Here is a 56,209-nt window from a genome sequence, read left to right on the forward strand (position 1 = left end):
TGTTGATGAAGGCCTCATAAATTTGCACGATAAAGGAGATCTCATATACTATGGTGCAACTGGGTTAAAGCTGACAGCATCAACTAACCGGGTTGAGTTTAAGGAAATAAAGCAATTTCCAAGGGCTTGGATTCGAATTCTTACAAAATTGCTTCTAATGAAACAATACCTCTACCTATCAATCCGAACAGCATTATCAATTCAAACATAAATATTATGCTAGACCAATGTATTTGCCCGGCAAACCGGTAAACACTTCTGCTACCCCTTATGCAAATATAACACCTTATTGGAAGCAAAATTTTCCTTCAAAACATACTCATGGATACGTAGCATGATCAGATAGTACTACAGTATTGCAACTATCAATGCCAACTAGCAGCAGTGCAAAAGAACAAACAAACGTTTCATCAATCGCTCCTTCACCTTTCCATCATAGTATCGTCGACCTCGTGCGCTGGTTGATTCACCGGAGAACCCTAATCCACCATACTCATGAACTCAGGGTCCCTTCCTAGAGCTTCCAGAATCTCATAAGAAGCGTTCACCTCATGTCAAGCTACCTTCTTCTGCTCCCACATCAGTCATCAGCTTCCATACATTTGTATTGGCGATGCTGCTTCGAACCACCGCCGGCCGTCCCCAGCCGAAATAAACCGTGTAGAAGTTGGTCCTGGTGGAGCTTCCGGTTGCCAAAACATTCCCATTGTGCCACTCTGAAAACTTATTGTTGGATTTTGTACCCAATCTTCAAACTCCCTCTTGATCTTTTCTTGTGTGTATGATGAGACGATCTTGTTCATCTGCGAAACAAACTTCCCATGTCCTCCATCTCCCAACAGATCCCTTACTTTCATCGTCAGACGCGTGAATTGCACAGTGTTCCCGACGTAGTTGTCTGGTATTGGTGGGTGAGAGACTCTCGATTCCGAAGTCGCAACGAATCTGTAAGTTACGTCTTCCTCTGGATCAAGATGCTGGTTTCTGATCACAGACCCCCAAATATGGCCGATAACAGCCTGTAGCGAAGAGATTCTGTTCTTGATGACACCATCCTCGACCTCTGATTTAGCTTTAGCTTTGAGTTCAGCGATTTTTTCCCTTTTGAAGTGGAAGATCCTCTTGGGGAATGGAGGTGGCTGAGTGTACTGCTTACTATAATTCTCCATTGCTTCCCTGAATGGGATTCTTAAAGGTCGTTTGATATTCCCATGAGGAAACCATTGTTCGAATGAAGCGACATTAGAATTTGAATCTATGTGGTTTAAACCATTCGATTTTGAATCCATGAGGTTTAAACCATCTCGGGAGATCTTAGCCCACGTATTCAAGAAAAACAATACCGTCTTCATATCAGCAATACAATGGTTTATTGAGCAAGCAATGAAGATGCCATCCACAAGCTCTGTAACTTGAGCAGCCAGTAATGGGATCCGAGTCCCTTCGAAGGTTTTGGAATTACTTTGTGGGAAGAAGGATTGGACAACCGGAGGAACATAAACGGGTTCAAGAATGTCAGCAATCGTCGTGTTCTCGGCAATAGCATGAACAAAGCTTGCTCCGGCATTGTTGCAAGTGATGAAGACGGAGGAGGTGCCATCATCGCCGTGGCGGACGATGGCAAGGCGGCCGGCGAGGGGCAAGAAGAAGTCAAGGGTTGAAGAAAACGAGTCCTTAAGGTGCTGTATCAGTGTCCGTGTGTGGTTTGACGGTGATAATATGGGAGGTTTGTGGAAAAGAACACCCTTTTGAGCATAATCATAGAGCAGAAACCGAAGACCCCATGGATTGAGGTCGATTTTTTTGGGTGGATCTTCATGATTAACGCATCTTCCTGCTTGGATTGTAGTTGTTGAGATCACTCGAAAACCTGCCGCCATGTGATAGCGCGTGTGGTGTTTCTCATCAACGAAAGGACTAGGCAGAAATGATGAATCTAAAATTGAAAATCATACTGACGAACAAAAATTGCAACATAATTATGCAGTAGCCGGCCACTTCTCATGCTCGCATGCCCTTTACGTGGCAGTTTGCATGTGAGGATTTGTTTCTATTAGGTGAGATGGAGACAGGAACGGAGTTCCTTGAAACACTTGCCCTCTTTGTGTTTTTAAAGCCTTGGAGGGATTCACGTACCAGGTGTCACATCCCAAATTTAAATTCAAATACTAACTTGAGTCATTAGTATAAAAATTAGTTGAAAATTCAATTTATTCATAAATATAAGATCTCAACTCATTTTGTCTATGATATTTATCTGTTTTTTAAAGTAGTTTTTATATTGATTGCACATGTTAAAAGACTTTCATCACATAGAAGTTCTAATACACATGATTAATAAAGATATACTACTTTCGGTCTTTAGTATAAAAGCTAGTTTGACATTCAATTTAATCCTAAATATAACACCCCAATCAATTTTGTCTCTTATATTCATCTATTTTTTTCAAAAGGGTCTTTAAAGTAGTTGTATATGTAGCTAATACACATGATTAGTAACAGTGTTCAAGAAAAGATAACACATGTTTATTACAAATAACTAACTTAACAAATTTTCTTAATCTACTTAAATTAGTCAACTAGCCTTATATTAAAGATAGGAAGTAGTACATTTTAAGAAAGATAATACCTATTTATTATAAATAACTAATTTAATTAATTTTTTAATATTAATAAACTAGTTATTTTACTTCTATAGTAAACACTGGATTGCTTCAAGCTAAGAGAGAGTTCACATGTTGTTCTATGTTCTGTAGGTCCCAAAACTGCGTGTGACCGATTCTGATTCGGTGAAACTATGGGCTGGCAGCATCGTGAACACCATATCTGAGCAGTGACCAGTGAGGTTGCATGAGACTTATCTCATCTTGTACTGTTATAAATGTAATTTCAGAGCTACAGGTCATGAGAAAAGAATGTTTCCACTAAATTCTCTCTCTACTTAATTTCTTCATCCAAAGATTAACTTTTAATGGTTGAGATTTAAACTTGAGTAAAACTATTATTATAATATCAAATATAAAAAAAATTTATCATATTAAACTACTTATATCAAATTTTAACACTTAACAGTGTAAATTTATTTATATATATTTTTTATTATTTAACATTTAATATTTTAATAATATCTTTATAAAATAAGTCTTAGCCATTGAAGTTTGATCTAATAATAAAAACATTAAGTGAAGAGAGAGGTTAGTGGAGACATTCCTCTCCCATACAGTCATATCCCTTCACAAACAGACATGTGTTATCCCATAATAAAATAATAATTCTCCGTTTCTTATACTTAATTAATTTAGATATGCTAAAATAAATAAATAAATTACTTAATTTTAAGTCATGTAACATAATCTTCTTAAAATATTTTTATGTAACATTACATTATATATCAGTTCATCCTTAACTAGCTTCTAAATTTAGTACAGAGGAATAGTGTATTTCTTTTTAATTTGATGCAGCAAAATATAATTCTGAGATGATGGCCCTGGGAGTTTTGTGTCAAGTAACAAATTCATCATATATAATGGAGAGAGAAAATGGGGTTGAGATTGAATTTAATTTTGCATTTGATGAACATAATAAACTTCATACAAGTATTGTGTTTAGAAAATATATGTCTATGCCCTCTCTGCAGGCTAAGAGTAAACAATACTACTGCTACGTGTGCGTTTAATTTTATGGGTACATGAGCCCCGATGACTCAGTTTACATATTTACCGAGTTTTGTTTCCCAAGATTGTCATCTCAGCACTAAATATTGATTTTCAAAATAACTAAATCAAAAATTTAAGTCTAAAAAGAGAGACGCCGGGAGTGATACTTTTACATTTAATTTTAGTTTAATTCAATTTCTTAAAACGATTTCAATTTATGAAACATTTAAATATCTATAATAATGTATCTCGTGTGTCTCTAAATGTCATTTTCCATCCGCAACCCAAGTACTCCTCCTGTCGTTAATATATATAGGACCCAATTATTGAGTTGGTTTTGGTCTTAAATATACGACTCATTTCTCATATTTATCAATTTTCTCTAAATTACCCCTATAAATACTCTCTCAACCATAATTAAGTAGAAGAGGGAGATGGGGTATTAAGAAAGATGATTATGATGTTTTAGGAAAAATGTGTCATATTTCTTATAATTAACTAACTCACCTAACTTCTTTAATCTAATCAAATTAGTTAAATGGGTCTTATATTAAGGATCGGAGGAGTATGATTTATGATGTCTAATCACGTGTAATATCTTGTACAGAATGAGACTCATCCACTAAGTCAACTTTGCCTATAAAACAAGATCTGGATTCCCCATATATACACATAGATATAATATATACATATATATGTGTGTGTGTGTAAGCAAGAAACGGTAGATAGAACTTTACCCAAAAAAAAAAAAGGAAGTGAAAAGCATCTTGGAATTTTATTATATTAGCATGTCTTTTTTCCAATGTACTACCTCTGATTTTTAATATAAGATCTAGTTGACTAATTTGAGTAAATTAAAAAAATTAGTTAAGTTAGTTATTTGTAATAAATATATGTTATCTTTTTTAAAGTATCCTTGCTAATCAAGTATATTAGTTAAAATTATCATTAGTACAAGAACCACTTTGAAAAAAATTGATAAATATGATAGAGAAAGTAAATTGGAGTCTTATATTTAAAACGAAAATAAAAGTTAAACTAACTTTTATATTAATTACAGAAAGCATTATTAAAAAAGGACGACACCATCGAAACACACACACAAATACTATGGAATACAAAGATAATAAATGATATGATGAAAATTAAAATATGACATGAAGCTCTGCCTCTACTATCACAGTCGACCTGTTGGCAATGGCGGAGGAGGAGGAGGCGGCGGGGGCGGCGGAGACGACACCGCATGCATGAACTCGGGATCCCTTCCCATAAGTTCTAATATTTCATAGGAGATACAAAGCTCAATATCAAAGCTATCTTCTTCTGCTCCAGCATCAACTACTAAGTCCCAATCATACATAAAGGCTGGACCTCGACGAAGCGCCAAAGGCCTTCCCCAGCCGAAGTCAATAGTGTAAAAGTTGGATCTTTGGCTGCCACCAGTATGCATTACCTTCCCAAAGTTGCCACTTTGTAAACTGATGGTTGGATTTGGGATCAAAGCTTCAAAGTCGCTCTTGATCTTTTCTTCTGTGTATGATGAGATCACCTTGTTCATCTCCAAAGCAAACTTCCCAAGACCTCCCACTCCCACCAAGTCCCTTACTTTCATCGTCACGGTAGCAAATTGCACTGTGTTGCCAAAATAGTTGTCTGGAATAGGTGGGTTTGAAATTCTAGGTCTGGCAGTTATGAGGATGCTGTAATGCACTTCTTCTTCGGGATCAAGACGTAGATTTTTGATTGCATACCTCCAAACATGGCTGATAACAGCTTGCAGAGAGGAGATTTTGTTGCTTAGAATACCATCTTCTACTTCTGAGTTAGCTTTTGCTTTGAGTTCAGTAATATTTTCCCTTTTGAAGTGAAAGATCCTCTTAGAAATTGGAGGTGGGTGAAGAGAGCTAGCATATTCATCAGCATATTTCTCCATTATATCTCTCAAAGGTATTCGTATAGGACGTTCAATGTTACCATGGGGAAACCATCGTTCAAACGAAGCGAGCTTCAAATTTGACTCTATGGGGTTCAAACCATTTCGGCTAATCTGAGCCCATGTATTCATGAAATCCAAGGCCGGCTTCGCCTCACTAACACAATGGTTCACTGAGAAAGCAATGAAGATGCCATCCACAAGCTCTGTAACTTGAACCGCCATTAATGGTACATGAGTTCCTTCAAAGTTCTTAGATTTTCCAAGTGGGAAGAAGGACTCAACAATTGGAGGAACATAAGTGGGTTCGAGGATGTCGTCAATTGTAGTGTTCTCTGCGATAGCATGAACAAAGCTTGCTCCTGCATTGTTGCAACTAACAAAGACGGAAGAGGTGCCGTCATCACCACCATGTGGGACGACCGCAAGACGGCCGGCGAGGGGCACGAAGAAGTCGAGGGTGGAAGAAAACGTTTCTTTAAGATGCTGGATCACTAGTGGTAATGGCATGGTGGGTTTGTGGAAAAGAAGCCCCTTTTGACCACCCTCGAGAAGTAGAAAACGAAGGTCCCATGGATTGAGCTCGATTTGCTCAGGTGAGTCGCCATTATTAACTTGGCTTCGAGCTTGGATTGTAGTATTAGAGATCACTCTGATCGCTGCCATGGCAGTGGTTGGTTGGTGTTTTAACTTTCTTCAATCTCCAGCTTTAAAATGCTGTCATTTACATAAAAGATCCCTTATGCTCTATTCTCAATGTTAATCATCTAATCTTAAGTACGTCTCATTAGATCATCACATGTTAATGAGAATACTTTTATTAATATATCAGACATGATTTGATGAATGAATAAATCAACCAGTATTTCTCCCTTAAGCCACATGGGGCTTACAGTCTAATATGTTTGTTTATCATATCAATTGTCAACTCTTAACGTGTCCATGACCATTTAAGTGTACATCATGGCTAGTTAAATGGATCGTGGCGTGTTCTATATTAAATTTAAGTTGTATTGCTTATAACTCAAGAATAATGTAGTTTTTTTTTTTAGATTTTATATTAATTGCGTGTGTGTGTGTGTGTGTGATGATCTCTATCTATCTATTACAATAAGCTAAGTAAGTCAAAATACAAGTTGCGCTATTTACTACCTCCGGTCCTAATTATAAGACCCTGTTGACTAATTTGGGGAGATTAAAAAACTTAGTTAAGTTAGTTATTTGTAATGAATATGTGTTGTTTTTCCTAAAATATCCTTACTAATCAAGTTTATTGGTTAGATCTACCATTATTAGAAGGACTACCTTTGGAAAAAATGCATAAATATGAGAGACAAAATGGATTGGAGTTTTATAATTAGGACCAAAATAAAAGTCAAATGAGATCTTATATTAAGGACCGGAGGTAGTATTACTTATGATTAATATATATTCTGATATAAATTTTGTACTCCTCCGGTCCTTAATATAGGACCCAATTGTTGAGTTAGGTTTAGGGTGTGTTTGGGTGACACCCCAAACCATGGTTTGAAGTCACCCAAACACCTACCTAAAAACCAAAACCATGGTTTTGGGTCAAAACCATGGTTTTGGAAAAAGCAAAAATTTTTTGCTTTTGGAGAAAAAAGGGAGAGTGTGAGAACCTATAGGATATGTATCTTGTTATTTTTTTATAACATATTTTTTATAAACATATTTAATATTATATTTTATAAATATATATAATATTAATTATTTATTAATTATGTTATCTTATGTATTATTAATTATGTTGGTAAAAAATATTATTAACAATTTTATTCCTTCAAATTAAAATATATCATAAAATCTATTTTTTCTGTAATTATCATATTAACTTATGTTTTTTTTTTAGTAATTTGTATATATAAAAAGTGCTTCTGATAACAACTATCCAAACACTCTCACTTCTTAGAATCACTTTTTTACAAAATCTATTCTTCACAGAATCTATTCTCCCCAGAATCTATTTTCCAGAATCACTTTTCCAAACCACGGTTTGGTTTCATCCAAACACACCCTTGGTCCTAAATATAAGACCCATTTCTCATATTTATTAATTTTCTCTAAACTACCCCTATGGATACTCCCTCAACCATAATCAAATAGAAGAGGGAGATGAGGTATTAAGAAAGATGATTATGGTGTTTTAGAAAAAATGTGTCACTTTTCTTATAATTAACCAACTTACCTAACTTCCTTAATTTAATCAAATTAGTTAAATTGGTCTTATATTAAGGACCGGAGGAGTATTTTTTATTGTCACAATACGGTACATTGCCACAAGATTCATTTCAACCTTCATTGATTGATCATAAAATATTTCATTTTTTAACTAACACGATGGCTTCCCCCCCCCCTTTGGTTTTGGTCAACGATTCTATAGCATTTTAGGAGCTTATCAAAAGATATATTCTTAGGAATATGCTGGATGGTTTGATTATGTATTACTTTCCACAATGTTAAATATAATAACTAGTTGAACTAATTGAATGGTTTGTTTTGATTTTAAATATAAAATATCAATTTACTTTGTTTTATAAATTTATAATTTTTTCTCCCATTATTTATGTTGATTTCATATATTGAATGGATATTTTAAGAAAATTAACACATAATTTTTAATAAACAAGTAAATAGCCAAATCAATGTTCTTAATATATATAAATTAGTTAGTTAGCCCCTGCAAGCTCTAATTCTTTTTCAGCATAACTCTATGCTCTTGTATATTGAATAAACTTGGCCGAATTATATTTCATTTTATTTTAGTTTTTTCCTAGAGCCAAGTTTTCACTTTAGGCCTTTTTATACCATGGTTTTTGGTAAACAGGAAAGTTTTAATTACAATTAAAAATCATGGTTCTTTTTAGTTAAAATTTCAATAATCCGAGGTCCTGCATTCAGAAAAATTGCTTGATTACTAAAGAAACATGGTGGGCTTGGAATAAAAAATTGCAATTTTTCGAAGGAGGCAGCTATATATTGCATTACAGATTTGGATACTTCTTCAAAAGCAGATACTATTTGGGGGGTAAGATCGATTGATGAGATATTTCTTCAAAACTTAAAGTCTAAAAAGAGACTCATTATTACAAAGACCAGAATCCAAGACCTTCAAATCCCTATAAGTGATGATGATTTGCAATATATTCTCTATAATAATGAGATAGAATCAGTTGATCATTTATTTTTCCAATTACCTCAATAGGTTAATAAGTTGTTGATTGTTGATTGAAATTTGTCATTGGCGGGCAATGTGCCACGTTCCCAAACACTTTTTCCGATCCTAAATGTAAAAATTAATTAAAATATTTATTTTAATTAGATTTATGCATAAGAATTCAATTTACCTTGTTTTCTAAGTTTATAATTTTTCAAAAATTCCTATTGATTTTGTATCTGTACAAATTGATTGATAGGCAAAATTGCTGCTATTATTACCACTGCCATTGCTCGGGCTATTTGGCAGCAGCCAAAGAGCGCCATTTAGCCGTGGCTTTCCCCATACTTTGTATTTCGCTAATTACTTTAGACTGGGCCTGGGATAGGCATGATCAAATCATAGGCCCACATTCATGTTGAACCCAGATCACCTTAACCAGCCCACCAAACAATATAACTTCTTATACAAAAACTTTTGCATCGGGGCTAGTTCTTTATAATATGACTAATCAAGGTTTAAATTCCTACTAAAAGAGGTACTCATATTTAGCGCTCGAAAGTGCTTCGAATAGAATTGTTTCTAACATGATAAAACTTATGCGTAGGGGGTTGGAAAAAAAACCTTTGCTTTCAGCAGACTAATTACTATGATAGAGATCTCTGGTTACCTCTATGACTTGGAAAGGGTGATCAAACTAACTTTCCCTTGTCAGTAGTTTCTTTTGCATCTTCTGGTCTAAATTAACCAGCTTGCATAAGCAAATAGAAAATTCCAAAATACCGTTCTTTGTTTGGTCAATGCCAATCACCTCCATGCTATTCCTTGAGAGCTCTTGGGCTGTTGTCACTGTTCAGTTTTTATTTTTATTTTACAGTTAAAAAATTAGAATTTTCAAATATGTTCTTTTACAATTACCTATCAATTATGAAAATAGAAGAATATTTATATTTTAAAGTCAAGTTATTATTTTTGTTAAAAACAATACTTTTTTATGTTTTTATTTTAAAATAAAATTAATATTGGGGTAAAAAAACATATATATGGTATCTTTCTTTCTTATACAAAAATTTTCGGTGGGGGTTCGGCTCAACCCAAGTTAAGGGCAAAACGTTTGAATGGCTCTTCTTAAGTGATATTAATGTTGACAGAGTGAATCTATATTATACTCTCAGATATTAACTTGGACATTCTTGTTTTAGGATGCCGTCCAAGAAGGGGGCAGGGAATCAAATCCCCCCTCCTTTGGTGAGAGGGTATAGTTGCTATGGTTGAATCCACAAATGATGGGTTATACTATGGTATCTAAACTATCATATTTTATCATATGTAATGGAATCACTTCGTGATAGGAACTCCTAACAATTAATAAGAATATTTTATAGACAACATTATAAATTTGAAAGACAAAATGCATTGAGATTGCATATTTAAAATCAAATCTATTCTTCAACTAGTTTTTGTAATTAAGAATTAGACATAATACTTTTTTCCTTTCTTTTCTTTTTTGGCAAATGTAGATAGTACTTTTCTATTTAGAAATTGAAACAGATAAAGTTCACGAAAAGAAACATTGTGATATATAAAACAGGCTATTGGTGATACATTTTTAGATGAATTATTGACACATGGTCAATGGATATATTTTCGTAAAATGTCTGAACATGGAGAGAGAAAAGTGGTAGGAGTTTACGTAGCAAAAAAAAAAAAAAAAAAGTGATAGGACTTTACCCTTTTTTTTATGTAGATATAAATAACCAAATCATACATTTTTTCGGTCGAAAGTTAAACATATATACATTAGGTCCTGCCTTTTCATTAAAAACATCTGTACAGCTTTAATACATAATAAATGTTTAATAAAGACTGACGATGCCAAAAGTACAAAGAAAACATACAGACCCATCTTCTTGTTACATGAATGTTCATTATTCTGTAGCGGTTACCATAAGAACATACTCCCTGCAGTCACAGAAAAATAACTTGATTCAACGTAGAAATAATTTGATTAATTTTTGTCTATCAATTTTATCCTTATAATTAATATTTAAATGTAAGAACTCTTTATATTTTTCTCTCTCCTTTTCAACCTCATTTAATGTGGGTAAAGTAAGAGAAAAATTTTCAACTTGACATATTTAATGAGATAATATATTTTTTAAATTATGATGAATTTGTTAAAGTGACCTAAACTGTGGATCAAAAGCAGCATGGCACTATCTTTTAGAGAAATTCCTAGGTATAAGGTACTCCGAGAACATCACGTGACCTATATGTTGACCAATGATATAATGCCATGTGAAGCAACTTTATAGCATCTGTCAGCCAACATGTCACACCTCCTGACAGATGTGAGATATCATTAGTGAAGGTGAGTAAGAAGATACCGTCTTATCATGAGTGAAACTTCAAACAGTCTTGAACCCATTCGCCTTTCTTCTTCCTTTACTCCACAAAGACTTCCCTCCTCTGTTCGGAGAACTCTTTCCAGAAAAATAGAAAACCTTGTTGAGATAGATCATCTTCTTGAAGATGCTAGAGTCCAAGAAACGGATCTACTTCTTCTTAGTCCTTACAGCGTTTATCATCGTACCAATCGTGTCACTAGAAATGTTAGAAGCTTGATCTCCACCCAGAGACCTCATGTTAAAGAAGTAGTCCAGTCTACCAAACTAGAAAATTGTGGTCTTCCTGCCTCTTCCTCTGAACAATATGTCACTATTGACATACCTCAACCATTGATTAACGAGTGGATAGCTCAAGGTTATACCCATCTTCATATTGGTGCTGTGCGCCTCATTCTTACACTCCATGGGAGAAAAGGAATTCCAGCCACTGCTAAAATTGCTTTAGTTGATACTACCTATACTACCTACAGTAATGCTTTGATTGGCGCTGTTCTGACCACTCTTAGCAATGGTAGTGTCATCCTTACCATGGCCCCTGATTTCAATATCAAGCTTTCAGATCCAACTTTGACGGACAGACTAAAAATCCAAGTCCAGATAGTTGGCTTCCAGATGGCACTGTAAAGACAGTGTTCACCAAGCCAGGCCAGGAAGGTTCTTCTGTACCCTCTGGACGTATTTTGACCATCACTCCAGCCTATATTTCATCTAAGCGAGACCCTCCAATTGCTTGGATAGACCAAAATGCCAAGACATGTTATGTGTCTCACATAAATGGCCATTTCATTTGGGATCATGCACCAGAAGAATGTGATCCTGACTGTGAGTGTGATACACCGTACTGGTGGGAAGCATCAGACGATGAAGATGAAGATGGATGGTCTTACCCCATCAGATATGCCATAAAAAAGAAGAAAAAGGAGAAGAATACATCTCCTTGTTCCCACAAACGTTACCATCGCCACTATGATGATGATGATCATGGTCCGAAGCAGAAAGCTAGAAGCTGGAAGGCTCCTATCCCTACTGTTCCTTCTAGCAGATTATCTCTATATGATCTGCTTAAAGAAACAGGTCATGAAGACCTCCTGCCTAGACAAAAACCAGATCCAGTGATTCCTGCCATCCAACAATCCGTCCCGTGTATAGCAATGATGGATCCCTATGAGCAGGATTTTCCTCCTCTTGAAAGAAGGATCAACAGAGAAACAAAGGTTACAGCAAGACCTTTCTCTATTCCAACAGAAATCTCTCCTACTGGTGAAGCTAGACCAGTCTCAGCAGCAGAAGAAGTTCTCAATTGGCAGACCCAGAATGCGATCGGCCAGAATAGAACTCTGACAAAGATTGATTCAAAGCTTGACCTGCTGACTCTTAGAACTGATACTCTGACGAGCAGGCTTGACCAAGTCTCTGATCAAGTCAAACAGCTCTATATGCTCTGACTTCTCAGGCTTATCAACTGGATACAGATCTGAAGCGATTTATCGAAAAAGGATACATTGGACCAGAGTTTACTAGGAAAGAGCAAGAACTGTCACAAATCCGAAAGGATTTGCAAAGAATCGAGTCAGACATCGCTAAAGATCATTCACAAACCATCTATGACCCTTATCCGTCTTACCCCTCTAGTTTCCAACCTCCTACATATCCAACATCACCTCCTTCTTACCCCAGAGAATATGATTACAGCAAGGTTTTCAAAATGTCTTATCCTATTTTAAGACAGTTGAGAAAATCACGACAACCCACTCTTTCACCTGTCCAACCAAACCCTCCTCCCAAACCTCCAGTAAGACCACCTCACTTCCCTTCATCTGAAAGACTTTTCTACCCATCATCCTCATACACTAAACCTATCGAACCAACACCATCCTCTCAAAGAGTTGTAATAAGAACTCCACCATCATCTCCACCAAAACAAACTTCTCTTCCAGATAAAGAAAAAGGAAAAGAAGTTGCTGATCTAAACAAAACCATAGCCACTTTCCAATCTGTGGATAAAGATCAGTCATTAACAGATGGAACCTCTGAACCTGAGTCTGATTCCTCTATTGAATACAATTCTGATTTTGAGGCATATCATGCTGATATCTCTAAGGTAGCAATGGTCCAACCAGATCCTACAGTTGAAGACCCTATTGATGAAGACCCATCTATTCCTCATACGTCTGAGCCAAGAAGAACAGACTATAGACCTACTACAGGTCCATGGTTCACTTTTGATGATCTCCCTCCAGAAAAATGGAGAGACAGACTCCATGAGTTCGGAGCGTGGATCGACCTGCAGCTTGCCAAGCATGATGCAACTCTTGAGGAAGTTCTTACAGAATTTCTCTCAAGACTAACAGGAACATTAAGAGAATGGTATCAAAGTCTCAGTGATTACCAGAAGATGGCAGCAGCTAGAGTTGATAATGCAGGAACTCTTCTGGGACTCATTCACAAGAATTCATTGGTGATTTTTAGATCATTGACAAAAGGTATCGCCAAGAATACTTTGAGATGAAATGCTGTTCTATGGACAAAAGAGACTTGCAGAAACATTTCCAGAGAATGTCTGAAAAATACTACATGCTTGGAGGAGCTAATGATGTCAACCTCAGGCATACTTTTATTGCCTCTCTTCCAGATGAATTACAACCAAAACTTCATAGAGCTATCAATGCACTCCATAGAAATATGGCTGACATTTCCATTGGAGAAATATATCAGTTGGCATTAGCAACTGTGGATAAGCTTTGTGAACAACAGAAGTTCTTCAAAGGAATGCTGACAGGACAGACAAAGCTCAGGCATGCTTGCAAGAAACCGCATCTGAAAATAAAATGCAAAGATGATAAAGCATGCTCTTGTTCTACCCAGAGAAAGTCTCACTATCGTCGATTCAGATATCCAAAGGGTTCTTACTCCAGGAGAAGATCCAGAAAGCCTTTCCTGAGATACTTCAGGAGGCGCAGACCTTATTCAAAGAAATCTGACAGGTGCTACATATGTAAGAAAAAAGGACATTTTGCAAAAAATTGTCCTAACAAGACAAAAAAGGATGTCAAGATGCTAGAACACTTGCAGACTGTTCTCATGATCAATGAAGATGAAGATGTAGAATCTGTGATCGAAGAACAAGATGCTCAGGATGAAGAAACACAATATGTTCTTCCCTACTCTGAGGATGAGGAAACTGATTCTGAATCCTTTTCTCAAGAAGATGATGGTCCTCAAGGGTATTTATACTCTCTTAAACAGCCTGTACATCCGTCTTCTTTCCTTGGTTCCTTGGCTTCTCAGCCAGATCACAACAAAGTTACTCCTAAGCCAAATGTCAAGATTCATATCCTTCCAGGAAGATATGAAAAGCCAATTCCCGTTATTGCTTTTATTGATACTGGAGCATGCAGAACTATCATGAATCCTGATATTCTCCCCCCTGAAGCATGGATCCCTTGTGATCAACTTTTCCTTACTGCTGATTCAAAGCCCTTCAAGATTGAATGGATAACTCGCAGGAAGATTGGTATCCAATTCTTTCCAGGATGTGTGCTATGGATGAAAGTTCTTGGTAGTGATCTCCTAGGGAAAGATATTCTTATTGGATTTGATGCTTATAATCATACTAGGAATCTTCAAGTCTTGCCTAAAGGAATTAGATATAAAAATTTCTTTAGTGCATATACTGAAATTCCTAATCTCTTTGAGATCCAACAGGCACCACCGGGATATGAAGATATTCGAGATCATCTTCTCAAGTTTTGCGCTGATAATCATCAACAGTTCTCTCATCCATTTCCATTATGGAAAAACCAAGAGTTTTTCATAAAACTCCCCTTCAAGAAGAATGAAGACATCAGCCCCACAAAAGCCTCTCATCCAGGAATGAATCCAGAAGATCTCAAGCTCGCTAAAGAGGAATGTGCTGCACTTCTCAAACAAGGCCTTATTGAACCAACAAAATCTAATTGGGCTTGCCAGGCATTCTATGTTGAAAAAAGATCAGAAATCAAAAGAGGAAAGAAAAGGTTAGTCATTGACTACAAGCCTCATAATATTTTCCTTCAAGATGACAAATTCCCTTTACCAAAGCCCAGTTCACTTACAGTCCATCTTAGAGATGCAAAAATCTTTTCCAAGTTTGACCTTCAAGCAGGATTTTGGCAATTGGGTATCCACTCAGAAGATTGACCCAAAGCTGCTTTCTGTATTCCAAATGCCCAGTACCAATGGACTGTTATGCCATTTGGGCTTAAGGTCGCCCTATCACTGTTCCAAAAGGCCATGACCAGAATCTTTGAACCTATGCTTGATAACCTCCTCATTTACATTGATGACCTTTTACTTTTCTCAAAAGATGAGGATTCCCATAAACTTTTATTGACCCAGTTCGGGGAAATAATTGAAAAATACGGGATTATGTTGTCGGCAAAGAAAGGTGAAATAGGTGTCAACAGCATAGAGTTTCTTGGAATGCATTTTGAAAATGGTCAGTATTACCCTGGACCGCACATTGCAGAAGAATTGCTCAAATTCCCAGATGATAATCTCACAACCAAGCAAATCCAACAATTTCTGGGGATTATTAATTATCTTCGGGATTTTATCCCTCATGTGTCCAATCACACTAGCCAGCTGTCTAAACTTCTCAAAAAGAATCCTCCTGCGTGGGGAACAGAGCAGACCTCAGCTGTCAAGACCCTCAAAAGAATTGCACAGCAACCACCTCCTTTAAAGATTCTTGACAGAGGGCTACGAATCCTCCAAACTGATGCCAGTGATGATTTTTGGGGAGCTGTCTTAATTGAAGAGATAGATGGAAAGAGATTCTACTGTGGACATGCAAGCGGACAATTCAAAGAGTCAGAAAACCATTATCATGCTACCTATAAGGAGATCCTTGCAGTCAAAAGAGGAATCGAGAAGTTCAGTTTCTATCTCAGTCCTTATCAATTCAGAGTAGAAATGGATAATACGTCTTTTCCCAGAATGCTTAACCCTAAGGGAAAGACTTTGCTAGACAGCCAGTTACTCCGATGGAAAGATTGGTTCTCTCACTATAAATTCACCGTCCATCATCTCAAAGGTCACCAGAACATCATAGCAGATTTCCTCACAAGACCTCAGAAAGTTTCCCAGCCTCCAAAAGTCCTGTCACTCTCCAGACCTCAACCTCTTTTCATCCTAACCATCTCTGAACCAGAAATGCCTCACAGAATAAGAGCCACTATTTTCCCTCCTGGATCCCATCCTGAATCTCCAGCAGATGTCCAAAACCTTGCCAAAAGTACTATGTTCTGCTGGCTCCACCGTGTTTTTGTAGATACTGGAATCCACCCTTACCCTCAGTACTTTGATGCTGATGCTCCTTACCTCACTGTTCCCATCATCAAAGGACCCATACCAGAGGAACTTTTATGGTATATCTGGTCTGTCTCAGCCAATTATACCTGTGCCATAGCCTTCTCAGCTGTAGTCGTCCATGATCACCTGAATGACTTCAGAAATGAAAATTCTCCTCTTACCACACTCTTTGAGATGCTTGCTCCTCTTCCCTACTGGAGAGGAAAACTCTGGAAAATTCTCAAAGAACATAATATTTGGGACTTACCAACTCCCAAACAAAAAAGATTTTTCTGTCTGTATACCTTTTTCAGGAACTATGGTATAAGTGCTAACCAGAGGCTCTACACAGACAACCGTCTGATCCTCCAAGTCACCACCCCCTCATGGCCAAGAAAGGCAGCACTGCTAATGGAAAAAATTGGGAAGACATTAACTGCACTTAACTAGCCTGACACAGGAGAAGATACTTCATGTCTTTCTCTCGGACCTTTCCCTCCAAACTCACCGTCTGCCAGCAACACAACACTTGAAGAATTCCAGAGAGATTTCATCCTGAGTGCTGTCAGACCTCCACCAAATAGGTCACAAATTCTTCCACCGACAGAAGCCGCCGAAGACCCTTATGACGGAGACTCACAGATTCAACTCACTCAGCCTGAAGGACTCTATCTTCCTCAGCCAAGCTTTTAGTCACAACTCCCATTCCTCGCAGGAGAATCCCAGAACCCCAACCAAGAAGACCCTGACCCAGAGCTCGAAGACTACTACTACTCAAGGAGACACCATGACTCAGATGACTCTGACCCAGAAGGCATCATGAACCTATCCCCTGGCCATGAGCCTATCTATAAAGGCTAGGGGACATCATCATCAGGAAATCTCCTTTTTAGATACTCTGAAGATAAGATGGGACCCATCAGATTCTCACTTTATGTTGTCATCTACTTTATTAAAGTACCTTTGGAAAAGTAGCTTTATTAAAGTAGTTTGTCCTGTAGTCTATTTCATCCTCTTGTAATCATTAAAGTGAACGTTATCATTAGGATAGGTCATAATGACGTCTACCCGTCATCATGAGGTGTACTATTAGGCCTTTGTCATGTAGTGACCCTGAACCCCTATATAAACCCCACTCTGCCTTCAGTTACGGGCAGAAGGAGTTGTATCGACTTCCTTGTATAATACTAGTGTGTTTTCCTCATGAGTTCTCTCTAAATTTCTCTCTTCTTCTGAAAGCCTCACTTATGATATCTTTCTTCTGTCACCAGAGATTCTAAGTATGCTCTGCACTTGCCTCTTTAAGAGGATCCTGTGCATCAGAAAATAGAATCTGACCACGATCCATGAAGGAGTGTTTAGTGGCAATCTTTCCAGTTATCCTAGCTCTGGTATTCAAAGCTAAGAGTCCTAACATGGCCTGTTGATGAGTTGAGAATGTGTGGCCTTACCTAGACTGGAGCCTTGAATATCAGACTATGTTAGCTTGGTTCGATTCAGCTAACATTCCCGTGTGCTATTATAAAATTATAATTATATTTTTTTATATAAATATCAAGGTAAATAAAATTTGTTGAATGAAAAGAAATCATCTTAAAATTTGTGCAACACAGGTGTGACGGAGGGAAGAGAAGTGCCTGTACCAGACAAGGGGGTGGGAGTGACGTGTGAAGGAGGCAAGAGAAGCACCTGTACCAGACAAAGGAGGTGGGAGTGACGTGTCGAATGAGAGAGAGGGAATAGGTGAGGTGCTAAGAGGGGGATGTACACAAGTATGGGAGAGAATATAAGAGATTTAAAATGTTACAGATTTTAGTTGATTAATTTAAAAAAATAAAAAAATTAAATTAATTATTTATAATAAATATGTATTATCTTTCTTGAAATATCTTTACTAATCAGGTATATTGACTAAATTAACATTATTAAAAAGACTACCTTAAAAAATGTATAGAGATAAAATGGATTGACGTCTTTTATCTATGATCAAAATAAAATAAAATAAGATCTCATGCTAAATAGGAGAGGTAGTATTAGAATATCATGGAAGTACCTAAAATTGCTCCAATCTTTTATTGTCTTCTCTGACAAAAACATATACTCCTCTGGTTTTTAATACAAGACCCAATTATTGAGTTAGTTTTGGTCTTAAATACAAGACCTATTTCTCATATTTATTAATTTTTTCTAAATTACCCCTGTGGATATTCCCTCAACCATAATCAAGTAGAAGAGAGAGATCAAATATTAAGAAAGATGATTATGGTATTTTAAAAAAAACATGTCACATTTTTTATAATTAACTAACTTATGCAATTTTTTTTAATTTAATAAATTAGTTAAATGAATCTTATATTAAAATCAAGAGTGTGTGTGTGTGTATATATATATATATATCCTCAGGCTAGGCAAACTCGAATCATATGGTTAATTGAAAATGGAAACATTCATTCACAAACAAAGAAAAATTTTATAATTAAAAGACAATACAAACACACATATTTATAACACATTCAAAAACTATAGTCCAATAAGGCAAACAACGTAAAATGTTTAAAGCACTCACTGCGAACAAAACCATGAAAAGGACACACAAAAAGCATTACGACGGAGTCTCCTTCGATCACAGTCCAAGTCTATGCTTGCTCATTGGATAACCGCCATGGATGGTGGAGGTGGCAGCGACACCATATGCATGAACTCAGGGTCCTTCCCCATGGCTTCCAGTATCTCATAGGAAGCACACATCTCAAAGTCGAAACTTCCTTCTTCGGCTCCGGCATCTGCCGCTAACTTCCAACACTTTGTATTGGCAGGGCCGAGGCGAACGGCCACCGGCTTTCCCCACCCGAAATCGATCTCATAAAAGTTGGTTCTCGGGGAACTGCTGGTTGACATAAACTTCCCAATTATTGGGGCACGCTGCGTACGCATTGTTGGATGTCGTACCCAGGCTTCAAAGTCACTCTTGATCTTCTCTTCTGTGCATGACGAGATGGCCTTGTTCATCTCTGAAGCAAACTTTCCAAGGCCTCCATCTCCCACCAAGTCCCTTACTTTCATCGTCACAGTAGTGAATTGCACGGTGATTCCAAAATAATCATCTGGAATTGGCGGGTGAGAAACTCTGGATCTAGCAGATATGAGGAATCTGTAAGAGACTTCCTCTTCTGGATCAAGATTCTGATTTCTGATTGCAGACCTCCAAACATGTCCAAGAACAGCTTGCAAGGATGAGATTTTGTTGCTGATGACTCCTTCCTCTACTTCTGAGTTGGCTTTTGCTTTGAGTTCAGCAATTTTCTCCCTCTTAAAGTGAAAGATCCTCCTAGAGAATGGGGGTGGTTGAACCAAATCAGTGGACGCCTTATGATAATTTTCCATCATTTCTTTAAATGGAATTCGCAAGGGCCGTTTAATATGACCATGAGGAAACCATCGATCGAATGTGGCGAGCTTTGAATCCAACCCTATATGATTCAAACCGTTTTTGGAGAATCCTGCCCATGCATTCCAGAAATCCCAACCTGGCTTCACATCAGCAAGACAATGGTTTGTCGAGGCAGCAACGAAGATGCCATCCACTAGCTCCGTGACTTGAACCACCATTAATGGGAACTGAGTTCCTTCAAAATTCTTCAAATTTCCGGTTGGAAAAAAGGAGTAGAGAACCTGAGGAACATAAGTAGGCCCAACAATATCTGCAACTGTAGTATTCTCTGCAATGGCATGAATGAAGCTTACTCCGGCATTGTTGCAAGTGATGAAGACGGAGGAGGTGTCGTCGTCGTCATCGTTGGGTATGATGGCAAGACGGCCGGCGAGGGGTGGGTAGAGGTCGAGGGCCGAAGAAAGGGAATCCTTCAAGTGCTGGATCAGTGTCTCTTCGCGTTCGAACGGTGATGATGAGGTGGGTTTAGGATAAAGAAGTCCCTTTTGAGCATGCTCAAGCATTAGATACTGAAGATCCCATGGATTCAGGTCGATTAGCTGTGGTGAGTCGCCATTATTAACATGGCCTCGAGCTTGAACTGTAGTTGCGGAGATCACTCGAATGGCTTCCATGGGATGACGTGGCTGCTGTTTTCTGCTTACAATTGCTCAGCAGACGATTTATACACACGCGTACGCAAAAGGGTCGTGAGGAACAAAATATCTCTTTTTACCTTGCGAAGGAACGAAATCACTGAAGGATCATGTTAGGGGAGTATTTGGATAAGAACAAAATTATAGTTTTTATAGAAGTATTTTTACGGTATACGAAATAAATATGTGGAGGAATTTATCTCGATTTACGAAAAAATACTTCTGAAAAACACTTTTGAGATTAGCTAAACGTCGTTTAAAAAATGATTTTGATGGTACAAATTTAATTTTTTTATTTTTTATTTAAAATAATTATTTTAATAAATATGAAATTTAAAATAAAAATAATGTCATGACTCAAAAGAGAGGCAGACATCCTAAGAAGAAAGTTAATCGAAGAGGGAAGAAGAAGGAAAGAAAGAAAGAAGAAAAATGAAAGATGAGATGATAAAGACCATCTTACCATGAAAGAGCATTGAAGAATTATGATAGAAGATGAAGTGGAGAAGTTTTTTTTTTTTTTTTTATAAATAGAAAGCATGGAAAAAAAGTAAATAATTTTACGAGGGTGAAGCGTGAAGGCTACAAAAGAGAGATACTGGAAAAATTAGAAGCAGAGTGTACCGACGAGAGATTTGAACTGGAATTTGAAAAGAAAGAAAAGAAATTGTGACTCTAATGTGTGGCCTCCAAATTTTTGCCTGAGCCTCTCTCTGACATAGTGTGCGTGGCCACTTAGTAGCCATAATCTACCAGCCTCCTTTCATGCCCTCTTTTGTTTGGATAAATAAAAAGTTATTTCTGTTATATATTTTATGATTTTTTTGTACATTTTGATATTATGATAATCAATGTTTTATTTTATTATTACTGTTAATTAAATTATATTATTTGAACATAATCAATCTGATCCGGAGTTAATCTCAATCTAATTCATTAATCCTTAAATTACTATTTAAACCGGTTTAGTACCAAGTTATTTTTTTTTCTCTTGGTTTTGGTTGTCAAATTATTTTCTAATTTTTTAAATTTAAAAATATTAATTAAAAATATTAAATTTTTACTGTTGAAATCAGATTGAACAGCCTACATCTAATGCCTTGATGAACTTGATAGATGGGAGGAGTTATGATGAACTTGACAGATGGCAGGAGTTCGTTAATTGAAACACATTTAGGACCTCTACCCATAATAGAGGGTGCAGGGAGGAAATTAATTGCCCAAGGAATGAGAGGGCCCTACATGACGAGTTGCTTCTTGGTCACGAAAAATCGTGAAGTTTCACTGTAGTGTTAAAGGATCGTAATAAAATTACATTTTGATATAAATGATTAAAAGGAAAATTATGTACAGGTCCCACAGAAGAAATTTTATTTATTTAAAGTTCCACGAAATGTCAAAATTACTGACAGGTCCCAAGGGACCTCAGAATAATATATTCTATTTGTAAAATGACATTATTGCCCCTCACATTCCAAATTCACATTTGCTCTATCATTGCGATTTACAAACTCAGCAGCGATTATTAACAACATAATGAAAAGGTGTTAACAACCTAAGTAGTACCCGTTAACAACTTACTTTATAGAATCATATAATATCCACATAAGAGTAAATTATAACCAAATAGCATAATACAACAACTTTAACACTAAAATGGGAAGCTTTTTGATATCATTAAGAATTTTAACTAAACCAAATAGGATCATAGCAAAATTTTAATGCAGAGATCCATTAACAACCTCAACGGTGAGTATTAATAACCCAAATAGAGCTGTTGACAATCTAGGCAGTGTCTATTAACAACTGACTTTATAGGATAATATAATCTCTAACAACTATATAAGATTAACTTTAACACTATTTAGTTATAATTTAGTTAGTTATAGTTAGAGATTATATTATCCGATAAAGTCAGTTATTAACAAACATTGCTAAGGTTGTTAACAGTTCTCCTTAGGTTATTAATACTCACCGTTGAGGTTATCAATGGATCTTCGCATTAAAATTTTACTATAATCCTATTGGGTTTACTTAAAATTTTTAATGATATCAAAAAGCTTCCCATTTTAATGTTAAAGTTGTTGTATTATCCTATTTGGTTATAATTTACTCTTATGTGGAGGTTATATGATTTTATAAAGTAAGTTGTTAACGGATACTGCTTAGGTTGTTAACGCTTTTTCATTGGGTTGTTAATAGTCGCTGCTTAGGTTATAAATCGCAATGACAGAGCAAATGTGAATTTGGAATGTGAAGGGCAGTAATGTCATTTTACAAATAGAATATATTACTCTGAGGTCCCTTGGGACCTGTCAATAATTTGGATATTTCATGGGACTTTAGATGAATAAACTCTCTTCTATGGGACCTGTGCGTAATTTTCCCATGATTAAATGTCTTTCGTCATAGTTTTTTTTTTGGTCAAGTCTTTCGTCATTGTTACACACGCATATACATGAAGAAATTACGGGAAAAAATATCTGTTAAATTTTAAGATGATTGTTTTGATAGATTTTGACATCTTAAAATTGTTATAAGAGTAGTAAAAAATATTATAAAAATAATAAGTATGATTTATTTATCTTTTTAAAATTCAACTGATGTTTTCTTTGTTATTTTTTCTTTCACCCATTTTTTTGAATAATACTTACTAAACAAAGGTAACAACAGCACAACCCGGGGGTGTGGTTGAGCGGTCGAGGCTCATCCTCCCTTAACCAAGTGTCGAAGGTTCGATCTTTGTCTTGGGTATAGAAAAGCTTTAAAACCCCGAGCCAGTTATCTCACCTATCGAGATACCTACAAGCCAGTGGAGGAATTAGTCACCGGGTCCGCCGGTGGTTAGTATGATGTTTCATAAAAAAAAAAAAAGGTAACAACAGCACGAAAACAACTTCTTTTGATTAAGATGTAGCCTCATGAATTTGAGGTGGAGATTGATTAAAAATAAAAGTTATCGTCTGACTTGTGAGAGGCTTTCACCAACCAATCAATAACCATCAAATGTTCTCCATCCGCACGTCTAATTAAAACCTGCGGGTCTATACCGACTATGACTCTCGCATCCTGAATAATATCTTTCTTTTTTCTTTTTTTTTGAGTAGGCAAGTAGAGCTTGCAGGCAGGGATCGAACCCTGATAGCGGTCACCAAAGCCACTGCGCCACACATGTGCTGGCCTGAATAATATCTTTAAAAGGGTGTTCTAAATCCCATTCCTGATTATACAAATCAATAAATTTCATACAATCCAAAGATTCTCTTTCATGCTAAATACTACCTTAATAGATTTTTTTTATCCCAATCCCAATTTTTATTATCAATTTTCAATACTTCGAACCCTGATAGCGGCCACCAACAGGTGGCTATCATGCCACTGTGCCACATATGTGCTAGCCTAAATAATATCTTTAAAAGGGTGTTCTAAATTCCATTCCTGATTACACAAATCAATAACATTCATACAATCCAAAGATTCTCTTTCATGCTAAATACTATCTTAATAGATTTTCTTTATCTCAATCCCAATTTTTATTATCAATTTTCAATACTTCGTACCAAATACAATCTAAAATCTTCCTGTACCATCTATTCCAACACAAATACAAACCATTGATGTAGTTCCGCTATTGCGGAAGGAACTGAGGTTAACTTGCAGCTGAATCCACTAATCCTCGTCTTTCATGACCACTTCACGGCTACTCCTGGCATCCGTAAGAACAGAGCCATCTACTTCCTTAGTAACGTGGTTTTCCAGGGCGTAGTTGGCACTATTAACCTGCAGGCTAGAGTCAGAAAAGAAATTCCAGTGTTCAATAAGGTTCCTGTCCCAGCAGGCTCTACGGTGTTCACCTGATTTATTTCATAATAAATTATTATAGCGTTTGTGCATGTGGAGGATAAGTTTGAAATAGTTCTTAATTTACGTAAATTGTATTTCTAAGTAATTTTAATTAAAAAGCTAAGGGTTACAGTCCGCCAATAACAAAAAAATGACACGCACCTACATAGGGACGGACCAAAAAACTCTCGCCAGAGGCATAATCAAAAAATAAAAATCTCTCAACCAATTAATATCATTTTTGGTTCCTAATTCATGATCATTTCGTTTCAGACTTGATTGTGTGAAATTAATTATCAACCCGCATTAAGGATCCAATTAACCAGGAGGTTCTCGGAGGCGGATCATCAAGTTAGATTCTTTTTCACATGTATGTTTTTTTTTTTTTTAATATTATTAACAGTAACTATAATTGCTAATATTATTGAATAAATTGTTGGCAAAAAAAATTATGAAAGGATTTTTAAAGTTAAAATTGTTTAGTTAAATTTATTAAGGAAGAATGACAAAAAAAAGCCTTGAAAATTGCAAAATCCCAAATTAGATATTTTTACAAAAATATGTTATTATTTGCAGTTCAATTGTTGTCAAAATCTATTAGTATTGTCACAAATCTTGATTTAGGATTTTGCAATGTACAGGGTCTTGTTTTGTCAATGTCCCTTATGTTAATCACTCCCTCCGTTGCTTTTTATAACAATCTAAAATTTGGATTGTCTTGGTCTTCTTTATAAGAGTCTCATTGAGATTGTTTGAACAACTAATGTGTTTTTAACATTTTGGCCCCTAATTAATTTATGCTCCATATTACATTAAAAAGTTGACAACTTATCATACTATATTCTTTTTCATACTTTTTCTCATTATTATTTTATTTCCCTCTCTTATTTTATATAAAAGCAAGTAACGAATTGGAGTTGGCGGAAAAGAGTGAAATGAACGCCACCTAAGTATACCACATTAGCATAAACGATCACCTAGTTCTATATTTTGTAGACTTTTAGGACGATATTACCCCAAATAAAACTTTTAGATGCTGATAGCTTCTCAATGAAAACTTCCTGATCAAAAAGAAACTTTATCTCCATTATAATTTATAAATAACTAACTTAATTTCTAAAATTTTTAAAATTAATTATCTAGTTTATATATTAAGAACACAAACTAGTAATTAACTGTTATTGAATATTAAATCTCAATTGACTTGAGTGATGTCTGCTTGATATTTCTAAAAGGCACAAGATTTTATTAAATTTTGTAAAGGCTAATTACAGTTTCCCCGGAGGACAAGAGGGTCCTTTAACGTTTTGTTCATAGTTCCTGATTCTTGGATATTCGGATTTTGCAATGACATCCTGCCTTCACCTATTTATAGGAAGGATATCAACCTCATATAGTCATGTTCGATTAGGTGGAATAACGATAAAATAGAAATCATGGGAGTGTTTGGCAAAACCAAAACTAAAGTTTCAGAATCACTTTTCTGCAAAACGAGATAACCTCCTCCACATATTTACTTCGTAATCCGTAAAAGCACTTCTGAAATTATGGTTTGGTTTCTATCCAAACACCCCCATATCGCCTAGGGATAGACAGTTTTTGAGAGCTTCCGAAGGAAATGACGTTCATAAGACGAATGTTTCCAACCTGAGAATTGAATCTCTCTACTTACTACAATGCTACATTCTTTATCAGACTAGACTTCAAGCCTATGCTAGTGAATCTACGTTAATCAAGTAGAGTTGATAACTTGGTACGTGCCCTGAGAAGCACCCAGAAAGCGCCCCATGAAAAGGTGCTCTTAGCCTCTTTAACGCCGTCTTCAAATTAAGCCGAGTTCCAGAACTAAACAATATTTCCATAAACTATATGTACACCAACCTTCTAAACCCGGTCATGGGCCAGGCTGAAAAATCGGCTCTTGACTTTGCTTGTCTCATAAAGATCCAATCTTTGTGATGCTAGTTTTCTTCGTCAGAGTCGAAGGATTGTCTTTTCCTCAAAGATTCTATAACATCTGAGTGCCCATTACTTACTGAACCTGACACAATCGTTCGAGACTTCACCTTAGGCACACCCAAAGAACTCAGTGGCGGTGTTGCCGTCCCCTTGTTCACTTCCCTGAGCACAGCACGAGCTGTCGCTGCAGCGGCTGCATCCGCCATTGCAGAAGCAACTGTTTTACTATTCTCACGCTTATCTTTGAGATTACTTTGTCGATGAGTCTTGGCCAGAGTCGCAGAAGCTTCAGGGGATCGATGTGCACTTGATTTTGGCATGGTGGAAACTGCGGCTTTGGCTTTGGCTGCTTCATATTTCTGCATGTCATAGATAAGCTCTTTCTGTAGTTGCTTGTCAGCAACTAATATGTCATCAATTTCATTTTTGTAGTCCTTGAGAAGGACTCGCAAGCACTCCATGAGTGATCCTATAAGGGGACTGTTCTTGCTTTCTAATATCCGTTTTAACTCTATAAAGATGGGGACTGTGTTCTGAATAAGACCCTTCTTCACAATTTGAGTTATGGCCTTCCCTCTCGATGCAGCTCCATTATCGGCCCCGGCTTCCTCTTCAATGTCTGCTGATTCAGACGCCGATAAGCGCGTCGATGAGATTCGTATCTCTTTGCAAGCGAGAATATGAAACGCATCCTGCTTCCAAAATTAAAAGTTAAAATTCTTAACACAACAAATAAAGGAGAATTCTTTGCAAAACAAGACAATAATAACCCAATCCTTACTTCCATCTTTATCTATGGACTGTGCAGACTATGCACGATAAATACAGTAGTATAGTACCTGTAGAACAGACTGTGCAGTTACATCTTCTATATTCAGCATTCCATCAGAAGCCGCAGCAAGAATCTCTGCACATAACTTGGCAAAGGTTGCTAGGAGGTGCTCAGGAGCCATTTGTTTTAGCAAGGAAACATAAATGTGCATTCTTTTAGACCTTGAATTTTCATCGTTGCCCCTGAAAAAAATTCAGACTTCATATAAGCACACACAATTACTCAATGATTACCTTGGCACTTAATATTTCGGGATTACTTCACCTGATGGAAAAAAGTCGGCCGTCTTTTCCTGGACCATGGGATTCTTTATGTCCATTGTGGGCAGGGCAATCGTTCAGAACAAAAATGGCCTCCACAAAGCTGTTATATGCTAGGAGAGGAGCCTTGACTGTTGATACGTACACAATACTCAAATCCAACGACAAGATTTCATATTATTGTAAGCATGATGAATTGATGATTAAGGTAAACCTTCTCACCTTTCAAAATATTTCCGAAGAGAAAATCTGCCAAGTGTCTTATCTTTTCCGATTCGTCAACAAGTGATAAAAGAAACCGAAGGAATAGCACTCCTCTCCACTTCACATAATCCCTCTGGATAAAATAAGCATGAATTACAATTTAGCAAATAGTGTTCTCTTTTTCGAGTGTTTTTCAATTTATTTCCTCTTTTTTTCCTTTGGTATGATAATGACTACTCAACTACGAGTTAAATCGAAGCGTCATACGGAAGCAGGCGTCTCAGATAAGCAGAACAAACCTGCAACAACCTGGAGAGTAAAATAAAAGTCTGCCTTCTCACCAGCTCACATGGATCACGGAGACATCTCGTAATCTTTGGTATGTAGCTGAAAACATCCATGAAGAAGTAAGAATTGCAAACTATTCGCTAGAAGTTATTAATTCAGCATACAGGTAATGCACTTCCCCCATCCCATAGTAAAATCACTTTCTCTGTTCTTATGGTCCCTTATTTGTCAATCCGTAGTCACTTACGCTCCAATTAGAGCCGGCTTTAAGGTGATATCTGTTACCGGACTTACCAATCAACAAGAGCAGTGTATCGAACACAAAAATCTGCCATCATCACTACAAGGTTGTTGCGAAGGCTTGCAAATTCACTCTTTTCAAGCTCCTGCAAACTCAATTGGGGGACACAAATATCAATTTGGAAACAAGGGGCCATATGTTTATCAGATCAGGAAACAATGGCAAGTCAGTTATTCAACCTGGACAAACAGAGGTATGTAACTTTTAGCAAGCTTCCCGTCAGCGAGGCAGAGCTTCCCCATGGTTAGCCACCCTTGGATATACAGAGAAGGGGCTGTCTGCTTTAGAGAGGTTGTAGTTGTAGGGCCCAGAAACTTATTTGATTTAGGATCAGAACTCCCTGAAGTGATAATTGTGTGTATCAATGGAACCACAGTGCTCATATCAGCAGATGGGCAAACAACCACCAAAGTGCCGATTGTGTATATTGCTGTAATAGCTTCTGGCAATGACTTGGAGAATGCCATTGATTTCTTGTCTCTTCGACTCCCAGATCTTGGTGGTGTGAAAAAGCCACTTTCTCTGTTTTTCTGTGAATGCTCTGAAATAAACTTATCAATTATTTTCGAAGCTTTTAAGAGAACTTGGTGAACCCATTTCATGACGAGTCCTTCTGCCTCCGTGAGATTCGAGGCCTTTCGTTTGCACAACGTTGCAAGTGCTTTCACATGAGCATCAACCTATCAATCAATAGAAGAAATTCGTTTCAGTAAACTCCATAAGTTTATTCTGTACATTCCATGGTCATGTCCTTTCCACCTTTTTCGCCGTCCGTTTACTTTCCCATTTATGCTCATCGTATCCCCTCTGATCAGTGTACAAGTAAATTCTTTTTGTTCCTTTATCATGTTTACGATTAACATACCTCATCAAAATTCCTAGTTCTGTTAACCATTCATAACAAATCTGAAATTAGAGGAGTAACGTTAACAGCCATAAATTGCATTTTTCTCTTCTCTGATAAAATTTGTCCTTTTTTATTAAAAGAATGCATAATAATATGTTTTATCTTTCTTTAACGTGGAGGGTGGGGGCATGGAAAAGCCCTATGCATTGGCATCAGAGGCAGGAAAATTTTCGTGACCTGGCTTGGGGTTTGTTCATGAAAACAATAGTTAAGGGACATAGACACTGTTTAGAAAACCATATGAAATGTTTGTTTCAGGGAAACCTTCAATCTAGCTTCTATGGAATCGGAATTAAACATTGTGTTGTGCATGCTGAGCAGTGCAAAAATACCACACCATCCAGCTTGGTTGTCATGGAATGAAAACTAGAATGGAAGCATGTGAAAAGTAAATAATAAAATTGGTCAGTGACGCAAATATAATGATTACCTCTGTTGAATGCATGTTAAATTCTTCAATCCGTATGAGCAAGTTATGAGCCAAATCAGCCGCAGGTTCAGAAGGCAGCTCCAAAGAAACATTAGAGATTGTTTGTAAGAGGAAAACTCGGTCGCTAGCCCAAGCAACGGAATTTCGTTCTGAATTTTCTTCCTCTACAAACGCATCTCCTTCATCAAAGGGGCTCTTACACTCGCCTAAAATTGCATTTTTGTCAAGAAGCTGCCAATGATGATGAAGAAACTCCCAGTCAATTGCTTTTGAAAGGTATGCCGACGCCTCTGATAATAGAAACCAAGCACCAGGCGGGGCTATCCATTTCTCTATTGGCAAGGATTGACTCAGCCAGATAGACTCTGACACTTTGATTATATTTTGAAGTGCAGCAACAAGTTTGTTCTTGAGCCGTTTCTTCTTGCCCAGGTTTGTGCAAATTTTCTTTACCCAAGGGGTCACCTCTCTGTCACAAATCGCACTCAGAAGATACAGAACACCCTCAGGAAAAAGCACCTCCATCTCAGTGTCTAAACTTTTTCCCTCCACGCTAGCGTTACATATGGATCCACCATATGAAGGAGTAGATGCAGCCTGAGATATCCGCTCCAAAACCAGCTCTAGAAACAAGTTCTCACATTCTTCTTGAATGCTAGATTCATTATCAGTTATTAGACGAGGAACTGCATGTAACCATTCAGTTAATACGGTCTTATCAGAGAATGTTCTGAAAGCCTGCATTATAAAAGTAAATTGCATCAGATTACTCGTCAGTTATAATTAGAACCACGAAAAGGAAATGAAGAAGACCATTGAAAGTAGGAAAATTGGGAACCATGAATTTAAGATTTGACAAGCGAGAATTGAGCTAATGGATTTCATAGCATTCTTAAATTTAGGAAAAATTTTCAGAAGCTTTCTTGGCAAGCCCCCAACTTATCCAAGGTAGCGTGATAAAATCCAGACTGGTTGAACAAGCAGATGGAGCATATAAGCCGCTACTGAGGAGCGATTACAAGGGATATCGCGTGTTTTACATGTATATGACATTACCACATCCGAAATATAGCTCAGTGTAATCCGCTGAGCAGAGGAACCAACAATAGATAGAAAAAAGATAAAATAAATCCACCCAGCAGAAAGCTATGTGAAGAAAGCATTTAGCAGAAGAATTTCCATACATGCTGCATTTTAACCACTGTAGTTTTTCTAGTCAAATTCTCCGCCAGGAAAACTGGATGCCCTCCGGGGATGGAATAAATATTAACCAATCATAGTATTTCAGAACTAATGCAAAAACACACAAGACAAAAAAACACGCTTTGCGATATACTCATTTCAGACCAAAGGTTGGTGACTTGCATTACCCTGGCAAGTATTGTAGTTCAGTTCTTGGCTCAGATTACCGTGTAAGTTATTCAAATGTGCACCAGCCTTCTGACTTTTCCAGGTTTTGCCCTAAATATAAAGCAGCAAACAAGTGACAAGAAGAATTAGACAGGCGGATAAGAACTACCTCTGAGAGAGCTCCAATTGCTGCTTTCCGTATGCTAATAAGAGGATCCGAACAAGCCATGCCCATTGTCTTGAGCACCACTTCATCAATGGCACCGCCGAGAAGAGTAGTTAACTTGGTAGCTAGAAGAAGAGCAGCCTTCCGGACAGCTGCTTTATCATCCATGCACCTTCTCCTCAGAATATTATTTATCCCAGCATCAACATTTTCATCTCTAACTGTAACAGATTCCATAAAATTTCTCAAAACCACTACACACTTCACATCACTTGAAAGAAACCCCACCAGCTGCGCTAGGTTTGACAAAGCGCGAGCACGTATCGCAGCACTCACATCTGAACAGCGCTTCACCAATGCCTCCAAGCAACAAATTCCCCAGGGTTCTTTCATTTCATTTTCTGAATTCACACCCAATGGATCTTTCAACGACGTCACTAGATTCAAAATAAGATCAACGGCTAAAAGCCTAAGATTTGATTTTCCATGAGCCATTTGAACCACGAATTTCACAAATCCAATTTGGTCCTCCAGTGCCATGACACCAGCGATTTCCATGATGGACTCCACGGCCAAAGCTCGAGGTTCAGACTTATCCGGAGCCTTGTTGGTCAAATACCTTGGAAAATTAATCACTGCTTTTTTCACTCCCTCAGACGCCTTAGTTAAGCTCATCATTTGGCTCGTGATGAAGCCTAAAGCGAATGTTCTTGCTTGTGATTTGGGCATGAGAATCAGTGATGATAATGACTTCAACACCTCCGCCGCTGTATTACCAGGGTCTCCATGTTCGGGCCTCAAAACTTCCCTCAGTACTCGCAAGCACGAATTTGCCAGTTGGTTATACTGACCCGCATTTCTACATAATTCAAGAGCCAATACGGGAATATCGGCCATTGTTTGAACCAAAGACTTCAGACTATCCGGAAATCGATCCAAATGAATCAAATCCATAGCGAGCACTAACTTCTCCAATACAGGAAGCAAAAACATCGCATCAAATTCGCATTCTTCGCCGTCGTTATCATTATTTTGCGAGTTTCGTGCATTTTTCCTAGACGCCTTGCCTCGCCCACCAAGCTTCCTTTTCCGATAGGCGGCACTTTGGGAACCCGTGGTCGGCTCATCGAGATTGGACTGGCTTGCTGGCCGATGCTTTAAAGACCGACGAATAGAACGAAGAAAAGAGAGGAAAGACATTGGAGTAAAGAGGGTGAAAACGGGAGCATTCGGGGACAAGAGCAAGGAGAGATACACCTTAGAGGCTGCAAGCGAGACGTTGACGGGGCCTGAGTCCATTGCGGAGGCAATTGGCTGGATGAGCAGTGACGGAGATAGATTCTTGGATGAGAGCTCATCGTAGAGGCGGTCCAAGAGTTCTGATTCATTGGCATAATGGGCATCGTCGAGAAGGGATTGGAGATCCAATAAACTCTGTAGGGAAAGCGGTGGTGGTTGCGGATCACTTCGGATGTCATGGTGACGGAGTTCCTCAAGCTCTGTGATTATGCGAGATATGGTTTCCTCCATTTTTACTGATGCCTCATTCGAAGCCCTCGAAAAGCCAAAGTCGGATCCCTTCCTCCCTTGTTATCTACTTTTGAATTTGAATTCTCGTTTTCCCGCCAAAAAACCCTGAAATACATATAACTAGCATTATCATCGTTAGTTGCATGTTGGGGAAGACAAACTTACTTACATCCATGCTCAATCATCATACAAGTTAGAAAGGCGAACAATTTGCAGCATATGCGAAAGGTTCAGAGCATATGCGAAAGAGGAAAAAAGAAAAGTACTAATCACGAGATCAATAAAGCAAGCCATAGGACGAAGAGAATTTGTAAATTTGTAAAATCCAAAAGAAGATTATGCAAGAAGAAAACCTGTGAGGAGGTCCTGGTAAACCAGCATCTTCGCTGAGTTACTCTCGGATAGCTCCGAAAGGCGAACAGTTTGAAAGTCCCGTTAGAGAAACTGAGAAACAAGGAGCTCGAAGGTTTTGAGACTGAGAAGAGATAGAATGACGTTTATGGGTCTTGATTTTTCCAAAATGCCCTTACAATACAAGTCCCGCGAGTTTTGCACTTGGATCTCAGTTTTTTATTTTTGGGCCTAACATTTTCATGGGCTGGGCTACTGGACCACATCTCTGCGACTGGTTTCTAATGTTTTGGTGGGAATTAACAGGAAAATGTTACATGATTTGGAAACTCAGTTGCAAGATGAACTTGAGGAAATGTTGCATCTAGAGGAAATCGAATGGTTTCATGAACCCCGGTCTAACTGCATAAATTATGGTGACAGGAATGCTCGTTCTTATAACTTGAAAACCAATTTAAGACGGAAATGGAACAGGGTTGTTACTCTAAAGAATGATCATGGAGAGTGGATAAAAGATAGGGAAGGATTATTAAAGGTTTTGGTTGTAGACTATTTCAAAAAAAAAAAATCTTTATAGAGATTCTATGGTGGGAAAATTTTTGTATACCACCGCCAACTTCCCGCGTGTTGATGTCTCATGGTTAAGTGTAATTCCTTATGATGAAGAAATTAAAAATGCTCTAATTTTTATGAGAGCTTTTAAAGCATTGGGTTTTTATGGTTTTTCTCCAAATTCTTTCAGCGTAAGTGGGCTTTTGTGGGAAATTCTCTATGTAGCTTTGTGAAAGGAGTCTTTAAAGGGGAAGTCTTGATAAAGGACTCTAATAAAACTTTAATCTTTCTCATTCCTAAGAAGGAAAGCCGAAAGTTAGTGGCTCGCTTTAGGCCTATTTTTTTTATGTTCAGTGCATTATAAATGCATTACTAAAGTGATCACACAGCGGCTGAGAAGTTTAATAAATAGTTTGGTCTCACCCTTCCAAGCAAGCTTCATTAAGGGGAGACATATACAGGACAATATTGTGATTGGGCAAGAAATCTTGCATTTAATGAAGAAAGCGAAAGGTAAAAAAGGTTTCATGGCAATAAAAATAGACCTTGAGAAAGCCTATGATAAAATAAAATGGGATTTTCTTTGATTGATGTTGGTTTCAAGGAAGACTTCGGGTTCGTTTGGGATCACGTTTGGACCCCTAAACATGCGTCTCAATCTAACTTTTATTGTGACTGTGATTTTGGGTGTTTGGATCTGCGATTACCCTATCTGACTTGTGAGGCTCAAATGGGCTTTTGGGAGAAGCTCATACAAGGTGCTTTTTTTTCGAATGCGCAGCTGAGGTTGAGAAACCGTTGGAGTATTTTATTAGGGTGTTAATTTTTTTACCTAACTGACCCTCTGCATGTTTTTTCTCTCACTTCAGCTCAAAGACAAAAAAAAACGCACACGCACTCAGAAGCCACAAGACGCTCTGAAGCTAAACTCCTCCTGACGTCTGCTGCCATATCCCCACCGTGCGCCTGCCATCTCCCGCCATGCGCCTGCCGTCTCAACAGTTCGGGTTCTTGTGTGGGAGTGGGTGGACTGTGGTCGGTCGTTCAGTTCTTCCACCGTCTCATCAGTTCTTTCCTCTGTTCGTTCAGTTCTTCCAGCATCGCCGTCCGTTGTCGTCGCCGTCTCCCGCCGTGTCCCGCCGTCTCATCAGTTTTGGTTGTTGTGTGGGAGTGGCTAGATTGTGGTCGTTCGTTCAGATCCTTCAAATACCGTCACCGTTCGTCTTCTTCCTCTGTTCGGTTGCAAGCGTTGCCGTCCGTTTTCACCGCCGCCAGATCGCGTCTGCTCCAGATCCACACTGCTCAGAGTCTCCTTTGTTTACCTGGTAAATGATACGCGATTTTGGTTCCAGATCTGCTTGTCTTCAATTGTTCTTAGCTGCCATCGGACCCATAGCTGTTATAGGAGTGTTGATATGATGTTCTTGCTCTTGATCTGATGTTCTTTCGATTAGTGCGGCCTAGCTGTCGAACTTGGTAGTAGCGTAGTAGGAAGAACTGACTTGGTAGTATCAATTAATGTGGTTTTTTGGCTATGTGTTTAGTCTGTCTTTCCTGTTAGTTATTTGTGACAAGCTCAGACTCGTAGGCGCATTTTAGTTTGAAAATTTGAAGATCTGTTTCCATTTATTTGTAGTTCTGTGTTTCTATTTATGATTTGTGGTTCTGGCAAACTGACTACCCCTTTGCTGTTAATTATTTGCCACAAGCTTTGAAAAGTATACGTTTTTTAGTTTGAAAATCTGAAGATCGGTGTTTGTAAAAAGTGGCGTATATATTCATCAATAATGCTTATTGTTGATAAGTATGTTTTACAAACCTAAATATATATGATTGTGAGATTATAATTTATAAATATTATATATATTAGATATTTCCTCTCATATTTATTTACAAAAGAAACATAATATTTCTACATTGTTGGAAGAAAAGTGCTCTGGTTCACTGTAACTCCCTTTTGCATTCTTGATTGACATTTTTTAATAGAATTATGAACAAAGAAAAAAGTAAGGCAACATGAGATACAAGCACCACAGAGGTGTTACTTAAAGAATGCATAGAGCAAATCTACCGGAAAAATCATCAAGGAACATCATATTCAAAGCCTGGGTGGAACAACATTCACTCTGCATTCAATGCAAAAACAGGAAAATCATATGAGAAGAAGCAATTGAAAAATAGGCTCGATAGCTTGAGGAAGGATTGGAGGACATGGGTTGATTTAACCAAAGAGACTGGTGTAGGTTGGGACCATATAAACAATACAGTGGTGGCAACGAATGAGTGGTGGGAGAAGAAAAAACTGGTATATAATTGTTAATCTTGAGTTATGAACTATGTTATTACTTGTTATAGGCTTTTTATTTTTGTTGATTGTATTCTTGCAGGAGAATCCTCAGTATGAAAAGTTTAGGTACCAGGGGTTAAAGTTTGCTCATGAATTAAACACGATATTCAAGGATGTGATAGCATCTGGAGAGGATATGTTGGCACCGTCTTTAACCCAACCTCAGACACAAGAGGATGACGAAGAGAATGTGTATAGAGTTGATACAGATCTCCTTGAAGGATCGGGGGATAGCGAAAAAGATCTTGGAGGTGCTAGTGTAGGAGTTACAGATGAGATGGCAGGCGTAAACTTAACAGCAAATACTGCACCTAGTGGTTCAGGAAGCCATGGGAAGAGGAAGAGAGGTGAAGGGTCTAGCAGGCAAACAAAGCAAAAAATTCAAGCCTCAAGACAAATAGCAGATTCAGTTAGTGAAATAGCTACTGCATCTAAGGATAGAACTGCAGTTCTAAAGAAAATAAAAGAGGTATCAATTTCTGAGGTTACGGCAAAAGTGCTTTGCCTTAAGGAAATTACAAGTAACTCTGATTTCTGAAACCGGTGCTTAAGACTTCTGTTGCACAAGAGTGTTCGGGAAATGGTTGTTTCACTAAAAGGACATCCGGAATACTTGGTTGTATGGCTACAGGATATGGCATACAATCCACCATCATGGTTGAAACCCCTGCCTGCTTGAACTATATTTTAGGACGCATGTTATGACTTTATTTTGTCTAACTTGGACTAGAGTTGTTATTATATGTTTTTAAGTTAATGTTTGTGGAACTATGAAATTATGTAACTTGTTGACTGGTTATGAATGTTTTGAATGTTTTTAAGTTACATGTGTTATTTATAGTGGTAATTGCAGCTTATGAATGTTTTTAGACTAATTTTTATGTGTTTACATGTTTAACAGAAAAAAAATATTTATTTACACATACCTAAAAATATTTATTTGTCGTTTAAAAAAATTCTTACAGTTGAATTTAACCACACTCACAGGTGACATTATCTATGGCAAATTGGAACAATCAATTTACGTTTGAGTGGATGGAGGAAGATGAACAGTCTGAAGAGGAGTCAGAGGAAGATGAACAATCTCAATTGATTTCCTTTTTAGATGAAGAGATAACACAGTATGAAGAGGTAGTTGTATTGGTGAGTCAATATGTGATGCCTTATGTGTGCAAAGAGCCACGAAGAACTAGTCAGCAAACAGGTAATTTATGGGTGCAAGAAATTTTGCGAGATCATGAAATTCGGTGTTATGACATGTTTCGAATGGAAAAAGAAATGTTCATGCGATTATGCTCTAAACTGGTCGAACATGGTTTACAAAATTCTAAGTATCTGGGAGTGGAAGAAATTGTTGGTATGTTTTTGAACACGGTTGGTTATGGACAATGTAATAGGATGATTCAAGAAAGGTTTCAACATTCAGGAGAAACTATAAGCAGGCATTTTCATAGAGTATTATAGGCTTGCCTTAGTCTATCCAGGGAATATATCAAACCACTCAATCCTACATTTTCTGTAACTCACCCAAATATAAAAAACGATAAACGATATTCGCCATATTTCAATTATGCAATAGGAGCAATTGATGGCACTCATGTACGATGTGTGGTCAGTCTTTCGAAGCAAGACAAATATATCGGGAGAAAGGGATATCCGACACAGAATGTCATGGCTGTATGTGACTGGGACATGTGCTTCACTTTTGTGTTAGCGGGATGGGAAGGTACTGCACATGATGCTCGTGTGTTTAACACTGCTGTCTCAACTCCAGCCTTGGATTTCCCTCATCCACCTCCAGGTATATTTTCACTAGCTTCAATTTTAATTATATCAAATTCATTTGATATTTTCATTAATTTCACAATGTCAACATAATTTCATGATTTATTAGGGAAGTATTATTTGGTCGATGTTGGCTATCCAACTCCACCAGGATATCTTGGTCCGTACAGATGTGAGCGCTATCACCTTCCAGACTTCAGGCGACAACCGGGATTTGAAAATTATAACGAAGTCTTCAATTACTACCATTCAAGTTTGAGGTGCACTATAGAAAGGACTTTTGGGGTGTGGAAGAATAAGTTTCACATCTTAGACAAGATGCCAAGTTACAAGTATAAAACTCAAGTCCAAGTAGTTTGTGCTACAATAGCTATACATAATTTCTTCCGAAGAAATTCTGAAACTGATAGAGATTTCATACAAGCTCAATCTGAAGGTACAATTGACGAAAACAATCATGATGAAGCTGGTGAGACATCCTCTTCAAATTTACTTAGATCAAGACAAATGAATCATGTGCATGACACAATCAGAGACCAAATTGTATTGAGCATGGCATCCAATTAGTTATTTGATGTATTTAGTTTAAAAATGCTACGTATGTATGACCTCTAATTTAGATATTTATCCATTACATATATTTAACTAAGTATTTTATTATTTTTCAATTTCCTTCTAATAATAACTTAATTTTTTTTTATTTTTAATAACTTTTTTTTCAATACTTCTTTTAAAATGGTCACATTATATATATAATTTCTTTATAACAATAAATTAAATTTCCTTATTTTTAATAATTTTATTTTCATTACTTTATTTATGACAAATAGTCACATTATATATATAATTTCTTTATAATACTAAATTAAATTTCTTTACTTTTAATAATTTTTATGTTCCTTACTTCTTAAAAAATAGTCACATTATATATATATATATATATATATATAATATTAGATATGTGCTATTTAATAGAATTCATATTCATTTAAGTCATTTTACATCCAAACTTACTGTTACATTTATCATCCAAACAAATTTCAGCTTCTCAAACTGACTTTTTTCTAAAACCCAATCCAAACATAAATCACATTACCCAATCTGACTTTTGGAAAAGTCAGATTGAAAAAAAAGTTACTTCTCCACCGCTAATCCAAACACACTCTTCATAAATTTGATTACCAATTATGGAAAATACACAGATGCTTGATCTCATAGTCGAGTCCGTGCTACTTTACTGGATGGCGTTAGCTCCGCTGCCAAGGGCAGTTCCACTGCTTCCATGAATTCACGGTCTCTAGCCAAAGCTTCCAGTATTTGGTAAGAGGCCCATAGTTCAACATCAAAGCTACCTTCTTCTGCTCCGGCATCGACTGCTATCTTCCACTGCTTCGCATTGGCTCCGCCGCCGCGAACCGCCACTGGTCTTCCCCAACCGAAATCGATCTCATAAAAGTTGGTTCGTGGGGAGCTGCTAGTTGTCATAAACTTCCCAATTGTGGCATGCTGTGTACGCATTGCTGGATTTCGTATCCAAGCTTCGAAGTCGCTCTTGATCTTTTCTTCAGTGCACGATGAGATTTCCTTGTTCATCTCCCAAACAAACTTTCCAAAGCCTCCATCTCCCACTAAATCCCTTACTTTCATCGTCACAGCAGTGAATTGCACGGTGATTCCAAAATAGTCGTCTGGAATTGGGGGGTGCGAAACTTTGGATCTAGCAGATATGAGGAATCTGTATGTGACTTCCTCTTCTGGGTCAAGATTCTGATTTCTGATTACAGACCTCCAGACATGGCCCAGAAAAGCTTGCAAAGAGGAGATTTTGTTGCTGATGATACTATCTTGTACCTCTGAATTAGCTTTTGCTTTGAGTTGAGCAATTTTTTGCTTTTGAAGGTGAAAGATCCTCCCTGAAAATGGAGGTGACTGAATCAAACCTGTTGACTCCTTAAGATGATGCTGCAATATTTTCCTGAATGGGATTGTTATGGGGCGCTCAATATTACCATGAGGAAACCATCGTTCAAATGAAGCCAGCTTCGAATTTGGGGCCATGTGGTTGAGGCCATTTCGAGAGATCTGAGCCCATGCATTTAAGAAATTCCAGTACGGCTTCACATCAGCAAGACAATGATTAATGGAACAAGCGATGAAGATGCCATCCACCAACTCTGTGACTTGAACAGCCAGTAATGGAACTCGATCTGCTTCAAAGTTCTCGATATTACCGGGTGGGAAGAAGGAGGAGACTATTGTGGGAACATAAGTGGGTTCAAGGATGGCGGCAATTTTAGTGTTCTCTGCTATAGCATGAACAAAGCTTACTCCGGCGTTGTTACAAGTGATGAAGACGGAGGATGTGTCATCGTCGCCGCCATGGGGGACAACAAGAAGACGGCCAGCAAGCGGCAGGAAGAAGTCGAGGGTGGAAGAAAGCGAGTCCTTCAACTGCTGGATTACTGTTTCTCCAAGTATTGACGATGATAACGAGGCGGGTTTGTGAAAGAGAAGTCCCTTTTGAGCATACTCAAGTAGTAGAAATTGAAGATCCCATGGATTCAGATCGATCTGTTGAGGCGAGTCGCCATGATTAAGGCCTCTTCGTGCTCGGATCGTAGTTGTGCAGATCGTTCGAACGGCCTCCATGGGATGCATGGTGCGTGTGGTACTTTAGGGTTTATCTTCAGTTGCTTAAACTCATCGCTGGCCTTGGATTTATAGCAGCCGAGCTCCTACCTTCTTGACCATTAATTCTTCCTGTGGCTTTTTTGAGTTTGCTGCTTTAAATTTGTTTGGTACTCTTCCAGTTCTTAATATAAGACTTATTTAACTAATTTGATTAGATTAAAAAAGTTAGATAAGTTAGTTAATTATAAAAAAATATGACATGTTTTCCTAAAACACTATAACTATCTTTCTTAATATCATCTCTTCCTCACTTACTTGATTATACTTGATAAAGTATTATAAGAATAATTTAAAAAAATTAATAAATATAAAAAATAGGTCTTTTCCTAACTTAACAATTAGGTCCTATATTAAGGATTGGAGAAGTATTATGTATTAGGTCTACGTTCTCCTTTTTTTTTTTTGTTAAAGTATAGATATCCTTTTATTAGAGATAATCATATTCGAGGCAATGTTAGGCATTAAATGCAGGGCAGGTATCTCTTTCAGTGAGAATTCAAAACTTGATTCGCTACGTTATCAGGGACTAACATCTTCTACTAGACCCAACTCTCACTAATTTCTACGTTCCTTTTGATCGTTTCATTTGGGTCATGTCTGTACTTGTTTTTTAGTGGGGTACAACAAAAAGACGGCCAGCAAGCGGCCGGAAGAAGTCGAGGTTGGAAGAAAGGGGGTCCTTCAAGTGTTGGATCACTGTTTCTCCGCGTATTGAAGATGATAACGAGGCGGGTTTGTGAAAGAGAAGTCCCTTTTGAGCGTACCCAACAACTAGATATTGAAGATCCCATGGATTCAGATCGATTAGTTCAGGTGAGTCGCCATTATTATGGCAGCTTCGTGCTCTGATCGTAGTAATGGAGATCAATCGGACAGCCTCCATGGTATGGGGTGTGTGGTCTTGGGTGTTTATCTGCCATTTAAAAAAAAAAAAAAAGTTGTTAGCTCACTGGGGCTGACCAAAACTAGAGAGTGTTTGGATGGAAACAAAATCATGATTTTACGATATATAAAATAAATATATAAAAGAGTTTATCTCGATTTGTGAAAAAATATTTTTTAAAAGCATTTCTCAGATCATCCAAACACCCCTAAGACATGCTTTCAAATATTTCAAATACAAATAGAATTCTTATTGGCCATCTCCGAATGCTTTCACTTCATTGCCATTGAAAAACTTTAGGAGAACACCGGATTGTCATCAGGTGATACATGCCAATCAATCTAAATCACTCATTTGATCTCGTGTTACTTAATAGAGGAATGGAGATTAGATCAGATTTGAATGCTCTGGATATAATGAGTTTAAGGTACTCATCAAAATGATGAGCACCTAAATTAGTTCCTTTACTCTTATCTTATTGATAATGCAGAGAAAAAAAAATTTTTATCTTATTTATAAGTTATTTCATTAAAATTTTAGCATAAATAATCAAAAATACTATTTTATTTTTTATTTATTAAAATGTACACAGTTATTATTTTGAAACGTGTATATATTAAATGAGTAAAATTAAAAACCTGTTATATTTTAATGAAACGTTAATGCTATTTAAGGTTTTTCATGATTTGTGTGAAATATACTGAAAGTGTCTTATAAATAGAATAAGGAGAGGAAGGAAAAAAAAATCAAATGAAAACAATTCAAAAGTTGGAAATTAGTCGGCAAAACAAGACGAACGTCTTGATGTTTGTCAATTCTGTGGCCACAATATTTTATTGATAGTGTGTATAAAAATAATCCATATTATTTCAGATTGAAAAAATTACTAAAATAATTTTTAAAATGAAACCAAACAAACACAGAATGAAATCATTTTTGAAATATATGAAGTCCTTCAAGCTGGATTGTTTATAACTACTCTTCCGATCCTTAATATAGGACCCAATTGTTGAGTTAGTTTTGGTCCTAAATATAAGACCCATTTATCATATTTATCAATTTTCTCTAAATTACTCCTATGGATACTCCCTTAACTATAATCAAGTAGAAGAGGGAGAGTGGGTATTAAGAAAGATGATTACGGTATTTTAGGAAAAACGTGTCATATTTTTTATAATTAACTAATTTACTTAACTTCTTTAATCAAATCAAATTAGTTAAATGAGTTTTATATTAAGGACCAGAGGAGTAATAAACAACATAATTTGAATTAGGCTTCGGGCCGACGTTTATTCTATTATTAGTTTTAATTTTATTTCAGTTTCTTATTTCTCATTTTAGCATAAATTTCTACTTAAAAAGCTCCTGCGTGGGATTTATTTTATTTGCTTTATTCAATGTCTGCAGAAGACAAGAACATGTGTCATTGCCCAAATGTAGAGCTGGAAAAACGGGCCAACTCGCGAGTTGCGGTTGGCTCGTGGCGGGCCGCGGGCTACACCGTGCGGGCTCAAAAGGTTTGTCTTCTAGCGGGTTGGCATTTTGCCAACCCTAACCCACCAACCCACTAGAATTTTTATTTTTTTTCTTCTTGCTTTTTTTTTCTTATTTTTTAAATATTAGCAGTTATATATAATCAAAAATAAAAACGTGATAAAAAATATTACAAACATCCAAGTAAAAATTACAACACAATAAAATACAAAGAGTTTTTGATTGTCCAATTTCCCAACATGATAATACACAAGTTGACATTGTTTTTCCAACGAAACCAACAAACAACACCGAATAACCCTCTTTATCTAATTATTTCTAATGGCAATGAAGTTTGAATTGGAAGTCTGCCTTACTTTTGCCTTTATTATTTATTTTTTTAAAAAAAATAGGTGGGTTAACCCGCGGGTTTAAGTTATGACTGTGCATGTTATATTTTTTGAGGTAGTGACGGGTTGGTTCTCGGCCAACCATAACCCGCCAATTTTGTTGGGTTGGCAGGTTAGACCCGCTGGTTCATCTTATATTACCGGTTCTACCCAAATGGCAAAATAGTCCCCGTGCATTGGGGAAGATGGATCCGTGAAGGGTTCTACCACTCACAAGGCAAGTTCGGCCTCCTTTTCAATTCCCCAAAAACAACAAACAATCACGTTACTTTTGATTCTCATCTCTCTCCCTGATTTTTCAAGAAATGTAATGTAATACTCCTCCAAACTTTAATATAAAATTTAATTATTAAGTTGATTTTATTTTCAAATAGTATAAGACTTATTTTTTATATTTATCAGTTTTTTAAAATTATTTATATGCATATTTCCTCGACAATAATTAAATAGGAAAGAAAAAAAAAGATATTAAAGAAGATCATTATAGTGTTTCAGAAAAATATGCCATATTTTTTATAATCAAATAATTTTTTAATCAAATAATTTTTATATTTTTTTAATCTAATTAAACTAGTTAAATAAATGTTATATTAATAACAGTATAATTTGAGAGAGCTTTTATTAACTATCTAATTAACCAAGTGTCTTGAAAATGCAGTGTGTTTAGATGAAAATCAAACTATAATTTTAAAAATGATTTAATAGAATAGAAAATAAATATATAAAAAAATTTGTTTTGATTTTAAAAAAATACTTTTAAAAAAACACTTTTAATGCTATCCAGACATCTTAAAATATGGTTTGGAGTTACAGCAAACTTGTCCAAATGCACCCCTTAAGGCGCCATAAATCTTGCGTGCACACACAATTCCATCTTTGCCCCTGATTAAGTCTTGAAATGGCACCAGTTGTAATAGCTTGACCAATTGACCCATTTTGTCACATCACCGCCATATTAAAATCAACAGGATAAAATCACATATCTAATTAAATAGATAGAAAATATTAAAGAATCACAAACTTTAAGCAAAATAAAGAATTTTATCCATTTAATTATCAAAATACCCTTGTGATCTAAATATGCATTTTTAACAATTAACTATTCTAAATAAATATGATAAAATCATATATGGTTGATTACGTCTTTGTGTATATATGTATATTTTGTAAATTATGTAAATTGATGTTTTATTCGTTTCCCATATTCTTAGAACTCTTACAACAACTTTAATTGCATAACTCATTTTATATCATTGGTCATTTTATTGAGAAAGTGCGTACATTGTGTGTGTACGCAAATTAAAATCAATTTATGAGCTGAGATTGACTTTGAAAAATCAATTGGGATATCCAATAACCAAGCATCACAAATGACGGGAAACCAAATAATTTAATGCATATCACCATGTCTATACGTCATTTGTAACACGTTATCCCATTATCCCTTTCAGACTTTGATTGAACGATGGACTATAAACTGTAAACAGAAAGACAGAACTTGCAGCCGTAAGCAGCCCAGCACAGGACTAATAAGGAAAGGAATCCAGAAGGAGTGGCTAATAAGGAAAGGAATCCAGAACGAGTGGCTAAGTCCCTCATCCACGGGGGCAAAGTCAAGAAAGTTTGGTTGAAGGTCGGTCTGTTAAGAACCAAGAGGAAGAGAGTTTATGTGCCGTGATGTGCATGCTAAGAAATACATTAAATTAATAAAAAAATTAAATTTTATTGTTATTAGAGTTTTTGTTCTCTCTCTACATTTATAAGTCATTATCATATACAAATTATTATCATATCTATCTCTTCTTTTTCTCTAATCTTTTTTAGTAAATTGAAAAACAAGTACTCCTCTTGTCCTATTTATTTGTATGGCAGAGAGAAAAGATATTTTTTTATCTTATTTATAGGATACTGAGAGAAATTTTTTGCATGGATATATAATTTTACCTCTCATTTATTTTTGTGTCGACTTTGTCTGCATAAAGTATAATAGATATTGAATAGGAATAAAGTCAAAAAGTTATTAAATTTTAAATAAAAGCTAATAATGTTTAATGTTTTTCTTGATATGTGTAAAATATGTTAAAAGTAACTTATAAATAGAACCAGAAAAATATGTCAAGACAAACATGAGTCAACTTTATTAAAGTGGCCAGCTTTGAGCTTCAAGGGTAGATGTGGTTAACATCGTAATTAAAAAGTTTGTTAAAATTGATTAAATATAATAAATATGTAAAAAAGTGTAATTTTTATTAAAAAAATCATCACTTATAGGGGAGAGAGAAAATAAGGGAGAGAATAAGAAAATTAATAAAATAAAAAGGATTTCGGTACAGAGAAAACATGTGGTGGGGAGAATGCTTAGGTATAATAAAATACTCCTAAATATTAAAATAAGTAATTAAATGGGGTAAAATAAAAAATTAATAAAGAACATTTGAAACATTCTCTAAATATCTCTTATAAATGGGAACAAGTTAGAAATGGTACTCTCCCCTCTTCAAAATATAAGCATCAAATCTATGAATGGGCTTGGTTTTTTTTTTTAATATGCATTAATTTGAATTTGTCTAATTATTTATTTTTTTTAATTTTTACCCCAATTAATTTTATGTATTTCTCATCTCTTTTTTTTCCATTCATTCTTTCTCATATCTTTTTCCACTCATTTTCTATCCCACTTACCCTCTCCATAAATAAGGCTATTTTAAGAAAAATGAGTTACATTTTTTAATATATTTATTAATTTTAACTAATTTTAACCAACATTCCGGGTTATGTAATTTAGTTTATTTGATGCTTATATTTTAAATTGGAGTAGTAATTGTTTGTTTTATATAAAAAGAAACGGAGTAAACAATAGTGATGCGGAACAATCTTATTAATCAAAGACTCAACCTTACAAGATGACAAATCAGCCATTCTAAGGATGCTTTATCTTAAACTCTTGGGGTGACATACGAGACAATGATCGTATTTACTGATTTGGGGTATCAACTACCCCTTTTTTTCTCTTAGTTTCCGCCTAATTCCCAAATGTTTTTTTTTTAAATTTTTTTTTATTAAATTCTACATAAAATAAGTACTCCATCGGTTCCTTTTTATAAGCACCAACTACCATTCCTCTCTTGTCTCTAAATATAAGCAACATTTACAAGTTTTCTTAAATTTTTGTAGCAAATTTTTTATTTTGCCCTCATTAATTACTTATTTTAATATTCCATATATTTATTGTCCTATTTTCTAAATTATTATCTTTTTCCATCACACATTCTTTTTCTTTCATAATTTTTTCATTATAATATTTTTTTTTTTTCTTATACTCTCTGTCCTTTATAAATAAGGATATTTTGAAAAAAGATCTATGCCATGGAGCCCTGTATTATTTATAATAAATCACATTTTATATAGAATCTTGTAAAGTAGAAAACCTCCTTCCATGTCCCAGTGTGACTCCCTGCGTACATTAATTGGTCCCTTTCCCCAGCTGGCCTCTGGGCCCTTCCATTTAAACTCTTTCCCATCGATGATTCCCCTTTTCCCTTAACGGGAAAGAATCCAAATACCACAATCCAGAGAGAAGACAGAAAATCAACCTAGAAATTATTGCGAACCAAATCATGAAAAGACAATAATTGGAAAATTGTCCGCAAAATAATTTGGAGTATGGAGAATGATCTTGCTGGCACAACGATAGTTTGGAGTGTAGAGGGAGACATAAAGTGTCATTTTAAAGCTTGTTTAGAATGACTTATAAATAATTTTTCAAATGTAATTTATAGAATACGAAATAAGTACGTGAGAAAAATTTTATCTCGGTTTGTGTGAAAGTACTTATAAACATGTTTGCAATAATAATCCAAACAAGCCCTTAATCATCTAATTCTAACACTGTATTGTAAGGTTCATTAATAAAAAATACCCACATTAAAATTTTAAATGTTAATAAAAATATTCAAAAATATTTATCTATTAAATTTAATTGTTCAAAATAACAACGATTGACATAAAATATTTATTTGAAACTAATTAAGATTAGGAGACTGGAAAAATACTTAAAAAATTGAGGGGTTTACGTAAAATACCTGTTAAATTTTAAAATGACAAATTAGTAATTTTAATAGATTTTAAGTACTCAAAACCATTATATGAATGGTCAAACTCATTACAAGAGTAATTAGTATGACCTATTTATCTTTTTAAAATTCAATATGTATTTTTCTGTCATTTTTCCTTATGCCTTTCACTTAACAAATTAACAATGGGTAAAAATGCCGGAAAAAAGAAAGTTGAATTTCAAAAAATTAAAAGGGTCACTTGAATTTAACTAATTCCACATCATTCATAACAAATAAATTAGAATTTTAAAATATTAGTAAATTTATAATGTTGGCCTTTATTATTATTATTATTTTAAAAAAAGCCAAAGGTACAATTTTACTCATAATCTTATTTTTCAGGTTTATTCAATACTATGATCTTTTAAGTGGTGTGATTTTACTTAGTGATCTTTTTTTTTGGTGCCCAAAAAACTGGAAATAAAATTGGACCCATAAAATCATCGAGATGCTGGGTACGCTTAAAAAATAATATCAAGGATAAAAATACACATTTGTCCTTTTAAAAAGCCTCAAGTCTCCCTCACCCACCAGCTAGCTGGCCGCAGGTGTTGAAGCTCCAGTAGGCTATCGATAATGGAGCTTCGATAGGCGATTGACATGTGGCAAGTATTTTTTTAGAATTTTTTTCAACATTTATAATGTGTATGACAACTTATATAGTGATATTCATAACTCTATTAAATACTAGTATTATTTATCATGTTTTTTTTTTTAGGTTTCTAAATTAGATTTTTTTTTAATATTTGAAACACGATTGATAACTCTTATAAAAATATTCACAACTTTATTAACATCATTAATAACTTTATCTGATAGGTTTTAGGGCATTAAAAATATTAATAATTTAACTACATTTACTTCGTTGTAGTAAAATAGATCCCGCGGATCTTGGTCAAAAAAAAAAAAAAAAAAAGATCCCGCGGATGGATGGATCACGTGGACATGTTGTTTAGTGAAAAAGCTTCTTCAGCTCGCAGGGCCCCACTCACATATTCTTTCCGTTTACGTACTTGTATAATACTCTTCCGTCTCAACAAAATTTAATTTTTTAAATAAGCCTATCTCTTTTTATAAATTTTTTTTTGAATTTGTTTGAACATTTAATATATTATTATCTATTTTGTTTTTAATTTAATATATTTAATATATATTTTTTATTTATCTTACTATTACTTTCTGATATTTACTTATTTATATATAGGGATATTTTTGGAAAAAAATTGTATTTACTACATATTAATTACTTTTAATTAATTTTAAATTTTTTTTTAAACTGTGTAATTTAATTAAAACGATTTTATAATAAGGGAGGGAGGGAGTAAATCTCTAAGGCTTTGTTTGGTTCAATGGATGGGAGGGGAGGGGAGGTTAATTAAGGGAAGGGGAGGTTATGGGTTTTGTTTGGTTGGAGGAGAGGGAAGGGGAGGGGAGATTTCTTGTTTGGTTCACAAGGGGAGAAGAGGAGAGGGGAGGGGATTATAAATTGACAAATATACCCTTATATTTATATTTAAACTGATTTATTCTTTTATTATAATATTTATATCAAAATTATTATTTCCTAATTTATCAATTTCAAAAAAACCAATTACCTCACTTATATGTGATAAAAAAAATTATGAAATAAAAGTATAATATATATGAGAAAAGTGAATGGGAGAAAAAAAGACAAGACCTTAACTATATAATAATACCCTCCACATATTAGGAAATAAAAAATATATATGATATTAACAGTGTCATTTTATAATTATAATATATATTAATATATATAATTAATTAATATATTAACATATATGCATATTATATTTGTGTGTGTGTATATAACTGAGCGACCGCGAAAGGGAATGCGAAGGTAATCATGCGAAACCAAAAAAATATCAGGAGGGTACTACTGGAATATTCAAAAAATGACATGGGCATATTTGTCAAGATTCTTATAATATTTCTCTCCCTTCCAAAAACTCCCAATTTGGGAGGGGAGGGGAGCACAAAAAGACAAATTTTTTTAGCTCCCCTCCTCTCCTCCCAACTAAACACATCCTCCCATCCCCCTCCCCTCCCCTCAAAAAAACCCCAACCAAACAAACAAAGCCTAAGGGAACAATTCAGATTTTGAAAGGGCGTTACATTGACCTGCACCGCTTTACCATTATACTCCTCCGGTCCTTAATATAAGACCCACTTATCTAATTTGATTAGATTAAGGAAGTTAGGTAAGTTAGTTAATTATAAGAAATATGACACGTTTTTCCTAAAATACCATAATCATATTTCTTAATACCTCATCTTTCTCTTCTACTTGATTATAGTTGAAAGGGTATCCATAGGGGTAATTTAGAGATAATTGATAAATATGAGAAATGGGTCTTATATTTAGGACCAAAACTAACTCACCAATTGGGTCCTATATTAAGGACCGGAGGAGTATTACCATAAAATCTTAACAGTTTAAATGTATTTTTGAATGATTAAAATTAAAATTTTATAAAATAAATCTCAAAATCCAGAATAAATCTGGATGATGGAGATTTCCGTCCTCATCACGGAACACGGAAACCAATTTCTTAACAAAAAAAGATGATTCTCAAATGTCATGATCTGATATACCATCTTCGGTTCTAAATATAAGAGCTAATTAACTAATTTGAGTAGATTAAAAAAATATGTTAAGTTAGTTATTAGTAATAAATATGTATTATCTTTCTTAAAATATTCTTATTAATCAAATTTATTGATTAGAATTACAATTATTAAAAACACTATCTTAAAAAAAAATATGAAAGAAGAAATGAATTGAGGTTTATAATAAAATAAAAATCAAATGGTATGTTATATTAGATATACACTGGCCATGTCACGATCTAACACCTGATCATACTAACGTGTACGTGACAATTTGAGGGCATAATTTAATATAGGGTTAAATTTTTTTTTTCCCCTGTCAAATCATTATGGCGCTAAAATACAATTCTACCTATAAAATATCCTCTCGTGCGCACATGGTGCTCGGTTTTCTTTTGGGGGGGGGGGGTGGAGGGACGCATTTGACCATTCTCGAATGAAATAAAAATGTTATATTATTCATCTGTATTTAAACCTGTTCTTATTTTAAAAAAATTTGGGTAGAAACAAAATCATAGTTTTAAAAATATTTTTATAATATATAAGATAAATATATGGAAGAGTTTATCTCAATTTATAAAAAAATATTTTTAAAAAGTGATTGTAGGATTACCCAAACATCCACTTAGTATAATAAAATCAACTTATGTTAGACACCGTAAATTTAGAAACATTATCTACACCTAACCAACATGTCTTTTTTTTTTTTTTTTACACTAGAAAGATTAATATTGTTACACCTAAAGAAATATTAGGTGCTTATAAAAAAAAAGTTTTATGAGCAAATTTGTATGCTAAGGCCAGCTGTTTTCTCCCGAACTATGTTGTTATTCAATTTTCACACATATACATATTATCATCGTATTGATAACTTGTTTGGGCAAACGGGAAAAAAAAATATTCCACACTTTAAGTCCGTCTTTACACTTTAGATTACTCTATCAGTATATATTTATGTTAATAAAATAAAACTCTTTTCACATATTTAACACTCTTTTGTAATGATATGTTGATCCTCCCACAGGTTCTCATCAATTTTGAGAAAGAAGAAACAATCTTGCTTTAAAATTAAGTTTTTTTTTTTTACCATAATTCATAATTCTCTTATAGAAGATTCAATATATTAAAAACAACATCAATTCTATTTATATCAAGAAGGTTACCGATTATGGAAAAATACACAGATGCTTGATCTCATAGTCGAGTCCGTGCTACTTTACTGGATGGCGTTAGCTCCGCTGGCAATGGCAAATCCACTGCTTCTATGAATTCACGGTCTCCAGCCAAAGCTTCCAGTATTTCGTAAGAGGCGCATAGTTCAACATCAAAGCTACCTTCTTCTGCTCCGGCATCGACCGCCAGCTTCCACTGCTTCGCATTGGCTCCGCCGCCGCGAACCGCCACTGGTCTTCCCCAACCGAAATCGATCTCATAAAAGTTGGTTCTTGGGGAGCTGCTAGTTGTCATGAACTTCCCAATTGTGGCACGTTGGGTACGCATTGTTGGATTTCGTACCCAGGCTTCAAAGTCGCTCTTGATCTTTTCTTCAGTGCATGATGAGATTTCCTTGTTCATCTCCCAAACAAACTTTCCAAAGCCTCCATCTCCCACTAAGTCCCTTACTTTCATCGTCACAGTAGTGAATTGCACGGTGATTCCAAAATAGTCGTCTGGAATTGGAGGGTGTGAGACTTTGGATCTAGCAGATATGAGGAATCTGTATGTGACTTCCTCTTTTGGGTCAAGATTCTGATTTCTGATTACAGACCTCCAAACATGGCCTAGAACAGCTTGCAAAGAGGAGATTTTGTTGTTGATGATACTATCTTGTACCTCTGAATTAGCTTTTGCTTTGAGTTTAGCAATTTTTTGCTTTTGAAGGTGAAAGATCCTCCTTGAAAATGGAGGTGATTGGATCGAATCTGTTGACTCCTTAAGATGATGCTGCAATATTTTCCTGAATGGGATTGTTATGGGGCGCTCAATATTACCATGAGGAAACCACCGTTCAAATGAAGCGAGCTTCGAATTTGGGGCCATGTGGTTTAGGCCATTTCGAGAGATCTGAGCCCATGCGTTTAAGAAATTCCAGTATGGCTTCACATCAGCAAGACAATGATTCATGGAACAAGCGATGAAGATGCCATCCACAAGCTCTGTGACTTGAACAGCCACTAATGGGACCCGAGTTGCTTCAAAGTTCTGGATATTACCTGGTGGGAAGAAGGAGGAGACAATCCGAGGAACATAAGTGGGTTCGAGGATGTCGGCAATTGTAGTGTTGTCTGCTATGCCATGAACAAAGCTTACTCCGGCGTTGTTACAAGTGATGAAGACGGAGGATGTGCCATCGTCGCCACCGTGGGGGACAACAAGAAGACGGCCAGCAAGCGGCCGGAAGAAGTCGAGGGTGGAAGAAAGTGAGTCCTTCAAAAGTTGGATCACTGTTTCTCCGCGTATTGAAGATGATAAAGAGGCGGGTTTGTGAAAGAGAAGTCCCTTTTGACCATACCCAAGAACTAGATATTGAAGATCCCATGGATTCAGATCGATTAGTTCAGCTGAGCCGCCATTGTTATGGCAGCTTCGTGCTCTGATCGTAGTAATGGAGATCAATCGGACAGCCTCCATGGAATGGGGTGTGTGGTCTTGGGTCTCTATCTCCGATTGCTTTTTTATTTTTTTATAAAATGTTGTTAGCTCGCCGGGGCTGACCAAAATACAAGTAGAGCGAAATTTTTAGGGAAAAAGACAGAAAAATGCACCTTTAATTTCATAAACCCAGAAACGTCCGCTGAATTCAGGAAATCCCATTTTGGTATCATGAGACCAAATTGGAATTAATATGTGAAAGGAAAAGACCACATTGCCCTTCATTTTAAATATTATTTTTAAAATATTACAGCCCTACTGGCCGGCCGGTCACCGGACCTCCGGCGGCGGCAGTCACCGGAGCTCCGGCGACCAGCCAACAATTGGTCACCGGAGCTCCGTCGGTCGGAATTTTTTCTTTTGAAAATTTTTACAACTTCAATATAACGGTTAACAACTTTTGTAATGCGATTAACAACTTCAGTATAACAATTAACAACAGCTTTTCTGGGAAATTCAACAAACTCCGGCGACCGGAAACAATTATTTTGAAAATTTTTACAACTTCAATATAACCGTTAACAACTTTTGTAATGCCATTCACAACTTCAATATAGCAATTAACAACAGGTTTTCTGGGAAATTCAATAAACTCCGGCGACCGGAAACAATTTTTTTGAAAATTTTTACAACTTCAATATAACGGTTAACAACTTTTGTACTGCTATTAACAACTTCAATATAGCAATTAACAACAACAAACTCAGGCGACCGGAAATAATTTTTTTGAAAATTTTTACAACTTCAATATAACGATTAACAACTTTTGTAAGCCTATTAACAACTTCAGTATAGTGGTTAACAACAGGTTTTTGAGTTTGTTAAAGGCATTACTGAAGTTATAAAAATGTCACTTTTTGAATTTAAAAACTTGTTGTTAACCGTTATATTGGAGTTGTAAAAATTTTCAAAAAAACGTAATTGTTAACGTTATACTGAAGTTGAAAATTTTTACAACTTCAATATAACGATTAACAACTTTTATAATGCTATTAACAACTTCAATATAGCAATTAACAACAGGTTTTCTAGGAAATTCAACAAACTCCGGCAACCGGAAATAATTTTTTTGAAAATTTTTACAACTTCAATATAGCGGTTAACAACTTTTGTAAGCCTATTAACAACTTCAGTATAGCGGTTAACAACAGGTTTTTGAGTTTGTTAAAGGCATTACTGAAGTTATAAAAATGTCACTTTTTGAATTTAAAAACTTGTTGTTAACTGCTATATCAAAGTTATTAACCGTTATATTGGAGTTGTAAAAATTTTCAAAAAAACGTAATTGTTAACGTTATACTGAAGTTGAAAATTTTTACAACTTCAATATAACAGTTAACAACTTTTATAATGCTATTAACAACTTCAATATAGCAATTAACAACAAGTTTTCTGGGAAATTCAACAAACTCTGGCGACCGAAAATAATTTTTTTGAAAATTTTTACAACTTCAATATAGCGGTTAACAACTTTTGTAACACTATTAACAACTTCAGTATAGTGGTTAACAACAGATTTTTTTGAAAAATTATATAACTCAAAAACCTGTTGTTAACCGCTATACTGAAGTTGTTAATAGGGTTACAAAAGTTGTTAACCGTTTATACTGAAGTTGTAAAAATTTTCAAAAAATTGTTTTCGGTCGCCGAGTTTGTTGAATTTCCCAGAAAAGCTGTTGTTAATGCTATACTGAAGTTGTTAATAGCAGTACAAAAGTTGTTAACCGTTATATTGAAGTTGTAAAAATTTTCAAAAAAATTGTTTCCGGTCGTCGGAGTTTATTGAATTTTCCAGAAAACCTGTTGTTAATTGCTATATTGAAGTTGTGAATGGCATTACAAAAGTTGTTAACGGTTATATTGAAGTTGTAAAAATTTTCAAAATAATTGTTTCCGGTCGCCGGAGTTTGTTGAATTTCCCAGAAAAGCTGTTGTTAATTGTTTATACTGAAGTTGTTAATCGCATTACAAAAGTTGTTAACCGTTATATTGAAGTTGTAAAAATTTTCAAAAAAAAAATTCCGACCGACGGAGCTCCGGTGACCAATTGTTGGCTGGTCGCCGGAGCTCCGGTGACCGGCGCCGCCGGAGGTCCGGTGACCGGCCGGCCAGTAGGGCTGTGATATTTTTAAAATAATATTTAAAATGAAGGGCAATGTGGTCTTTTCCTTTCACATATTAATCCCATTTGGTCTCATGGTACCAAAAATGGGATTTCCTGAATCAATGGACGTTTCTGGTTTATGAAATTAAAGGTGCATTTTTCTGTCTTTTTCCCAAATTTTTAATATCTGAATGCTCTGGATATTATGAGTTTAGGTACTCCTCAAAGTGATGAATACCCAAACTAATTTCTTTACTCCTGTCTTATTTATATGTAAGAAAAAAATGTTTTTGGTCATATTAATGAGTCATTTTATTAAAATTTTAGCACAAATAATTAAATATACTTACTCTTCCTATCCTTAATATAGGATCAATTTTTGAAGTTGGTTTTTGGTCCTAAATATAAGATCCATTTCTCAATTTATTAATTTTCTCTAAATTACCCCTATAGATACTCCCTCAACCATTAATCAAGTAGAAAAGAAAAAATAGGGTATTAAAAAAGATAATTATGGTATTTTAAGGAAAAACGTGTCAAATTTCTTATATAACTAACTACGTAACTTTCTTAATCTAATCAAATTAGTTAAATGGGTCTTATATTAAGTAGTTAATTATAAGAAATGTGACATGTTTTTTTACTAAAACATCATAATCATCTTTCTAATACCCCTCTCCCTCTTCTACTTTATTATGGTTGAAGGAGTATCCATAGGGATAATTTAGAGAAAATTGATAAATATGGATAAATAGGTCTTATATTTAGAACCAAAACTAACTCAACAATTGGGTCTTATATTAAGGACAGGAGGAGTATTTTGAATGGTCTATGTTAAATATAAGTAAAATTAGAAAGTGTTGTTTTATTTAATAGAATATTAACTCTATCTAAGGTTTTTTTTATAGTTTGTGTGAAACATGTTGAAAGTATCTTATAAATAGAAGGAGGAAGGAAAAAAAAAAAAAAATGAAGAAAATCCCAAAAGTTGGAAATTGGTCGGCAAAACAAGATAAACATGTTGATGTTTGTCAATTCTGTGACCACAATATTTATTTGATTCTGTGTATAAAAGTAATCCATATAACTAATTCGATCCTTAATATAAGACCCCCTGTTTGACTTTTATTTTGATTCTAAATATAAGACCCCAATCCACTTGTCTTTTATATTTATTCAATTTTTTTTTTCAAAATAGTCCTTCTAATAATTATAGTTCTAGTCAATACACTTCATTAGCAAGGATATTTTAAGAAAAATAACACCTATTTAGGACAAATAACTAACTCAACTTACTTTCTAATCTCCTCAAATTAGTCAATTGGTTCATATAATTAGGACCGGAAGTAGTATTTCAGATTAAAAATTACTAAAATAATTTTTAAAATGAAACCAAACAAACACAGAATCATGTGAAATCACTTTTGAAATACTCACACACACACCATATATATATATTATATTTATCAGTTTTTAACTTTTTATCCCATAAACAATAAACTAGTGACGGCAACATTCTCTATTTGAGACATATCTGGGAAATGAATAAATATCAC

The 56,209-nt window shown here is 35.6% G+C and overlaps 6 protein-coding genes across 6 annotated transcripts; all 6 read right to left on the reverse strand.

The window, feature by feature from the left end:
- Nucleotides 1-587: 587 nt before the first annotated feature.
- Nucleotides 588-1,880, reverse strand: LOC114750191 (uncharacterized acetyltransferase At3g50280-like). Its single transcript, XM_028938739.1, has one exon. The coding sequence runs from the start codon at nucleotides 1,878-1,880 to the stop codon at nucleotides 588-590; it is 1,293 nt and encodes a 430-aa protein (XP_028794572.1).
- Nucleotides 1,881-4,833: 2,953 nt separating this feature from the next.
- Nucleotides 4,834-6,255, reverse strand: LOC114750186 (protein ENHANCED PSEUDOMONAS SUSCEPTIBILTY 1-like). The gene has a single exon (XM_028938734.1). It carries the CDS (start codon nucleotides 6,253-6,255, stop codon nucleotides 4,834-4,836), a length of 1,422 nt encoding a protein of 473 aa, XP_028794567.1.
- A 12,897-nt stretch (nucleotides 6,256-19,152) lies between these two features.
- LOC114750188 (uncharacterized acetyltransferase At3g50280-like) lies at nucleotides 19,153-20,571 on the reverse strand. The gene has a single exon (XM_028938735.1). It carries the CDS (start codon nucleotides 20,569-20,571, stop codon nucleotides 19,153-19,155), a length of 1,419 nt encoding a protein of 472 aa, XP_028794568.1.
- A 5,468-nt stretch (nucleotides 20,572-26,039) lies between these two features.
- Nucleotides 26,040-32,679, reverse strand: LOC114750192 (condensin-2 complex subunit D3-like). The gene is made up of 9 exons (XM_028938740.1): nucleotides 31,136-32,679; nucleotides 29,617-30,354; nucleotides 28,459-28,959; nucleotides 28,273-28,364; nucleotides 27,990-28,077; nucleotides 27,709-27,823; nucleotides 27,491-27,617; nucleotides 27,234-27,408; nucleotides 26,040-27,086 (listed from the first exon to the last, which is right to left on the reverse strand). Exons 1-9 carry the CDS (start codon nucleotides 32,660-32,662, stop codon nucleotides 26,397-26,399), a joined length of 4,053 nt encoding a protein of 1,350 aa, XP_028794573.1. The 5' UTR covers nucleotides 32,663-32,679; the 3' UTR covers nucleotides 26,040-26,396.
- Nucleotides 32,680-38,909: 6,230 nt separating this feature from the next.
- Nucleotides 38,910-40,355, reverse strand: LOC114750189 (protein ENHANCED PSEUDOMONAS SUSCEPTIBILTY 1-like). The gene has a single exon (XM_028938736.1). It carries the CDS (start codon nucleotides 40,353-40,355, stop codon nucleotides 38,910-38,912), a length of 1,446 nt encoding a protein of 481 aa, XP_028794569.1.
- Nucleotides 40,356-51,091: 10,736 nt separating this feature from the next.
- On the reverse strand, nucleotides 51,092-52,528 carry LOC114750190 (uncharacterized acetyltransferase At3g50280-like). The gene has a single exon (XM_028938737.1). It carries the CDS (start codon nucleotides 52,526-52,528, stop codon nucleotides 51,092-51,094), a length of 1,437 nt encoding a protein of 478 aa, XP_028794570.1.
- Nucleotides 52,529-56,209: the final 3,681 nt, after the last annotated feature.

Source organism: Neltuma alba, unplaced genomic scaffold (genome assembly GCF_004799145.2).
Source record: "Neltuma alba isolate B1F8T4 unplaced genomic scaffold, ASM479914v2 tig00006343_pilon, whole genome shotgun sequence".
Taxonomy (NCBI): domain Eukaryota; kingdom Viridiplantae; phylum Streptophyta; class Magnoliopsida; order Fabales; family Fabaceae; genus Neltuma; species Neltuma alba.

Coding starts and splice junctions, on each gene's coding strand:
- LOC114750191 (XM_028938739.1), bottom strand. CDS start 1,880: ATGGCGGCAGGTTTTCGAGTGATCTCAACAACTACAATCCAAGCAGGA.
- LOC114750186 (XM_028938734.1), bottom strand. CDS start 6,255: ATGGCAGCGATCAGAGTGATCTCTAATACTACAATCCAAGCTCGAAGC.
- LOC114750188 (XM_028938735.1), bottom strand. CDS start 20,571: ATGGAAGCCATTCGAGTGATCTCCGCAACTACAGTTCAAGCTCGAGGC.
- LOC114750192 (XM_028938740.1), bottom strand. CDS start 32,662: ATGGAGGAAACCATATCTCGCATAATCACAGAGCTTGAGGAACTCCGT. Junction 27,824..27,989: donor TACTCTCCAGGTTGTTGCAG/GTTTGTTCTGCT, acceptor TATTTTATCCAG/AGGGATTATGTGAAGTGGAG. Junction 27,409..27,490: donor GGCCGACTTTTTTCCATCAG/GTGAAGTAATCC, acceptor AATTTTTTTCAG/GGGCAACGATGAAAATTCAA.
- LOC114750189 (XM_028938736.1), bottom strand. CDS start 40,355: ATGCATCCCATGGAGGCCGTTCGAACGATCTGCACAACTACGATCCGA.
- LOC114750190 (XM_028938737.1), bottom strand. CDS start 52,528: ATGGAGGCTGTCCGATTGATCTCCATTACTACGATCAGAGCACGAAGC.